The sequence below is a fragment of the Girardinichthys multiradiatus genome, chromosome 2, assembly GCF_021462225.1.
Source record: "Girardinichthys multiradiatus isolate DD_20200921_A chromosome 2, DD_fGirMul_XY1, whole genome shotgun sequence".
NCBI lineage: Eukaryota > Metazoa > Chordata > Actinopteri > Cyprinodontiformes > Goodeidae > Girardinichthys > Girardinichthys multiradiatus.
This window is the reverse complement of record NC_061795.1, coordinates 51,652,062-51,724,150: the sequence shown is the minus strand read 5'-3', so window position 1 is coordinate 51,724,150 and position 72,089 is coordinate 51,652,062. Positions and strand designations below refer to the sequence as shown.

The window sequence follows — 72,089 nt, the reverse complement described above, 5'->3', positions numbered from 1 at the left end:
GTGAACTTGATCAGTGAACAGCTGATTGCTCTAAGTTTCAGGCTTCTGGAAGTCCTGAATCAACCTCATTTATGTCTTCGGGTTTCCTTCAACTCTTCAGCTTCTGGAAACTACTGTCTTCAGAGACAAATAACCACAAAGATCCTGTTTAACCATCAAAGCCTGGAGCATCAGTGCCTGACACTTAAAGGAAGAAAACTGAAGATTAAGTCGTATTTCCTTCAAGAAACCACTCGTTACCAGAAGAAACATCTCCATCAGGTTCATGGTTGAGCCTCCATCTTCAAAGCTTCTCCAAACTCACTAGTTTCAGCATCAGGGAAAGACAGGTTGAGTTGATTGATTCATTTCTATTATTTCAATTATTTTTGTATTGCCGAATTTAATCTGTTACTGACACCTGCAAAAGCGTTACTAATTAAAGAAAGAATATAAAATTCTAGTTAAATCGTGGACATTCAATTATTTGAGTCACTGTATTGTTGGTTTTTCATTGGTGGTAAAAAGTCTTGTTGCCTGGTTCTTAGATGTTTTAGGAGGTTTTTATAGGTTGTGTTATGACCCCACTCGGTCTAGGGGTAGGGGGAAGTAAACATTTGAACCAGGTGTTACTGGTTGTGTGGTTTTACTAGACGTTGGAAGGTTGCAGGGGCATTACACATCCCAAACCATCACATTGTACTGTAAAAATTTGTCTGGTGTAACAAAAACAGAAATATCAGAAGCTCTCTCTGTGAGGGGTACTTGCCGATATCCTTTTAATAAATCTAGTTTGCTTACATACTGAGCATTTCCCACATTATCTACACAGTCCTCAATGCGAGGAAGTGGATACGAGTCAGTAACTGTAACAGAATTTACCTTGCGGTAATCGGTAATGAAACGTGGTGTGCCATCGGGTTTCATTTCAAGCAAGCAGGGAGAACTCCAAGAACTCGAACTGTGTTTTGCAAATCCATTTTGCAACATGTACTCTGTCTCACTGTTCATTAGAGCTCTTTTAACAGGATTTATCCTATAAGGATGCTGATTAATGGGTTTAGCATTAGCGACATCAATGTCATGTTCAAGTACTGTAGTGCGTTGCGTGTCGGTATGTCATTGAATAGACATGGGAAACTGCTTATCAGTGATAAAACATCATCTTGCTGGCTCTCAGGCAAATGTGTAAGACAATTTGAAATCTTCAACATTTCAGAATTGGGCAAACGAGGACTTTGGTGAAAACTGGAGCAAAGAGTTAAACCATCTTCACCCGATTCAGAGCTAACATCATCTGTCACAATTATGGCTGCGCTGCCACTGGGTTTTATTTTACTCTGGTCCGTAACTGGGTTAGTTGTTCGAATGTAGTACGGTTTTAGCATGTTTATGTGACACACACTGGTTTTTCTCCTCCTTTCAGGAGTGTTTATCACATAATCAGTTTCACTCAGTTGATCACTAACCTCATAAGGACCTGAGAACTTGGCATCAAGAGCAGATCCAGGGATAGGCAGTAATGCCAAAACTTTGTCGCCAACCTGAAAGTGACGAAGAACAGCAGAATGATCATAACGCCTTTTCATTGATTTCTGAGAGTCACAAAGGAACTCTTGTGCAATTGCACGGGAAGAATACAGACGCTCACGAAACTTACAAATATAATCCAAAATGTTCTCCTGAGCGTCAGTGTCAGAGTTCAAAAGTTTCTCTTTCAGAATTGTTAGTGGACTGTGAAGAGTATGACCAAACACTAGTTCTGCAGGGCTAAATCTTAATGATTCCTGAATGGATTCTCTAGCTGAAAACAGTAAAAAAAGGATCCCTTCATCCCAGCTTTTCTTATTCTCAAGGCGGTACTTCTTTAGCATAGACTTTAAAATCTGAGGACAACGTTCTAAAGCTCCCTGAGATTCCGGATGATATGCACTAGAAACAGCATGTTTATTGTCTAGTTCTTTAAGAACGTGTCTAAAGAGTTTCGATTTGAAATTTGTACCTTGATCCGTCTGTCCAGTTCTAGAAAGACCAAATGTAGAAAAGAATCTGGTCATGGCTTTAATGATTGAACTAGCAGTGATTTTACGGAGAGGAATGGCATCAGGGTAGCGAGTGGAAGCGCACATTAAGGTAAATAAAAACTGATTACCAGATTTGGTTCGTGGTAAAGGACCCACACAATCCATAATGATGCCTTCAAATGGTTCTTTCACTGCAGGAATTAGATGGAGCGGAGCATTTGGTATGGTCTGGTTAGGCTTTCCAGCCATCTGACATATGTGGCAACTGTGGCAGAATTTAACCACATCTGTTTTTAATCCAGGCCAGGAACCACAATCTGTAAAGCTATGTTCCAATCAGCACCAGGAAGCAGAACAGGACACCATCTACGCATTAAAATTCCTAAATGTTCTGTGTTGTTCTAGCCATGTTTCTGTCAGCCAGTAATCAGCTTCATTCGGTCCACCTGCAGCATGCAATCAGTTTCCTTGTTTCACCTGCACCATGCTCCATACATACACTGCTGTTTTGTTTATTACTCACAGAAACATTACAGATCTCTTCTCTCTGTCACCTGAATGCCAAGCCTGCCCATGCCTGTTTTTGCCACCACCTGCTGAAGTGAATTTCATTTTTTTAATCTTTTTGTTTCCTCACCACTGCTGCTTGCTGTCGTCTGCATTCTGGGGTCCACCACTACAACGCTCCTGACAGTTAGAGGGTTCCCAGCAATGAGAGCCAACAAGACAGTGAACATCTAACATAGACATTCTTCAAAGTTAATATAATACACAATATTAATGAATATTAATCATAACCTTGATTTTATCACCTCTAGAGCAGGACAATACGTGCCTTACCTTTGAGCAAACGTATGCATGCTTGTTCATTTTTGAGACATTCACCTGGGAGTAAGGCCTTCCACACCATTTTATCCATTGTAGGCACCGCTCCAGTTGTGTGTGGCGAGAGGGAAGGGGAGATGGGGACCGAAAGTCAGTTTCTCAAGTCTTAAGGGACAACAACGCCAGTTGGGAGATGTTTTTACCCAACGAATTAATGTTCTTAAATGCACCTGAATACAGACTGAATTAGACCAAACATATCTTTTATTACAGTGCTTTGAGTGACTTGTTGCTGAAAAGACCTATATAAATAAACTTGACTTGACTTTTATTAACAATTCTTTAAAACATTATCCTAATTAAATCCCAGACTCCAGGCATACCACTCGATCCCTGAGGAGAGAAGAACAAGGTGGGAGGAAGGCAATTATGTCAGCTTATTTCCACATAAAAGAAAAAAAAGAACAATAAACATGCCATGCAAATGAGAGATTAAACCAAAACAAGAAAACAAATCAACAAATCAATACTGCTGTCTTGTCTTGTTGCACCCAATACACAGAGTGAGGGTGGAACACCACACCACTACATGCGTTTTCAGCTTTGGGAAGGGAAAAAATACGACTCTCCCAGACAAACTCTTGGGATACCTACTGTGTGATTTAGATGACCCATAGGCGCATCGCTTCACCATCTTGGGGAATGTTGGACCTAGCTTACATAGTTAGAAATGCTAAAGGCGTGTCATATTTTGGGGGCGGAGATTTGCGAAAGGAAATGGGATTTTCTGGATTTTAGTTTTAGATTCCATCACTCACAGTTCGAAGAGTATGATTAGAAACTAAAGACTTCTTCAAGCTTTGGAGGTGAGAAAACCTGCAAAATCTGCAGCGTATTAAATACTTGTTCTCCCCACTGTGTGTGTGTGTGTGTGTGTGTGTGTATATATATATACAGGTCCTTCTCAAAATATTAGCATATTGTGATAAAGTTAATTATTTTCCATAATGTCATGATGAAAATTTAACATTCATATATTTTAGATTCATTGCACACTAACTGAAATATTTCAGGTCTTTTATTGTCTTAATACGGATGATTTTGGCATACAGCTCATGAAAACCCAAAATTCCTATCTCACAAAATTAGCATATTTCATCCGACCAATAAAAGAAAAGTGTTTTTAATACAAAAAACGTCAACCTTCAAATAATCATGTACAGTTATGCACTCAATACTTGGTCGGGAATCCTTTGGCAGAAATGACTGCTTCAATGCGGCGTGGCATGGAGGCAATCAGCCTGTGGCACTGCTGAGGTCTTATGGAGGCCCAGGATGCTTCGATAGCGGCCTTTAGCTCATCCAGAGTGTTGGGTCTTGAGTCTCTCAACGTTCTCTTCACAATATCCCACAGATTCTCTATGGGGTTCAGGTCAGGAGAGTTGGCAGGCCAATTGAGCACAGTGATACCATGGTCAGTAAACCATTTACCAGTGGTTTTGGCACTGTGAGCAGGTGCCAGGTCGTGCTGAAAAATGAAATCTTCATCTCCATAAAGCTTTTCAGCAGATGGAAGCATGAAGTGCTCCAAAATCTCCTGATAGCTAGCTGCATTGACCCTGCCCTTGATAAAACACAGTGGACCAACACCAGCAGCTGACACGGCACCCCAGACCATCACTGACTGTGGGTACTTGACACTGGACTTCTGGCATTTTGGCATTTCCTTCTCCCCAGTCTTCCTCCAGACTCTGGCACCTTGATTTCTGAATGACATGCAGAATTTGCTTTCATCCGAAAAAAGTACTTTGGACCACTGAGCAACAGTCCAGTGCTGCTTCTCTGTAGCCCAGGTCAGGCGCTTCTGCCGCTGTTTCTGGTTCAAAAGTGGCTTGACCTGGGGAATGCGGCACCTGTAGCCCATTTCCTGCACACGCCTGTGCACGGTGGCTCTGGATGTTTCTACTCCAGACTCAGTCCACTGCTTCCGCAGGTCCCCCAAGGTCTGGAATCGGCCCTTCTCCACAATCTTCCTCAGGGTCCGGTCACCTCTTCTCGTTGTGCAGCGTTTTCTGCCACACTTTTTCCTTCCCACAGACTTCCCACTGAGGTGCCTTGATACAGCACTCTGGGAACAGCCTATTCGTTCAGAAATTTCTTTCTGTGTCTTACCCTCTTGCTTGAGGGTGTCAATAGTGGCCTTCTGGACAGCAGTCAGGTCGGCAGTCTTACCCATGATTGGGGTTTTGAGTGATGAACCAGGCTGGGAGTTTTAAAGGCCTCAGGAATCTTTTGCAGGTGTTTAGAGTTAACTCGTTGATTCAGATGATTAGGTTCATAGATCGTTTAGAGACCCTTTTAATGATATGCTAATTTTGTGAGATAGGAATTTTGGGTTTTCATGAGCTGTATGCCAAAATCATCCATATTAAGACAATAAAAGACCTGAAATATTTCAGTTAGTGTGCAATGAATCTACAATATATGAATGTTAAATTTTCATCATGACATTATGGAAAATAATGAACTTTATCACAATATGCTAATATTTTGAGAAGGACCTGTATATATATATATAAATAACATACAAAAACACAAATATACATACACACAATAAGGATAGAAGCAAATAATAAAATAACAACCATAATGTCATGTTCAAGATGTTAGAATATTACACTTGTATGTATTGATATTGCACTAAGAAAATGAAAATAATTCTTTAGGCTTTGGATAAATTTGCAGCGTTCAGGGAAACAACAGCTTTTGGTAGAAGCTGTTTTTCAGTCTGTTTGTTCTTGTCTTTATTGCCCTGAAGGTAAGAGTTCAAAGAGCTGGGGACCAGGGTGAAGGTAAATTGAGGACTCGGGCAGCGAGAGGTTCTTCACCTCGATATTGATCAGGGAAATTGAACTTGAATACTTCCTGGGACACACTGTTAACTGCAAAAGTATTCAGTCCAACTGTGATTTATCTGCAGCGGTTCTGTTTCTGGCCTTAGAGGTTCTTTAGAGAACAGTCAGCATAATGAAGACCAAAGAACACAGCAGATGGGTCAGGGAGGAAGTTCTGGTTCAGTTTAAAGCAGGGTCAGGTGGGGAGAATCTGTCCACAAGACAACTCCAAGTCACGAATGTGGCCTTTATGGAAGAGTAGTGAGAAGAAGACCTGTTAGCAGTTTGTAACAGAGGTGGGTACAGTAGTGATACTTCATAAAAATATTACTCAGTTAAAAGTACAAAGCAGTAAAATGTCTCCTAGAAGTGCATTTTCTTTAAACAGTTACCTAAGTAATTATAACTAGTTACTACCCACCTCTGGTAACAAGCTATGTAGGAGACCAGCAAACTTGTCAAGGAAGGAGCTCTGATCACAGGAGACCAGAACTGAACTTTGACCCATTTGTCCGGTAAAGCATCATCCCACTGTGAGCATTTCTCTAAACTCTGAGTACATTTATTCAGTTTGTGTTGGTCAAAACAACTTGTGCCACATATATTGGCACCCCTGCTGTTAATACTTATTCAACACCCATTTGCCAACAGAACCAGTCTTCTCTAACATTTCATAAAACGGAAGCATTCAGAACAAAGTATGTCAATCTTCTCCAGATGGTCCAGAGTCCTGCTTCCTCTCTGAGGAAGGCATGCGTCCTGTAACTGGTGGGTTGCCAGTTCAAATCCCCACTCTGTTTGTCTCAGTCTTTGTGTCCTTGGGCAAGACACCTTCCTTGCCCGCTGATGGCGCTGATTGTATGGCGGCCTCACTTCTGTCAGTGTGGCCCAGGGCAGCTGTGGCTACAATAATATGTGTATGGATGATTGATTGTAGTGGAAAGAGCTTTGGGGTCATCGGATTTGATAAAGAGCTAAGAAAGTGCAGGTCATTTACCATTTCTTCTCATCAACGCAAAGAATTGAGGTCTTAGGACCGAGATGACAATGGAGGAAGGATCAGCTGTCCCAATGACTACCTGTTTTCTACCAGAGGCCACCAGATTTTTCTCAAATGTTCTGGAAGTTCATGATGATATGCACACTAACAAGGTTCTCATGTTTATATTTGTGATGGTAGGACAGAGAAGCCCTTTACCATCTGGCTCCTTCTTCCAGACGAATAGTTGACTCTGCGGCATCATTATTATGGTGATATGACCCCCAGATTGTGCAGGTCTCTAACAGAGCTTGGTTTTTTTTTACATCCACTTCCATGCTCCAAACTCCGCTCCGGGTCCAGCCTGTTTGTCGCTGTCACATAGATATGGGGCAGTGTGTTTTAAATAATGTTTTTGCTCTACAGGAAGAAGATGCTCCTCAGACCTGAGATTGGGGTGGAGGTTCCAGCAGGACAACCACCCTAAACATACAGTCAGAGATACAATGGATGGTTTAGACCAAAGCAGATTCATGTGTTAGGATGGCCTAGTCAAAGTTCAGACCTAAATTCAACTGATAATTTGTGGAAAATGGTGTTCTCAGATGTTCTTCATCCAGTCTGACTGAGCTTGAGCTGTTTTACAAAGAAGAATGAGCAGATCCTTCAGTCTGTGGATGTTTAAAGCTGGTAGAAACAACACTCTGCCCAGGTCATCTCCAAACGCACCTGTGTTTGGAGATGGCCATGAACAGGCATCTAGAGTCGGCGCTGAAAAGAGAAGAATGAGGAGACAGCAAGATGAAGCTCGTGTGTCTCCTGCAGGTAAGACAATGTAATACCAATTGTTCATTTTTAATTCAGCCCTTGTAATCATGTCTCTGCTACTGTTCTATTTCTGATTTAGCTTAAGTTGGGGCCAAGTTTCTTTAGTACGCTGCCTTTCAGGACGTTTCTTTGGCGTCAGCTGTGACCTTTGCACCCAGCATGTAGTTGTGTAGTAAAAAGGGGAAGGCTAAAGGTGCTACTTTAGCAAAGCCATGAGTTGGTGTAACTAGGGCTGTAAAAGTTGACACTATATGCGTGTTTGTCCTGTTTAAAGACTCCACTCTGACCCGCCTCCTGTCCTCTTCACCTGAGAGGAGGACAGATAGAAAAATGTTTAATGTTGTTGACCAAAAAAAGCATCATTTCACATGCAGCTACTTACTACTGAAGCAACGTCTCTGAACAGATGAAAAACATGAAAATGATAAATGCAAAAGCCAGAAAGAGATGAGAAATGACCCCATGTTCAACATCTGTCCTAACTCAGAACTGACTGACTCTGAGCAGCAGTGTTAAAGTCTGTTCATCTAAAATAATCTGGAGAGGTTTTGCAGACTTTGTGGATCGTTGGTTTTGATGAACTCCTCTTACCGAATGTTCCTCTGTAAAACAAACTTGTCATGATCATATGGGTCAGTTTCCTCTGTAAAGTCAGACCTTTTGGATGTTTTTAGGGGGTTTGCATCAACAACATGTGAAAGTCTTATTCTAACAGCAGTTTGTAGGATGAGTCCTGGTTGTGTATTACACTCCCCAATGCTGCATTTCTTTCATTGTAGTTGATTCATTTCCTCATTTTAATCCCACTTAAAATCCTTGTTGCACTTTCTTACTTGTACTAGGCCAAACCTAGGATAAGTTGTGCTACAGTTGTTGCACAGATAATTTTTCAATAATGGTGGTGGTATTACTATTTAAAATGTTCATTTATTCTTTAAATGCACGGTGCCATTGTAAATGCAAAATTAGTTATTGTTTTATCAAGATTTTAATTTTTCCTTTTTGCTCATTGCAACTAAACTGCACAATCTGGATGACTATGAAATCAGTTCATACTTTAACACAGAGGGACACATGTCAACTATAACTAGCTATAAAACCAACAAAGCTAAAACTTAATCAAATAAGATTTTACACTTTAAACCAGCTGCTTTCCGTCTGAACGGAACCTTGACCCTGAAAGCATGTTTTGGTTTGTTCCACCAAATATTCAGGTGTTTGTCTTCTTTCTGGAATCATCTTTAGCTGCGTAACAACATCTGGGGTGTTGGGGTCATGTCATCAATCGTCACATCCAGCACATGGGTCCGATTCTACCATTGAGGACAGAAATCCTTAAATGTTTGACTGTGAAAGCAGAGCTGTAAGTTCTGACTAAGGAAACTTGATCCAAATAAAGGACATTGGATTTGTTGAACAGATTCTGTCTCATTGAACATACATTATCCTTCACCACTGAATCAAGCCGCTCCTGGGAAAGTTACATCATTTATCAGATCCGAGGGCTGGATGCAGATCAAAGTTCTGGAATCATGTGACAGACGTACGGATCTCGTTACATAAGGATGTTTGGGAAAGCGTGCTTACCTCTATTAATCTGGATCTGACTTGTTATCTTCACAGCGCCTTGCAGAAGTATTCACACCCCTTTAAAGATTTCCACAGTTTGTCTCGTTACAACCGCAAACTTTCATTGTTGTTATTGGGATTTATGTGGCAAACCAACACAAAGTAGGACATCTGTGTGAAGTGGAAGCAAAGTTAATCATGGTTTTGAAAAACAAAAATGTAAAACGTGTGGAGTGCATTTATATTCGGCCCTCGTGCTCGTGAGTCACTACGTTGTAGAAACCCTGTTGTCTGCAGGTCCGTCTGCAGGTCTTTTGGGGTTTTCTCCACCAGCTTGGAACATTTTGTCATGATCTGCCCATGTTTGGTGTTGAGTTTGAGTCCTGTTTACCTTTTCTGCACTGCCATGTTCTTCACTTGCTTTAGTTCTGTTTATTCAGGTAATTATGTTTGTTCTGTTGTTTAGTTTTGTTACTTCCATGCTCATCTGTGTTAATTAGACACTCTACCTCAGTTGCCTTCAGTCCCTCTTCCACCAGCTGTCCCTGATTCCCTCTGATTGCTTCCCTTGGTTCATTGGTCCTTCCTCCTCCCTTCCTCACTACTTATACTCCCTTATTTTCATTGTTCTCCACTGGTTCCTCCTGCTATCTACACTGCTCACTACCCGTCTGTCCCCTAGTGTGTTTCCTCCTAGCTTCTGCACCTTGCATATATCCATCTCAGCAATTGTGTAAGTGGATACTTAATTTTTATAACAAACTTGAAAAGACTTGCCATGCTGATTCCTCGCTCCGCTCTGCACCTAGGTCCTACAAAACTTCAGCGTTTCCTGACACATTTGACCTCATTCTTTTTTGTAAAACATCTCAAGCTCAGTCACATTGCATGGAGAACATCTGGGAACATCAGTTTTCAAGTCTTGTGCAGATTAGCTGTTGGAGTTTCTTTCTGTTAGAGACCGTCAGAACAAAAAGTCCAATCACTGTGTCTGTAATGCATTTTGATGAAGCAGTGACAAAGATCTCAACCTTGAGCAGAAAGCTGGTGAGGATCAAGATCTCAGAGAGATCTGGACTTGCTGCACCGACTACGCCAAAACAAATTCCTTGTATGTCCAAAAACGTACTTGGCAATAAAGCTTTTCTGATTCTGATTCTGATTCTGATTCAGTAGCTAATCCTAAAATAAGATGAGATGGACAGTTGGACGGCAAGAAGAAACTCAGAGAAAACAGAGCAAAGATCCATGACCCAAAACTATAACTGGAAACAAAACAATGAAACAAAACGTTGCAATCCAAATCAGGTCTTCTGCCGCCTCTAACGGGCTTTCTTCCAGGATTGTCCTGGATTTAGCTCTGTCCATCTTCCCCTTCCCTCTGACCAGTTTCCCACAGCATGATGCCGCCACCTCCATGTTTCACTGTGGGAATGGTGTGTTCAGGGTGTTTTCTTCCACACATAACATTGTGCATGTCAGCCAGAAAGTTCTGTCTGGTCCCATCGAATTCGACCACTGTATCTCTTTCAGGACTTGTAGCAAACAGGACTTATTATTTTCTTTCAACATTGGCATACTTCAAGCCAATCTTCTTGAAATGCCAGATTTGTGGAGGATATGAACAATAGCTTTCTCCCACCTGAACTGTTGACCTGTGCAGCTCCTCCAGAGTTACCATGGGCATTTTGGCTGTTTCCCTGAATAATGCTCTAGAAGTTTAGGTGGATGCCCATGTGGCTCTGAAGCAGATTGTTATGACTGATGATAATTTTAACTCATGATTCTTATGTTGGAAGCTTGTTGCTCTCACTCCTGGCAGAGAGACGTTGCTCTGATCTTTGGGCTCACTTTGTTGTGACGCACATAACGGACCCCCCCGGGAGCCAGCGAGCTGTCCTGCCTGCCACCAACCCCCACTCCTCCGGTCAGTAATTGATGCCGTTCTTAGTTTAAGGCGGTATGGTTCTGGTTAGTGATGTAAGAGGGGTGTACATAACACAACCCTCAACCTCCACCAATGGGATCCTGGTCAGGCCTCAACACCCAGTTTTGGGGATTTTCCTATAAAATATCTGTATAAATGCAGCTGCAGTTGTTTCTGTGCCTTTCTGTTCAACACTGATAATAACCTGCGCAGCAGTTTTGCAGAGCTGAATATTTCAGGTAAATGTTTTATTTTTTATTTGTGTATTTATATTATTTCAGGGAACTTTTTGAGTAAGAATGAATGAATAAATAAGGACCTAATTGAGTTAAATATTGGATGAAAATCTAGTTTATGGGTTTTATGACCCCTTAATGTGGTTATTATGGTGTTCTGTAACTCTGTTAAAGACCAAAAAAAATCTATTTCACGTATTTTATTCAATCAGAACATTTATCCATCCTCTCAGAAAAAAAGTATAAAAACCTAATAATTTAATAGAAAAGTAAAGTTTAAAGAGATGATAGCAGTAAGAAATAGAATAGAATATAATTGAATACAAAAGTGTTTTTGTCCCTCAGTGGGGAAATTCAGGTATTTGGTAAACGACTTGAGAAAGCGTCTGATGAAACCATGGACTGCTGATGTAGTACTGGATACCAGAACAATTACCTTAATAATAACATACATCTAGGAAAAAATTCTGATTTACGGCACAGTACTTCTGGTGAACCACACGGTTCTGAGCTAGGTCCGACACATTTTATATTAGAAAAAAAATGCTGAATGTGATAAATCAGAGTGTAAAATGGCCTTTATTTTCCGATGATACATTTTATTGAGACCAACCTGTCAGTACAAAGGAAGGGGAACTTAAGGAAATTATTAACAGAAATAAATGACAAAAACTGTTGGGTCAGTTTCATGATGTTTGATGTTCAAATTAAGACTTTATTGTCAGGATGTGACATTTTGGACTTTTTTTTGTGGTTTTGTATTTTTTACTTTTCGTCCAGGTGTTTCTAGTTTGGGTTTTGCAGTCTGTTAGTTTTGTTGCCTCTACCACCTCCAAGTGTGTGTTATGTTTCTCTCCTCTCGTTTTTAGCTTCTTAGTAGTTGCTTTCTTTTTACTTTGTGTGATATTATTATTATTATTATTATTATGATGGTTCTTGTCTTCCTTGGATTCTTTAGTTTAGTTCCTCATTTAGTATCTGTATTTATTTATGGTTAGGTATTTGTTCTCTTTCCAGCTCTTCCTTATAGGTTAGTTTTAGTTATTGTTTATTTTGGTTCGTATATATTCTGGTTCTCTCGCTCTGTTTCCTTTCCACTCAGTTCAGTCAGTGTGGTTAGGTTTACTTTTGTAACCAGGTTTTCTTTATGGGCTCTTTGTTTGTTGTTGTTCCTATGTTCCCTCTAGTTTCTCTATTTACTTTAGGTTATGATTATTCTAATTTTCTTATGCTCTATTTGGTTATTTATCTTTCTCTATAGGTTTCCTTAGGTCTGTGTCTCTTTATTGTCAATCAGTCCCTTCGCCATGTTTTAATTTATGTAATAGTTTCACCCTCTGCCTTCCTGCTTCCATGTCTCACCTGTTCCTTGTTTCTTTGATTACCTGCCCTTTTGTTATCCCTCAGTATATTAGTTGGTTTTTTGTCATTGTATGTTGCTGGTTCCTCGCTCACACTCCCTACTCTCGTCCATGCCATGTTCCTGCAGTGATTTTGTTACATTTTCGACCCTTTAAATAAAGTTGAGGATTTATTTAAGATGCTGCTTCCAAGCTCTTGTCTGCACTTTGGTCCACCCCAAAACCCCACCGTGACATTTATGAAACCACCAAATTAGTAGATATTACTGAGAATAGATTACATTCCATTAAATAAGTAAAATGTCCACAAAAAATTCAATATTAAATAAAACCAAACAAAAAACCTTCATAGATGTTGTGCTCTAGCTAACCTGACTTATGCCAGTGAAGTATGGTGAAATATATATAAAACCAACGTTAAAAGTGCCTTATATGCTGCAAAAGCTGTAAAAATGATCAGAAATGTACTAAAACAGGGAGGACGTTTGATCATCCATGTCTTAGGGGCGAGATTTCATCCAAAGAAATTTAGTCTAAAACATTTTCCTGCAATTAATAAACATAGAGGTTAAGTGGTTTAAATTTCCTCCATCTGCCAACTCTTCTGTCCATAAATAAATAACATTACAGTCTAATTTTGGATTTAATGCTACTTTATGTGTTTAATATGAAACTCCTGACAGTTTTCCATCCATTTAGTGGATCTTGGTCACACCTGAAATATGAGCCAAAAAATAATCTTCATTAAACTCTGAGAAGAAAATAAGTCAATTTAGAAATAAAATAAATAAAATTTGAAATGCTTTGAGTCGATAAACATTGGAATATATATGAAAGTGATTTAATATTTCTCAAGATGACGTCATGATTGTAAACGTTAAGAACCTGTAATTAAAATAGGAAGCATAAAGCAGCATGGAGCCGAGTTTAGCTTGAAAAACATCTCTCTCCGTTTCATGGCTCATTGTTTGTGCTTCATGACTTCCAGGATGGACAACAAGGCTTACTTGGTTCAGATGAAAAGCAGCGGAGTCCACGGAAAAACCCTGACTGGGAAGGGGATGCTTGGGAACGGCTTCCATCACATGAGCCTTAACGGCAGCTTGTACCCCACCAAGACCAAGAGCCGCAGGCAGAGGTGGGAGGTGAAGCCCTCTGAGATGGCCGAGAACACGCTGAACCCCATCAGGGCCATCGTGGATGGGATGAAACTCACCCCAAACCCAGAAAAGCCCATGATCTCGCTCTCTATAGGTGGGTTTGGACTGGTCCATTTGGAGCCAATTCATAGTCTTACAAAATAAATGTAACAATGCTCTAAAAGGTTGCTACGGAAACACTTTGCTGCCATTTGAAAGAAAAAAATGTAACAAGCTTTAAACTTATAATTTCCATTTTAAAGTCAAAATGATGCAACATGCCTATATTGCCTATGATGCCAACAAGATCTATATTGAAAAGCAGATTTCTTTGTCTTCCTTTCAAGCAGCAGAAATAGATGTTCATAAAACGGAACAAACCCTTCAGTAAACATGTTCAGTGTAAACAGCCTCTTGTGTTTTCATCACACTTTATAATTGTTTCATTATTATAATTTGAAGAGTTGTTTGTGTCTTGAATCGGTTCCTGCAGGAGATCCCACGGTGTTTGGAAACCTGCCCACAGATGATGCTGTCCTTCAGGCCTTGAAGGATGCCATAGACTCCCAAAAATACAACGGCTATGCTCCTTCTGTGGGTGAGTCCCTAATTAACGGAACAAATCCATCTGAAACTGCAAAAGGTGAATCTCATCTTTTGGTGTTTTTGCTAGAGATGCTGTCATGAATCTCTGGTTACCGCCTTTCATTTCTTTGTGCACTTGCAGGTTACTTAAAGAGTCGACAGGCAGTGGCCAACTTCTACAGCAGCCCCGAGGCTCCACTAGAGGCAGAGGTGCTCTCTCTTTTACTTCTGCTTATTATGGTTGGATCAAAACAAGTGAAATCTGCCAAACACAGCAGGTTTGATGCTCTTAATAAAATGTATTTCCTTTCAGGATGTGATTTTGACCAGTGGTTGCAGTCAGGCCATTGAGCTGGCCATCAATGTCTTCTGCAACCCAGGGGACAGCATCCTGGTCCCTCGCCCAGGCTTCTCCTTGTATAAAACGCTGGCTGTCTCTATGGGCATCGAGGTCAAACTCTACAACTTGTTGGTAAGAAGGAGTTTGGTTTGAGCCTTGGTCCCATGTGGGATGGTTTTCTACAGGGATTGAATAGTGTTGCTGTTTGTTGTCTCCAAACATGAATCACTGTCACCACCTGTTGGCATTTTGAAAGACAAGCGAGGTTACAGCTTCATGCTCTAGATCTAAAACTATCAGATGCTGCAGAAGGTGGCCAATCATTTCACTGATGGAAGGATGAGAGGGAAATTAACCCAGAACCAACACATGCATTTAAAATGACAGAATGGGTTGGACAGCACATTTAGAGAAGAAATTATAATATTTTATTAATTGCTTAAAAACTACCAAGGATAAACTGCTGAGATTAATAAAAGCTGCACTAATGTCTTACTTTGGAGTATGATTCAATTTATCAGAGTGAGCCAGATGTAGCCAAGTCATACAGCTTTCAGGTCAAAAGTGATCAAACATCTGGGGCAACATCTCTGCAAGTTTTGCTGGAAGGATATTTTTATTCTTTTGTGTAGAATAAATCCAGTGACCATCTCAGAACATAACGTGACACTTTATGCAGAACATGTTAAAACTCAAGCAGTAAGAGGAATCTCCACCAATCATTGAATTGAGTTCATCATCACCCAACTCTAACTCTGCGACATTTTTTGGTTTTTCAGCCTGAAAAGTCGTGGGAGATCGACCTGCAACACATGGAAAGCCTCATTGATGAGAGGACTTCCTGTCTGATCGTTACCAACCCGTCCAATCCCTGTGGTTCTGTGTTCAGCAAGGAACATCTACAGAAGATCCTCAAAGGTTGGCTGTCCTTCTCACCCACATTGATCAGATAAAACATCATCCGTTGCATCTCGCAAACACTTGAATCCTTTTGTTTTCTAGTGGCCTCCAAGCACTGCGTTCCCATCCTGGCAGATGAAATCTACAGCGACATGGTGAGTACGCCTCGACACGTTTGCCAGGTTGTGTAACACCAGCGTGGCACTTTTTTTTTCATGGTGGCAGCAGTATGTGCTGGTATCAGTACTGGCTCTGGTTGATGGTTCACAGTCCCCGCAGTCAGCACCAAGGGGATTAGGGATGGTCCAGTAGATTAGCAGGAGCCAACAGGTTCAGAACATGTGGGCCATGATGCACAGGCCTTTCATTTCACTCATTTAACTTCCTGCAGTTTAAAAGCTGACTGTGAAATTGGCCCCACTTCAGGCATAAATGTAACCTTTGAAAATGTTGAAAGAGTTGAAGGTTGTGCAAATATGTGCAGAGATGTACAAACATTTACAGCCTCAGCAGGGGTCGGATGTTTTGAGGTCTATAAAAACAGGAGATAAGGATGTTGAAATAAACATGTCTTGGACCGTAGTTTTCCACTGATCAATGGCTCCAAAATTTAAAGGTCTGCTCAGTTTATAGCTTCAGTCTAAATGCGTCTCCATTTATTGGTGGTACTGATCTCATAGAAACTGGTTCACTTATAAATTATTCTAATTAGGATTAAGTTGTAACATCAGACTTTATTTCTCCAGACACAGAAAAAAAACAATGAAACTCGGCAAATGTTCTGTTGCCATCAGGCTATCTATTGATATTTTACATTCAGGGAACGCGTCCTGTGTGAAACCTTTTAAAACTGCAGGTTTCTCAAAGATTTGCAGAAGAATGTTGCTTTGTTTGTTAAACCAGTAAACTGTCACCCAACAAATGTTTCAGGCATGAGGCCTGCATGCCAGCTCCTCCTTCACGTTATCTGATGGATAAGCCACACAGGTCAGCTGCCACAGCTGCTGGGCTCCTCCATGCAGCAACCAGGACCCACATATGCTGCCAATTTAATAATGAATCACAGAGGTGTTGTGCATACTCAAAACCGTTCATTATCTGGCTGGTTTCTCCTGGTACTTTCTGTCTGGTGGCTCTGTCTCCATCTCTCATGTCTTGTCGGGTCTTTGCTAGAGTTCTTGTAAATATGCTTCAGAGAAACACGTGCTGTAGGCCTGCCTGCTTTGGCCTTCCTGTTTCCCTGTGTGAGTTTTTTAACCCACACCGTCTCTGCTTTTGTTGGACAGCTATTTAGGATTCATGTTGTTTGTCTCATAGCACCCAGACAACTGAACAGAAAATAAAATCTAATCCTAATGTGTAGACAGAAGATTGGTCTATGCTTTGAATTCAGTTCTGTTCCTTCATGCTTGGAAGATTTACATTTCAGTATTAGATGTTTGAACAAGAAAAATCAATGCAGCAGCATTTCTGGCTTTTTTGGGCTTTTTCCAGCAGTTGTGTGGGTTGCTTGGCGCCCTGGAACGATCTGACCCTCTCGCATTAAACACCATCAGACCAGGATGACTTTGCACTTTTTAACTACATATGTTCCCCTTTGTGGGCTTTGGGGCTGAGGGAAGGGGGCGTGTGGTGGGTGGAGAGGGGCTGTCTGTGTCTGCACTTTAACAGCACTCTGTGGTACATCATAAAAACTTATGTCCTGTGGCTCTTCAGTGGTCATCATTATCCTGGTGAATGTTCTCACCATCCAGGACATGGTAAAGAGTGAAGGAAGGAGAGAACCCGACACTAAACACAGGAGGAACCTCCAGTTCAGCTTTAAGCCTGATGCCCACTCAGTTTCAGACCATCCCACACCTTCCTGCAGGTGACCAAAGCATGATCCAGACCAACAGCAGCAGCAGCGACATCCTATTGTTGGAGTTTAGTCTGCATGTAAGCTTAGATATGCAGAATGACGCAACTTAAAAGCTTGGAACTTCTCCCTCACACATGAAATGTCTTCAGCTACAAGAACTGAAGTCCAGTTGTTTTATTTTCAAACCTTTTTGGATTCATTCCTATTAAAACTGGGGAATTATGTAACCATGTTGCAGATTTGCTGTTACATCACTGGTCTGGGTCTGAACAATGGGGGTGGTGTCTCTCTGTGCATCACTCAGCTTAGTGCTTTAATAAGAAACAGCTTTTTAGTGGAAGTGTAGCATTCTGCAGTAACTGGACCTTCTCACGCTCACTGCTCCTTCCTCTCCCCTCACCATCAGTATAAGAACCCAGCCTCTCAGCCTCACAAGCAACATGGTTAGTTTGTGGGTTCAGAAAGTTCTGAAAGCCTCGCTAACAGTTTCAGTATTTCAGTGGGCCCTCAAACCTTTCCATGTCCTCCCATTTTGACCTCTGACCTCAGTGTTTTATGTGACAGACCAACTGTTTGCCTTGAGAAGTCTCCTAGTCAGTAAACAGTCCAGCTGTGTTGCAGTTGAGCTTATAAATGATCAAATGTAGCACAGCTAACGCTTCTCTGTCAGTCTTCTGTCTTAACGGAGTTTCTCTGATATCTCTTATTGCTCACCTTCCTGTCCCAGGTTTTCCCAGGATGCAGCTGTCCTTCCTTGGCGTCTCTCAGCAGCGATGTTCCCGTTCTTTCCTGTGGTGGGCTGGCTAAGCGCTGGCTGGTACCCGGATGGAGGATGGGATGGATCCTAATCCATGATAGAAATAATATCTTTGGATCTGAGGTCCAGCCTGGTTGTTTTTCTTTTATAATTAAAGTGAAACAGGGTTCTTGGGATGTTTTTTGATGGTGTTTGTACGCTGATGTCTGTAGTAGCTTTACTTCCTCCTTTGTGCTTTAAAATCCCAGCAGGAGATAAACGTGTCATCTCCACGTTAAATTAAAGCATCTTCTGTCAGTCGGTGTAACATGAACATCTATCTGAACAGCCATTTTCCCACAAATTCCCAAAACACTGCAGTTATGAAGTATATATGTTCTAAATCTATTGTTTGTTTTCAGATTTTATGTATTATTAATTGAATATTTCCATACATTATTAATTATAAAATCATCATTAAAATAAAAATGATAATTGATAAGGAAAGTCGAGGATGTTGACCTTTCTGTCACTACCTCAGATTCGGCAGGGTCTGGTGAAACTGAGCCAGCGTATTCTGGGAGCCTGCACCATCGTCCAGGGGGCGCTGGAGAGCATCCTTAATAACACACCTCAGGGTTTCTACAGCAACACCATCAGCTTCCTCAAGGTAGAGAAAAGATGGAGAAATGGAGTTTCTACAGAATTCAGGTCTTAGGACTGAGATGGAAGAAGGTGGATTTATTGTCTGCTGAAACATTTCTGAGGTGCACTGGTCAGATGTTCTGGATCACTATCCTGCTGAAAGACCTAAAGGTGACCTATGTTCAATTTTATACCAGATGTCCTGGTGTTACAGAGAGCTCCCAACAATGTTCTCAGGACATCTGGAAAAGAGACAGGCCCACATCACCACATCTGCTCCACTGTACGTAGCAGTGGAGATTCTTGAGGGACCAATCAAATTTAGCAAATTCCTGGCATGTTCTCATGTCTTTCCCACTTTGGAGAGTGGTTAAGAAGAAGATTAAGCTGCTGCAATAAAAGGTGAATTTATTTCAGTCATCCCCAGGATGTGTGGTTCTGCTTTAACTCCTCCCCAGGCTGCTTTATGGACTCCCAGATGGGTAAAACAGCAGGCAGATGAACCACTCTTGCGGCAAGCTGAGCAGCTGTCTTTAAATGCAGAGTGCAGTAATGATTAGGCTGAAGCTATTTAAAGGTGATACCATCATCTCCTGCGCTCACACCCTCAGTGGCCTGAACATCTCTGCAGCTCTCGCTTAGTTCAGGATCAAAGATGAGCAGCTCTAAACTTCTTATGATCAGGCTTTTGATCATAAATAATTTCTTCTTTTATTCTGATGAGCAAGAAAAACATTCAAATCCTCATTTATGTGATATTTATTTTTTATTGTCCCTGCATGTGGATAATAAAATGTTGGAAACATGCGGCTTTTCTTTGTTCTTCCTTCAGTCAAACTCTGAGATTTGTTTCAACGAGCTGTCCAGCGTTCCAGGCCTGAACCCCATCATGCCCTCAGGAGCCATGTACCTCATGGTCAGTGTTATTAGCATTCATTCATTTATTTTTGTTGGTTCCGTTCTTGGTTATTTAACCTGAGAAATTCTGAAAACAAACAGTTGATGCCAAATCTGATCCAATAAATGTGATGAAATAAAGTAAAAAAACAGAGGACGGAACATCTTACTGTAAAGATATCGCAGATTTTTAGAAGTTGTGTGGGTTTGAAATGCAGCTGAACGGGTCGTTCCACTGTGACTCTACAGCAGTGGTTCTGATTCTGGTTGGGATCCTGTGTCCTGCCCTGACTTTTAATTGTTTCCCTGCTTCAGCTCACCTGAAATGAATAGATGGGTGTTTACTGGGCCTCTGTAGAACTTGATGACATGTTAAACAGGACAGCGGTTCCTCTAAGGACCGCTTCAGATGAAATAATAGGAAGTAAGATGTGAAATGCAACTTTCTTAACAGAGAAAGGGTTTTTGTGCACATTATTCCAGGTTGGCATTGAAATGGACCACTTTCCAGATTTTAAAAATGATGTGGACTTCACTGAACGTCTGGTGACGGAGCAGTCCGTTTTCTGTCTGCCTGCTTCGGTAACATAATTAATACATCTCCCTAAAATAATACATGAATAATTCAGACGATACACAGCAATCTGTCCTGTTGACCAACAGGCGTTTGAGTATCCTAACTTCTTCCGCATCGTGGTGACGGTACCAGAAGCGTTGATGGAGGAGGCCTGTGTCCGGATCAGAGAGTTCTGCCAGTGTTATTACAGACCCCCCAGCTGCGACGGTAATGATCTGGACCAGTGATCCAGCTGAGATGAACTGTTGTGACTGCATCATCTGATCACATATCGGAAATGGACATGTCCATACTGATGGTGGGATGTTCAATGACATCACGAGAAGACCTTATATTTATACTTTATACAGGCAACATGTTTTATCCTCTACTTGTTTTTGTATATTTATATACTTTGTTTAAGGGTCTGAATGGGACATTTTAATCACATAGTGGGCGTGGCCCGGCTGGTTCCTCTCGTTTATCCTCTGGGCCATCTTTAGAATCTGTTTTAAAGCTTCTTCATCAGAACCTCCCCTATATATTGATCCTACGTTCATGATGTTAAATTGTATATGCAACTGCATTTATTGTTTATGTATCATAAATGCAATTTTTATAGGGTTGTTTATGGTTCTCTAATAAAGCTCTGGCATGACTGGTGCTGAAGGATTTTTACTTTTGTTAGTTTATCTTGTAGCTCATTATCGTTATATTCATTTATTCATTTCCATGTAGCAGCCAAAATGGGATTAATATATAACAAAATGTCCAACCCAAACAGTGGTGTTGATAATAGTCAGTCAGTCATTTTCTATACCGTTTCTTCCCCAGTGGGTTGCAAACCGGCACCCTCTGGAGGGATTTGGTGGGTGAGGATTGTCTCAACCTGCTTCCACAGAGCTTGTTCACATTTCCTGTATGAGATGATCTTAGCCCTAAGTCCTCATTTTGTCCCTTTTCTGCATGCCAAGAATCAGCTACAAAACTGATCAACACTTTCCCGTTAAAACACTCAACGATCTGTTCTGTGACTAAATCAGAGATTTTCCCACTGTGATGTCCTCAGGCTCTGATCCAAAAGGGCTGTTTGATACGCCTCATTAGACAGCCATTAAGGAAAAAAAAGGATTGTAATTAGACTGCTCACATTTGAGAGCAGAGTCACAACCAAAACACTCAATAAGTACATCACTGACTGAAAGCGGCAGGCTAATTCATGTGCTCTACATGTGTAGAGGCCAAGCCAATGCATTAAGCCACTGAGGCGATACACCGGGGTCATGTTGACGCGCTTCTTGTTGTCTTGTCGGATAAATTAAAGTCCGAGTTAACACTGCTCATTATGCAGGTCATCTATTCATTTTATTTACATCTCATCTGTTTCCACTTAAAGACAAACACATTTCCACAAGCTTACACCTGTTGACAGCATCTTATTTCAGCGTTCAAAAACGGTTTCTCCCCTTCCGGGTGGAACACCTGCCTCACAAAGAAAGGTTCCGCCCTTATAGACCGCTGATTAACCATGTGACCAAATATCCAAGCAGTTTCATCACCTGCTCCTACAACATGCACCGAAGTATCGTAAGCAGGAAAGACCAAGAATGTTCTGAATGAAAAGAAAAAGATCACTATCACTACATTAAAGAACATTATTTCACGTGTAGGTAGCTAAATAAACCCTTCTCCATAGCTGTTTTAAGGTTAAAACAAGTCTGAGGGCCGAAACGATTAGTTTAGCTCAGTCTAATGTTGATGAATGTATCAATAACACTTTAACCATGTGAAATCAACACTTGAAATCACACGTTCTTCTCACCCTGATTTTCCATACTACTTAGGGTCTTTGGATGAAGAGGGGTGAATTGAGGTTGCTTCTTCTTTTGAAACCACACTGATGATTGAGATGCTTTGTTCCAGTTTTTGCTGATCAGCTGGTGCTGGTAAAGCATCTTCCCTTGTTCATACAGCACCAGTTCTCAACACGTCGTTTCAACTTAACCCAATCATAAAGACAGATTAAAAATCAATTTCATCCAATTGGATTCTAGTCTAACTGAATGGAATTAGACTAGAAGTGGTCAAGTACAGTTTATTATGCAAAGTTTCTATCTAAGAAACCCAGCAGATTGAGTCACTGACTTGCAGCATTCACTCCTCCTAGATCAGCATATAGCGACAGTGGAGAGAAAAACTCCCCTTTAATCGGAAGAAACCTGTAGCGGAACCAGAACCAGGCTCAGTGTGAGCGGCCATCTGCCACGACAAGGTTTGAGAAGACAGAGCAATAAACACTGATCCAGGAGTACTTTCTATGTTAAAGATAAGTAAAAAGTAGCAGCTTATTTTGTGTCTTCATCTAGGAGAGAAACACAACTAAACAGATAAGCTCTGAGCCAGTTTTCAAATCTATAGGATGAAAAAGAACACATTTAGTTTGCTGCAGTAAAACCTTAGCCAATATCTATGTCTAGGAGAAAGACAGGGTAAAACATGGGGACAGAGAAAGGTGGATCATCTAAAGAAGGAGAACATGAAGTTAACAACAATAACACAGCATCATCAAAATTAGAGGGCTTTACACAGGCTGTCATTCAACCTGCTTTACCCCCTTGAGTTAGAAATAAACAACAGAGAACAAAATATCTAGAAAAGGTCATGGTAAAAAGAAAATACACCTTCTGGTTTTCACGTATAATAAATCTGAGTTTTAACAGGTTCTAACATGATGTAATTCTCATGGAGCGTTCAGACCGAGCGCGATTTGAGGATTAGGAGCGTCTGGTTTTCATGCGAAGTCTATGGTGGACGCATGTCTCAGGGCGTGTGGCATGGTGCGATGTGATGCGTTTTGTGCGTCAAGCCCTTGTGTTTTGAGATTTCAAGTGCTGACGTGTGTTTCGCATTTCCAAAGCGGCAGACGCTAGAGTTGGGAAATCTAAACGCGGCGCGTCAACCAATCAGAGAAGCTCAGCTTTGTAACATAGTGACATATTTTATCATGGGACAGAAGGACTATTTTACTGTTTGCTAATCATAAACCAGCCTGAAGGCTGAAAAAGAAAAAGGATATATCAGCTTTCTGAATGACATGCAGGTAGGGGGCGCTGTGGTTAATAACATCTTAAACCAGCTGTTGTCGTCGTTGGACTCACTCGTCGTCTTCCGCTTTATCCTGGACCGGGTCGCGGGGGCAGCAGACTCAGCAGAGACGCCCAGACACCTCCTCCAGCTCCTCCGGGGGGAGCCCAAGGCGTTCCCAGGCCAGTCGAGAGACATAGTCCCTCCAGCGTGTCTTGGGCCGTCCCCTGGGCCTCCTCCCGGTGGGACGTGCCTGGAACACCTCCCGAGGAAGGCGTCCAGGAGGCATCCGGTATAGATGTCCGAGCCACCTCAACTGGCTCCTCTCGATGTGGAGGAGCAGCGGCTCTACTCCGAGCTCCTCCTGGATGGCCGAGCTCCTCACCCTATCTCTAAGGGAGTGCCCGGCCACCCTACGGAGGAAGCTCATTTCAGCCGCTTGTATCCGGGATCTCGTTCTTTCGGTCATGACCCAAAGTTCATGGCCATAGGTGAGGGTAGGAACGTAGACCGACCGGTAAATTGAGAGCTTTGCTTTTTGGCTCAGCTCTCTCTTCACCACAACGGACCGGCACAGCGCCCCCAATACTGCGGCAGCCGCACCGCTCCGTCTGACGATCTCCCGCTCCATTCTTCCCTCACTCATGAACAAGACCCCGAGATACTTAAACTCCTCCACTTGAGGCAGGAACTCCCCTCCAACCTGAAGAGGACAAGCCACCCTTTTCCGGTCGAGAACCATGGCCTCGGACTTGGAGGAGCTGATCTTCATCCCAGCCGATTCACACTCGGCTGCGAACCGCCACAGCGCATGCTGTAGGTCTTGGCTAGAGGGGGCCAGCAGGACCACGTCATCCGCAAAAAGAAGAGACAAAATCCACTGATCCCCAAACCAGACCCCCTCCGGCCCTTGGCTGCGTCTAGAAATCCTGTCCATAAAAGTTATGAACAGGACCGGTGACAAAGGGCAGCCCTGCCGGAGTCCAACATGCACTGGGAACAGGTCCGACTTAGTGCCGGCAATGCGGACCAAACTCCTGCTCCGCTCGTACAGGGACCGGATGGCCCCTAATAAAGGGCCCCCGTTTCCATACTCCTGGAGCACCCCCCACAGGGCATCATGAGGGACAAAGTCGAATGCCTTCTCCAGGTCCACAAAACACATGTGAACCGGTTGGGCAAACTCCCATGAACCCTTGAGTACCCTGTAGAGGGTATAGAGCTGGTCCAGTGTTCCACGGCCGGGACGAAAACCACACTGCTCCTCCTGAAGCCGGGGTTCGACTATCGGCCGGACTCTCCTCTCCAATACCCTGGCGTAGGCCTTACCAGGGAGGCTGAGGAGTGTGATCCCCCTGTAGTTGGAACACACCCTCCGGTCCCCCTTCATAAGAAGGAGGACCACCACCCCAGTCTGCCAGTCGAGAGGCACTGTCCCCGACCGCCACGCAATGTTGAAGAGGCGTGTCAACCATGACATCCCTACAACATCCAGAGATTTGAGGTACTCAGGGCGGATTTCATCCACCCCTGAAGTCCTGCCACCCCCTCGGTGACTTCAGCCTGGTTGATGAAAGAGTCCAACCCCGAGTCCCCAGCCTAAACCAGCTGATCATACATAAAATCAGCTGTTCAGAGGCACAAATATTTCCCCCAAACACACAAACAACCCACCATGAAACAGCGTGTTTGGTTCTGACATCTATTGACGGTCCTTCAGAGAACCAGCGACCTACAGGAGGAGGAAGCAGGCAGAGAGCAGCTGCCCGTAATCAGACTGCCTGCATCGGATCAAACTGGAGGAAGACCTGCTGAATCCATAGAGCACGAAGATCCAACATCCAACCTAAAACTTCCTTCACCGCGGTCAGAAGTCCACTTCTTTCTGAGCTTTAAAGTCCTGGTCCTTATTATTGCCATGGCTGAGACAAAAACTTCCTCATAAAATTTGAACTTCTTCAGGGACACTTTGGAGCCTCAACATTCAAACAGCTGCATCTCTCCACGTTGCTTCTCCTGCCTTCGCCACCTGAGCAGAGCGGAGCCGCAGTTCCTAAAACGAGCCAGTGGAAAAGGGGCATTATTGTTGCGGTTTGTGCCTGTCCTGCCATTATTCAGCAAATAACGACGAGCCACTCTCTCGATTGCAACTGCCATTGTACACAAGAGACCGGCAAAGGAAATTAAAGGTAGCTCCTCCCAACGTGTGTCTGTGCACACTTGGCTCAGACGAGTCTAGAGCGTTTTTGATGCGCTTCTAGTGCATCCAAATTGAGGCATTTGACATTCAAATCACATACGAAACGCACCGAAACCTTGAAGCATAACAAGCTACACAGCACAGATCACACCCTGTTACTGTTCGTCAGGCAAAGATGATGGCCAAATAAAGAAAGATAAAACGTCATGCACACCCTCAAAGCCAACTCACAGAGACACACAGGTGGACTCTAGTTTCTAATTAGGTGACTTTGATTTAATTCAGTTTATTTCTATAGCACCAATTCACAACACATGTCGTCTCAAGGTTCTTCACAACAGTCAGGTTCATACATTCAAGTTAATCGTAACCATTGAACAGTTCAGTCAGATTCAGTTATTTATTCAAATTGGATAAAAAGTTTTTCTGTCTAAGGAAACCCAGCAGATTGCATCCAGTCAGTGACTTGCAGCATTCACTCCTCCTGGATGAGCATGTAGAGACAGTGGACAGTCACTGGTGTTGACTTTGCAGCAATCCCTCATACTGAGCATGCATGTAGCGACAGTGGAGAGGAAAAACTCCCTTTTAACAGGAAGAAACCTCCAGCAGAACCAGAACCAGGCTCAGTGTGAGCGGCCATCTGCCACGACCGACTGGGGGTTTGAGAGAACAGAGCAGAGACACAAAGAGAACAAAGAAGCACTGATCCAGGAGTACTTTCTATGGGAAGGAAAAGTAAATGTTAATGGATGTAGCTCCTTTAGTCGTTTCATCTAGAAAGAAAGAACAGATAAACACTGAAAGACAGGGCTATGTGGATCATCAGTAGAAGGTGAGCATTAAGCTGTTGCCAGCAGAAGCTTGGACGATGCCCCTCTCCAGAAAGGTGTCACAGGTAGACACAGAGTCAGGCCAGGTGTAGCTTCTAGGAAGAGAAGAGAGAGAACAAAGTTAAAAGCTGAAATAACAGCAAATAATGCAGAATTAGAGAGTAGTGTGAGAATGTAGCGAAGAGGGTGAAAGTGGTCATTATGTCCTCCAGCAGCCTAAACCTATAGCAGCATAACTACAGAGATAGCTCAGGATAAACTAAGCCACTCTAACTATAAGCTTTATCAAAAAGGAAAGTTTTAAGCCTAGCCTTAAAAGTAGACAGGGTGTCTGCCTCACGGACTAAAACTGGGAGCTGGTTCCACAGGAGAGGAGCCTGATAACTAAAGGATCTGCCTCCCATTCTACTTCTAGAGACTCTAGGAACCACCAGTAAACCTGCAGTCTGAGAACAAAGTGCTCTGTTAGGAACATATGGACCAATCAGATCTCTGATGTATGATGGAGCTAGATCATTAAGGGCTTTATATGTGAGGAGGAGAATTTTAAATTATATTCTGGATTTAACAGGGAGCCAATGAAGGGAAGCTAAAATAGGAGAAATATGATCTCTCTTTTTAATTTTCATCAGAACTCTTGCTGCAGCATTTTGAATCAGCTGAAGGCTTTTAACTGCATTTTGTCGACATCCTGATAGTAAAGAATTACAATAGTCCAGCCTTGAAGTAACAAATGCATGGACTAGTTTTTCAGCGTCACTCCTGGACAGGATATTTCTAATTTTGGCAATGTTCTGGAGATGAAAGAAGGAAATCCTAGAAACCTGTTTAATATGGGATTTAAATGACATGTCCTAGTCAAAGTTAACACCAAGGTTTTTTACTTTATTATCAGAGGTCAATTTAATGCCATCCAGGTTAGAGAGAATTTAAGTGCACCCTTCCATCAAACATTTTGACAGGTGGGCGGGACTTCCGGTGAGGGCGGGACTTCCGGTGGGGGGCATATGGGCGCCATGTGGTTGCCATGTGGGCAGGGGGGGGGGTGTGTCCAAGGGGCGTAACAGTGGATGTTGATTGGTTGTCGTCATTAGGGGCGATACCTTAAATGAGTCAATTAAAACACAGGGGTGTGTTTAAGGGTGTTACGGGGAAGGCCTTAAATGAGCCAATTAAAACACACAGGGGTGTGTTTAAGGGTGTTATTAATAATCTGTATGTTTTTTTCAGGCGTTAATACATCTAAAAAACAAAACAACAACAAAAAAGACATGCATCCTTTTATATTTTTAAAGGTATAATCAACTTAATGTTGACCTATCACATGAAATCCTAATAAAGGAACTGTGTAACCTGACAGAATTGTAAGTTAATTTTTGCTTTACAGCAGGACCTATTTGTTGAATATATGAGCCAGTCTAAATCCGTTCAAAATAGAAAAGACCTAAAAAAGTAAATAAAAAAAAATTGTGCTTCACTACATCGATGGAACAAGAAAAACCTTCAGCTTCTGCGTCAACATACTGGAAAAGCAGCTGAAAATAGGTAAGACGAATATCAGATTAACAGAAAAAAAAAAAGAACATCAGTATACTGTTTCCAAGTTACAAATTGACTAGCAATGATGTGTTTGTTTTTGAATCATGAGAGACTCCATTTTAGGAAAAAGGAATGATAATTTTAGTTACCTGTAGCTTTTCTAAAAACATTTTACTTTTTCATCTTAGAGTTACAGGGGGTTACAACTGTTAGGGGCGATGTCAGGAAAGGGGCAGTTACGTCTGTTTCTTAGATAACATATCACCTTTGAACTCAAGAAGGGTTTTGGTCTTAAAAACATAGGCAGCTGAAATAGGTAAGACGAATATCAGATTAACAGAAAAAAAAAAAGAACATCAGTATACTGTTTCCAAGTTACAAATTGACTAGCAATGATGTGTTTGTTTTTTGAATCATGAGAGACTCCATTTTAGGAAAAAGGAATGATAATTTTAGTTACCTGTAGCTTTTCTAAAACATTTTACTTTTTCATCTTAGAGTTACAGGGTTACAGTTATTCTATATCCCAACTGTTAGGGGCGATGTCAGGAAGGGGCAGTTACGTCTGTTTCTTAGATAACATATCACCTTTGAACTCAAGAAGGGTTTTGGTCTTAAAAACATAGTCTTTGCAGTTGAGATAACACTGTCATGTTCTGGTATAAATACTGTGTGTAAATGTTGGGGCTCTGTTTCACTGGCTAACCTCAGTGTCAGGGTCTTCAAATGCTGAATGTCTTTGAACCATAACACTTGTTACATTGAAAAATACCAGTACTGACAAGAAAAAATGTCGGTAAATATTTCAGGAAACCCGGAAATTGTGGCTTCTTCTTCTGATAATTCACAAAAGCACAATGACATCTTAAAACGTAAGTAAGTAAGTAAGTATCATTAAATGCATGTGAATGTTCTCAATTTTTGTTTATATATATTGTTTATATATATATATATATATATATTTTTTTTTTTGTTTCTTTGTCATAGAACCCACCGCTGATGACCTTGATGATTTCATCTTGACACAATCAGATTATGGTAAGTAAATGTTAAATGCAATAATATATATATATATATATATATATATATATATATATATATATATATATTATAGTTAACCCTTGACAATGTTTCAATTTATAGATTTGATGAGAGAGGTAAACCCGAATGATCAAGTTGGAGGATTCAGCGGCTGGAATCGACACTCTAAATTGAGAAGGCGAATTATCTCCAAACAAGAAAAACTCGCAACAACTGAACTTTCTTCTAACACAGAAATTACGACAGATTCTTTGAATACTCCTCCGCCAATTATCATCATTTCCCCTGAAGACACACCGGATAAGTTACCGGCACCTCCAGAAAGTAAGTCCTAAGAACTAACTGTTTTTCTTTGAGAGTGAATGTATTTTATTTATGTGTTATTAGAGACTTTTGTTTTAAACCTCAGATAAAACTGTTTACAGATTCGACTGAGAGCTCTGTGGAAGACATAGTTGTCGAGCAGGAGCAAGGTAAGGAAATAAAAATTAAATAAAAACAATATATATATATATATATGTATTTTAAGCATAGTTCAATAAAATGTCATATAAACCTGTTTACAGATACATCCAAAGATGCCACATTAAATCCGCCCACCAGAAGGTCGCTTTTCAAAGATCAAGACAGCTTTCAGCAGAACGGCACAGTTTCAGTCCAACAAGAAGTGAAATCTGGAGGTTTTACCGCAAAGAATCGGAGTAAGATTAAAAAAAAAACTTGTGTATTTTAAAAACTATTTTCGTTTTATTTATGAACGCTGTGCTGCGCAGCGTAAGATAACTTTTTATTGTCTTCTGTTTTTACAGAATATTTAACCCCGGCCAAAAGACAGCGACTCTTTGCGCTACAATCCCGAGCAACGCTAGTGAGTGGATTAATGAACGGTACGTTTTAATTCATACATACATACTGAATTAATTTTAATTCCCCTTTTTTTTTTTTTTTTTTTTTTTTTTTTTTCAGCTTTAATGTGATTATTTCAATATATATATATATATATATATATATATATATATATATATTTATTATCTTTTTATTTATTTTTTTTCTTTATCTTTTCCAGAGGCGACGTTGATGGTGGAGCAGATTTCATCGAGACCTGGACAGCGCAGGAAGACAGTCTCTACAGCCTCACGGGATCTTCGTAATAAGGCCTCATCGTTAACGCTTCTGGCTGCATGTCAGATTCTGTTAAAGAAGCATTTTGGTGACATCAAGGTGATTTTAAACTGAACTGATCACTGTGTTTTTTTTTTTTGTTTTTTTTTTTTTTTTTCTGTAGGTTAGTTTTTTTTTTATTTTCGTTTCTTATGTTCATAGAAAATGGATAACCGAATCAGACTTGCCCTGGATGAAATAAGAAATTTAGTTAATGAACTTAACGAAATTCCCGTTAATGCATCTCCTGCTAACAGTGAAAATTTAATAAATGAACATCAGCACGGTGACGTTTTAAACGTAATCAATCAGGCTCTTTCCGATTTGAACAGCGAACCGTCTCCACACAGCAGCATTGAGGAAAATGATTCACCTGCACACGCCGCAGATCGGCACTGTGACGTTTTAAACGTAATCAATCAGGCTCTTTCCGATTTGAACAGCGAACCGTCTCCACACAGCAGCAGCATTGAGGAAAATGATCCACCTGACACTCATCATAACCCCTCTACGTCACACGCCGCAGATCATCACGGGGGTAATTTTAATACGGGAGTAGCGGTTAGTTCTAATCAAATAGAGCGAGATCCTCCAGCTGTGGTTGAACGTGAACATTTTAATAACCATGAAATAAGGAGACCTTTTACCATACCGCCGCCCTGTCCAAGTAACGTTCCAGATTTAGCAGCATTCTATACAGACATCATGCGTATTATCATTGAATTAGCCGACGCTGCGAGATCGTTAACCAGACGTAACGACGTTGTGCAGCTGGAATTAGTGGGTGAAAATCTCAATCGTCACATCACATTTACTGTTACAGATGATGGAAATATGATCCTGCCTGCTTTCGAAAACTTCCTCGACGATTTAGTACAATCGAATGCAAATATACCTGTAGATAATAACATGGAATTTGTTCTTCAGGTTGTTAATGACCCAGCAGGAGGTTCTAAGCGTAAAGCTGCAGGAACGTTAGACTGTGAACTGTTTAATAAGAAAATGCGTCATTTGTATATTATAAACAATACCGGTAATCAGTTATGTTTTGCAATCAGCCTCGCACACGTCTCTGACCCTGAGCTCACGGATCACCGTGCTGTAGAACTGGGGAGGAGATGGCAGCATCAGGCAGGCCTTGACGAGCAAACAGCAGTTACTTTTAGTGATATTGGTAAATTTGAAACCATTCTGAAGAGAAAAATTGTAGTGTTTCACAGAACCACGGGCTCTACTGCTCTGTGTAAATTTGAGACCAGTTTCCCTGATCGTTCAAACCCTCTGTTTTTGCTGTTATTTCAAGGTCATTACTATGGGATAAAAAATCTCAAAGGTTTTATGGGGTTCAGATATATTTGTAATTACTGTTACGCCAGCTATCAGAATGCAAATACACACCATTGTGAAGGTTATTGTCCAGTGTGTCGAACATATAAATGTATGCAAGAGATTAGCAATCCTGTAAGCTGTGCAGGCTGTCAAAGAATCTGTCGTAATTCTTCATGTTTCAGCAGACACAGGGAACCGCGCATCAGAAATAGTGCTGAAAAACCTATGAGTGACTGTGAGTTGGTAAAACTGTGTAAAGTATGCAAACGGATATACGTTATTCCAATCAGTAAACCGAATAAACCACACGTGTGTAATGTAAAATGCAGTATTTGCGGTGAAAATGTACCCCCCAGCCTAGACGTTACATGCGATGATCATAAGTGTTACATTCAGCCTTGCAGTGCAATTAATCAGCTTGATGATAAACTGATTTTTTATGATTTCGAATGCCTCGTCAATGACAGCGGCGTGCATACCCCCTTTCTGGTCTGTGCTAAAACGTTGAAAGGTGATGAATGGTACGCTTATGGACTGAATTGCACCCAAAAATTTCTCCTGCATTTCAGGAGGCCAATGTACAAAGGTTACACCTTAATAGCGCACAATGCGCGGGGGTACGATGGTTACCTGATTCTCACAGCAATGCTGCAGTTAGGCATTAAACCACATATCGTCATGGTAGGGAGTAAAGTTCTCTGTTTAACCGACCCTGATTACAGGTTAAAATACATTGATAGCCTGTCCTTCATGTGCATGAAGCTTAGTGCTATGCCGAAAGCGTTAGGCTTTACCGATCAAAGCAAGGGTTTTTTTCCCCACCTATTTTCCTCTGAACAACGTCTCCAGTATGTGGGGGCTTTTCCTCCTCCATCCTGCTACGCTGTAGAACGCATGAGCCTTCAAGAACAACAGGTGTTTAGCAGCTGGTACAGAGAAGCGAGCAAAGAGGTCTTTGACTTTAAGAAAGAAGCTATTCGTTATTGTAAAAATGACATTGAAATTATTTTTCAAGGATGCTTAAAATTCAGAGACGAGTTCTTTAAGGAGACAAGTGTGGATCCGTTTAAAAGTATCACAATAGCATCAGCCTGCATGAAGGTTTTTGTAACCAATTTCCTTCCTCCTCAAACCTTAGCCATTCCATCACCTCTGGACTACAGACGTAGCAGTAAAATGTTCTCCAGCGCGTCCATTCAATGGCTCGGCTGGATTGCAGACAGCAGAACCATATTTATCGAGCATGCATTAAATAGGGGTGAAAAGAAAATCGGGCCATATTCAGTGGATGGGTATGCAGAGATTAACGGTGTCAAAGTTGCGTTTGAATTTTATGGCTGTTTTTTCCACGGCTGTAAAAAGTGTTACATGCCTCATGACAAGTGTCCGTTGAGAGGGGTCGCATTTGAACAGTTTTACGCAGCCACTGTTGAGAGAAGCAAGGTGTTACAAACTGTGTACGGCCTTCGTCTCGAGGTCATATGGGAGCATGAGTGGATTGAAATGAAAAAATCAGACCCAGGGGTGATCAGCTTTCTTGAGAAAGTTAAAGCACCCGAACCGTTATCACCCCGGGATGCTCTGTATGGTGGACGCACCTGTCCTATGAAGTTGAGGTACACAGCGGAACCGGATGAAACTGTACACTATGTGGATTACACATCTCTGTACCCTTATGTAAACGCCAACTGCGTTTTTCCCCTCGGACACCCCACCATCATTTACAAAGATTTTGATGACCCCAGCAGCTACTTCGGTATAATCAAAGCTGTGGTCTACCCACCACGTAACCTGTTGTTCCCTGTTTTACCTTACAGAACATCCCAAGGTAAACTTGTGTTCACTCTCTGCCGCTCATGCGCTGAAATAAATAACCAGTCAGGTCCCTGCATGCATAATGATCAAGAAAGAGCTCTGACGGGAGTTTGGGTGACTGTAGAGTTTTGTAAAGCTTTGGAGTGTAGTTATCGTCTTGCTAAAATCACAGAGGTGTGGCATTTTGAAAAGAGAAGTGATACAATCTTTAAAGGTTACATTCATTGCTTTTTAAAGGGTAAGCAGGAGGCTTCAGGCTATCCGTCTGAAGCAGTGGATCAGGAGAGTAAGTCAAAGTATATAAGCGACTACAAACAGCATCAGGGCATCCAATTAGACCCTGAGAAAATCGAGGTGAATCCTGCCAAAAGGCAGGTTGCAAAATTGTGTTTAAACAGTTTTTGGGGGAAATTTGCGCAAAGAAGTGATCTGTCTCAGACCACAGTCATCACTAACCCTGAAGACTTTTTCAGCTTCATGTTCTCGAGTAAATACAGGGTTAACTATTTTCATTTTTTCAACCCTGAAATGTGTGTAGTGCAGTGGAATTTCAATAAACATGTCATATATCCACCAAGTAAGACAAATAATGTGTTTATAGCAGCATTCACCACCGCTTATGCACGTTTAAAACTTCTCAGCAGCATGGAGAAGTTACAGGACAGATTGATTTATATTGACACGGACAGTTTGATTTATGTGACAAAAAGTGGTGAAACTCCTCTGGAATTGGGGAATTATCTGGGTGATCTTACTGACGAGTTAGATGGTGACAGCATTTCAGAGTTTGCATCGACAGGACCCAAGAGTTATGCATACCAGACCAAAAACCGTAAAAATGTAATGATACGTGCTAAAGGCATCACTCAGACGCATGAATGCAGCGAGAGGGTCAATTTTGACAGCATCAAAGGGCTGGTCGAGGGCTACTTACAGAGGTCAAGTGAGGGTGTCATTGAAATCCCTCAGCACACGATCAGGAGGGATAAAAAGAGATTCCGTTTGACAAACGCGACATTTCTTAAAAAGTTTCGACTGGTGTATGATAAGAGACGTCTTTTTTCTGACGGGACAACTCTGCCTTTCGGTTATTAGAGTTGAAGAAGAAATAAAATAAAAAGTCACATGGATTTACAGGAGATTGATTTTGATCCTAGATTTAGAGCACCTTTCTCATGTATGATAGTTGGACCCAGCGGCTGCGGGAAAACTTTCTTTGTAAAAAGTATTTTACAAAACTGTAATCATGTCATGGATATTGTTCCAGAAAATATTGTATGGATTTACACATCTTTTCAACCCATGTATGCTGAATTGCAGAAGATGAATAAAAATATTACCTTTGTGGAAGGATTGCCTCATTCTTTTGAAGATGAAAACCTGTTTCCTCCTGATCAGAATCATCTGATTATTCTAGACGATGTTATTGCTCAAGCCTCAGATGATGAAAACGTGATGAAGGTCTTTACCCAGTTTCGTCACCATCGTAATATGAGTGTTATGATGTTGACTCAGAATGTATTTCATCAGGGAAAGTTCAGTCGCACTATTAGTTTGAACTGTAATTATATGGTGTTGTTTAAGAACCCGAGAGATAAACTCCAGCTGAATATACTGGCCCGCCAAATGTTTCCATCTCAAAAGGGTCTCTTCTTGGAGAGTTTTGAAGACGCAACGAGAGAAGCTCATGGATATTTAATCATCGATTTTACGCCTACCTGCCCAGAACATTTCAGACTGAGAACGGGGATACTTCCTCAGCAGTGGCCTGCTGTGTATGTACCCAGAACAAAATAAGTCATCATGTCTGCGCGTATAAAAAGGAATTTAACATTATTCAGAGCTTTGTACCAGGCCTGTCCACAGAAACGTAAAGATATTCTTGCACACAGCTCTCCCGACTTTATTCAGGCTCTGTGCGAGATTGCACTGAATATCCTAAAAGGTAACATTAAACTATCACCCTCTCAACACCGACAATTAAAGAAACAAAGACATATCATCAGATTGTTGGGTGATAAAAGAACCGGGATAAAAACTAAACAGTTGGCTCTCAAAAAGCAACGAGGTGGTTTTATTCTGCCCATCTTAACGGCTCTTGCACCCTTGATCAGTGATCTAGTGGGTGGTATAATCAGGAGATAATGTCTCTCAGAACATCGCAGAAGATGTTTCTCATTTCCCCTCATCAATTCAAGCATCTGACCCAGTCAGACACGTCCATCAGACAGACGGCGGAGGAGAATTTGGATGCTGAAATGAGAGCGATATTAAACGAGCCGGGTTTGACTTCTTATGAAAAAATCAAGAGATACGATGCTCTTCTCCAGAGGTATCTGACTTTACTTAAGCAAGGTGTCAAAGAAGAAAAACAGCGGGTCAGTTTAACGCTGCAGCGTGACACAGAGGTTCCTGAACATGAGCGGTCCCAAGAAAAACAAGGCCCAGGGCAGGACGAGGCCCCTAAGGATCAGGTTCTTACGGAAGTACTGAAAAGCCTTCCTAAACACAATCGTAAAAATGCCGAGTACATTTTGAAGAAATTATCCGAAAGAAGTGAGAGTTGGACTTCGCGAGGTGAATTTGTATTTAACGGAAATATTATAAAAGGGTCCCACATGATTGATTTGTTGAAAAATCTCATGCTTCCGTTTAAAAAATCTGGAGCATCACAAACCCGAGGATGGTCTGATTTTCTACACACCTTGTCAGAAGTAAACATCCCTATATCTTCAGTCATTAACCCTTATGCTCGTGAAGAATATAGACGTTTCAAAACAGAGGGTACATCAATTGAAAATGGGGGTACACCCCCCAGCGTTAAGCAGAGAAGAAAAAGAAGAAGAAGGCAGATAACTCATTCTCCCTACTGGTCGAGATCTGAGCTGGAAGATCCAAAAAATGCTGATGGGAGATCAAAAAAGTCTCTTCGTAAGACGACACTACCACCCCGATGGATTACATTTTCACCATAAACCGTTATAAGAAAATGAAACATGTAGCCTATTTCTTTTTATTCAATAAAATATTTATTGATTATATTTTTCAAGTCTAACTTCGTTCTCTACTTCACACACTAACATATGATATCATTACACAAATATTAAATCATAAGAAGAAAAAAAAACAAACAATGAAAAAAAAAATAAGACATTTTAAATTCCATAACAATCCAGAAACATCTCCAAAGAGCATGTTCCGTGAGTATAAAATGTACAACTTTGATTAATGACACATTTCTGATATTTTTTCACAAAGTTAGATACCATTAAATCATTCTTAATCACATCTTTGGTGTATTTCGACAACACTTGCTGCATTGATAATCCGCACGCTCTATGACATAGATAAAAAATGCAATGGTGACCGCACACAGTGGACAGAGTGTTTTGAAGCTGATTATTACGATACAATATTTTTGAGGATCTGTCTTCTAAAAATGTTACGATGCTTGACGGGTAGAACTCGAAATCCGGAGAGAATCCATAAGAGTCAAAAAAGCTGGATTGACCATTCTCATCCAATGTCAGAGCTAGCCAGTGTACCCCCGGCATGTGTGAAGGATGTGTATTCACGATAAAGTAGGCCGGCCCTGGGAATTTGTCAGCTAGCAGCGGCAGCTGGTCGCACGGCCACACACCGCAAAACAAATCTCCCAGCAGATGACGCATCAGGCTCTCAATTTCATGATTATTCATGCCTGATTAGATTAATAATAATCCACCAGCACACGCCTCTTTGAATCAATCTCTAAAATAGAATCATAACAAGCGTAGATGATCAGCGTGGTGGTATATGGCAACGGGTTTCTGAAGCGCATTTCCAATCTTAAATTCCCACTGGAAACTGGAGATAGAGCATCTGTGTCCTCACCCGGGTTAAGATTAAATGTGAATAGAGAGTATCCTTGATTAAATTCCTGACGTGATATACTCAGTGGAAGATCTTTTAGATGTCGTCCTGTAGCCGTAAACAAGTTGTAATACTCTCTCACTGAATGACCTTGGTTAAAATTTGGCTGGAAGGCTTTAGCAGGAATTTGTCTGCCATCCTTACACAAAGCTAAATATTGCATATCAAAATGATTAAAGTCAAACGGATTGAGATTGCGTGTTCCTGTAAAAGCGTCATGATCCAGTAACGCAATCACCACATACTTGGGAAAGACGCCTAAGAAAAGATTCTCTTGGTTGCATACCCTTGAATTTTCAGGGATGGAATATGTTTTTACATTTACACGTGAAAGTGGATACAGAGCATTTGCTTTCATTAAAGCTGAAGCGTGCCCCAGTCGTACAGCTGGAGAGACAGTAACTTTTTTGATAAAAAGAGATGCTCCTAATATCCTGAGTTTGTAAGTGGAGTCTCTTGCGGCCATGAGACAAAAGGCATCGTTGGCTCTTGTAAGTTTAATTTTAAGGTCAACAGAGTTTAAAAGAAGTCTCTCGCAGAAAAATATGTCGGCATGCAGGGGGCCTAGGAGATGTACCTCCCTGGAATTTGCCGTAAAGCCTGCTCTGCTGTTAAGACCTTGGTTAGGGCCGTTAGTTGTAACAATAGAGTTCAGAGCACCTGCAGTGTCTTTATAAAAAAGACCAGAGCTAAACTGGCTTTTTAAAGAATCCTCAGAAAGGTTTAACAATGTCTCAATCATGGCTCTATATGGATGTGTAGCGCTGGATTGTGAAATCATTCGATCTCCGAGAGTGACGTCACACTGACTGAAGATGGTGTTTAACGGGTAGTTGATGAGCCCTACAGGTGCATCATCTGGCAGGTTTGTTCCATCCTCGTTAGTAATTTTCACTCTGAGATGCAACAGCGTATCGTTGAGATCTAGATACTTTTCTCCGTCTCCCGGAATGAAAAACTCGATCGGGCCTCCATCAGTGATTGCTGATAAAGGCTGGATCTCGGTGTAAATTTTATCTTCGATCGATAGCTGCGTCATCGGGGCAGAAAATAAGTCCAACTCTGCCAGCGTGCACTCTGATTTGTTATGTAAAAGAGCCATTATTTAAATATATCAAAACTTGCGGATGACTTCCTTCCTCTTCGTTTGTCAGCTGCGACTGATCTCCTTTTTCGCGTTTGTCGTTGTTTTTTAACCGTCCTTAAACGATCACCAGGGGGTCTTGTTCTGGGTCTTTTGGATAAAACCATAATTCCTGAACCTTCTTGACCGTCGATGTGTGCAGAACCACTCATTTTACTCACGGCTCTACCGATGACATCCGAAGCGATATTTGATGCAGCCGTTTTAAGATGGGGTTTTGCAATTGCAAATCCTTTTTTAACCAGAGGGGATACGAAGCGGAATAATTTTGAAAATAATGATCCAATTCCGCGTCCGTACATGACCGGGGCCCCATAAAACCCTGGCAGATTACCGCCTGATTGACTTACATAGTAATTTACAAAGCGATTTGGATCACGTCTCAGACTTAGATGTGCCATGTTCTCTCTTGCCTGCTTGATGCAGTGTTGAATGACCAGCGTAATATGAATGATAACCAATCAATCTTAGAGGTTATATACATATCTCTGGAATAGTTTATACAAATAAAATTTATCTCAGGCTACGTTGTGATATCACCGGTCTGAAGTGTAGTCTTATGACGGTCTTTCCATAGACGAAATTTACAGGAACGTTTTGGTCCGATTTAATTTCTATATTGATATTTTCAATATGTCTTCTGGAGACTGGAAGGTAGTGGGCGGGGTTAAACGTCTGAGTAATCATATCACTGAATGTGCCTTGTACTTTGACGGTCCGCAGTAAAGGTGCAAAAGTGTCGCCTACTATTTGTGGGCTGACCACGTCGCTGTAACAGTATAGGTGATAGAAACCAGCCTTTATATCCGCTGGAAAAGGAGCCAGTTTTGGTTCAGAAACATGAATCCATTCCCCTGGTTTCACGCCCATCATATAAGCTAGAGTGCTGAAGAAGCGTATTTCATACGGACTATTTGCTTGAAATGCAAATCTCTTTTGAACTTTGCTGAATTTAATGCGTAAACCCGATTTCAATTTTTTGAAAAACATTTCCATCTCTGTCTCGAGTTGAACAACGCTGTTATAGTAGCCACTTCTGATCCTTTGCGTATTGATCTCCACATCACCAACCTTCCTCCATTCAAAGTAGGCATCATAATCCGGTAAATTATGCCATGTATGAGGGTATGAAATCTCGGCTAATGCAACCATCCATTGGCCTTCTAAATCAATATGTTGAGCTAAATTTACACGGAAACTTGAACTGGTATTATTTTTAAACACTTCCATGCTAGCATTAGATGGAAGAGTAACGTAAAAGCCATCATCCTCTACCTGACGGTTCATGATGCTGTGTCAACTGTGAGGTTTAGTGCAAACCTTTTTTATACGTTTCGAAGTTCATCAAACTTGATCCAACTGTTGAATTTCTCAGGCCAGTTTTTCCAGCTTACAAAAACCTGTTTGACTCCCTTGACCGTACGTCGTTTTAATATTTTTTCCACTTGATACATCTTGTCGTTAAATATTTTTACTTTTTGAAGTTCCTCAGCGTAAAAGGAACCCTCGATAGGTTCTCCATCCAAATCTTTGAGTTTGTATACAGGAGGAGAACGGGGTATCCGCTCATACACTGTAAACACTTCATCCGTAAAACTCTGTTCGTATTTTTTGTCAAACACTCCACGGACCTTGGATATTCTGACAAGATCCCCTTGTTTAAACGTTGTCACTGAGTCCTTGCAATATCTGTTGGACTTGACATCATACAGATTCTGAAACACTTGAAAGGCATTTTCTGGGGTCACTTCCATAGGGCTCATTTTAATGCTGGAGTGGTAGGAATGGTTGTAGCTTCTAGCTAGGTTTTGCAGTACATCGACGTACCGCCGGGTATTGTTAGCTGTAAAATATCTCCACATCCTTGTTTTTAATGTGCGGTTAAATCTCTCGACCACTGAAGCTTTTGCTTCACTCGCTGTGGCAAAATGTTCAATACCGTGTTTCTCCATTAAAACTTTAAATTTCTTGTTAAAAAATTCTTTACCGGCATCAGTCTGAAGTTTTTTGGGAATCTGGCTTTCTGTAAAAACTGATTCAAATGCCTTTACCACCTCAGCGGCTGTTTTCCTCTTCAAAACTCGTACATACGCCCTTTTTGAAAAGATGTCAATGACTGTTAATAAATAATTATAACCATCATTTTCCATGGCCAGAGCTTGCATGTCACAGAGATCAGCCTGGAACTGTCTCAATGGTCTGGTGACAAAAACTCTGTTTCTCGGGAACTTTATTCTTGCAGGTTTATGTAGAGTATAGGTATCTTCTCCTGATAAAAAATCTTTAACTTTTTCAACCGCAACCTTCTTTCCCGTTTCATCTTGCATAACCCTCCTCAGCCTATCTACACCCCCAAAACTTCCCGGATTTGAAGGGCTATAATATACTTTCTTCATCAGCCGTCTTCCTGCCATCTCTGCCGATTACTTGTTAAATAATGAGAAAAAACACACAGGAGGGTAGATTTATCCTTATTTTTTTTTTATTTTTTATTTTTTATTTAATATAAACAAAAAACAACCAGAAAACAAAATCAGATAAAATGCAGATGAATTCAAACACTACTAGCTTTTTTAAACAACACTTTTTGGGAAAGGTTACTATGTTCCTACTTTAATTGTATTTAATAGTAAAAAAGAAAAAAGAAGAAAAATCATATAATGCAGATTAACTAAAGTACTGGAATACTAAAAAAAAAAAAATGATACAACAACAAGTCATCAAACATGTGAGATCAGTTTTTCAGTCCATAGCACTCTGAAACAGAGTTAAGTTGTTTGAGATGTTTCTCATCGACCATGCGATCATAAACGTGCGCTATTGCACTGTGGATGCCTTGTACCGATTTCAGTTCATATAAAACCGTCTTGGCAATCGTCTTAACTCTGAAGTCATCCGCTTGTATGCTTCGAAGTACCAGAAGATTCTGAATAGCAGGAATGAGTTTGGGGGTTACGAGTCGTCGTACGATGCGTTGAAAGTTGACTTGGTAATAATCCTCCCCCAGTACCTCCAGGCAATGGTGTTGACGCTGGCTTGGGTGGTTCGTTATACATCCATAGCAGGTTTCTCTGAGATAGTTCAAAGAGGTTATGTTGAATAAATGAAGTATCGCTGTTTTCACCGTATTGATGAGGGTGGTTGAGAACCAACCGTCAATTTCGTCCTCCTGGTTACTCTCATCCTCTGCTGAAGGCTGAGGGTCCTCCATCGGTTCCAGGGTTTGTGTAGGGGCTTCGGTAGAGGGTGAGTAGCCGGTGGCTACCTCCTCCTCCACGACCACCTTCATGTCTTCAGGCAGGACATTCGCGTCTACAGACTCAGCCATGAATAGCGGTGATGGTGAGCAGAGGTCTGGAGAAAGCGGTAGATATTTCATGTTGTATCCTGTAGGTGATGCAGGACTGAAGTGGGTCTCTGAGAATGAGGATGTTGAGGTGGATGTTGAGAAGAGGTCAGGGGAAGGCGGATGATATGGTCCAATGTTGAAGCTTTCATCGTGCTCAGGAGAGAAGTGGATCTCTGCTCGGTGGTTGTAGAGATCCCTGTATGGTGTCGGTCCACTCATTCTCATGATACGATTCTCAGTGTCTGTGAGCTTGCAGTTATCCCCCCGTATATATATCATAGGAAGGGGCGTGTCCTCAGAAGAGGGTTCGTTCTAAACGTAAAACAGGAAACGTCAGCGTTTTTTTCACTGACATGACATCGATCCAACTTCGTGACTTTTGGAAAAGGTCGGAAAGACGATGTCCAATTTCACTCATCTTCTCTGCCCAAGCTTTAAACGGCAGAGCCAGCATTGTCTTGAATACGCCGCAGTCCTGATTGAAAGCCTCCAACACAAACAGATCTGAGGGACTCGTCCGGTTGTTCCTGCGTCTGCTTGCCCGAAAAGACCAGCGGCCATTTGCTGTGGTTTTTGACCCCCACACTGCGCTAAAGAGAGGTTCTCTCTCAGCTATTTCAACATCGGATGGTATATGAAACATTCTCGCCCGTTTTACAGGTCGAGGAGACAGTTCATTTTCTTCTTCTTCTTCTTCTTCTTCCTCCCTCTCCTGCATTGAGACTGTTACAGGGCTATCATTAAGGTGCGGGATTGCAAGCTTTAACACAGCCCAGTCGCTGTGGGTGAGTGTACACAGAGCCAGTGATCCATTAAATACCTCGTCTTGATCCAATTGATACAGGCAAAGCTCTCCTATTTCATACATGAAAATATAACCCCAGCTGCCAACCAGGCCATATGGCTCCAAAGACCATTCTTCCTGCAGAGTCTTGAACGGGGGTCTTTGTACCCTGCAGATGTAGTATGTTGATTTCTTAGGAGCATTCAATTCACGGGATGAATACTGGTAGACGGTCACTGGGGTTTCGCACAGAACTGACATACCTCTTGGCCGAACCGAGGTCTGATTTTCAACCATGGTTGTTGAAGTTGATTTTGGATCCTCATCATCGGTAGAGTATGTCACGACGGGAATTCCGATAGGTATCTCCGTTGAGGAAGTATATGATGCAGTTGCTTGTTCATCATCATCATCTTGGCACGCGTTGCGTTTCTCCTCCGCTTGACGATAAACTCTCTTAACTCTAGCCATTGTTGAACGGGTGTCCTTTTTTTTTCCAACGAATGCTGCATGTAAAGTGCAGAGTTTTATCTCTGTATTTAAAGTAAACACTAAGGCACGCCCTATTGTTTTCATTGGGTTATTCAAGGTTTAACGATGCTTACAAACACACCCCCTCTATTTTTAATTGGTGCTGATGCCAAACAGTTTCCGATAATACCATATTTGTCTTGTTCTATTTATAACAAACACACCCCTGTGTTTTAATTGACTCATTTAAGGTATTGCCCCTAATGACGACAACCAATCAGCATCCACTGTTACGCCCCCCCTTGGACACACCACCTGCTTGACCACGTGACCTCCTGCCCACGTGGCAACCACATGGCGCCCATATGCCCCCCACCGGAAATCCCGCCCTCACCGGAAGTCCCACCCACCTGTCAAAAAGTTTGATGAAAGGGTGTACTTAAATTCTCTCAGGTTAAGTGATTGACTAAGCAGTTTCTTTTTTAAAGACTCCGGTCCAAAGATGACAACTTCTGTCTTGTCTGAATTTAGAAGCAGAAAATTTAAAGTTTAGACTTTAGAAGGTTATTGGTACCTTGGGTTGTACATAGTAAGTAAAGGGGGTTGAACACAACTGTATGCCACACTTTTCAGATTTTATTTGTTAAAAATGTTGAAAACCGTCTAAGAATTTAATTATATTTTACAATTATGCACTACTTTGTTCATTCATTCATTCATCTTCTATATCACTTCTTCTATAGTGAGTCATGGGGGAGCTAGTGCCTATTGCCAGCAGTCTATAGGCGAGAGGCGGGGTTTATCCTGGACAGGTCGCCAACCCATTGCAGGGCAACACAGAGACACACAGGACAAACAACCATACACACACTCATTCACGCCTAAGGCCAATTTAGAGAGACCAATTAACCTAACAGTCATGTTTTTGGACTGTTTTGGACTGTGGAGGAAGCCGGAGTACCCGGTGAGAACCCACACATGCACGGGGAGAACATGTAAACTCCATGCAGAAAGACCCCCGGCCGAGAGTCAAACCCAGGACCTTCTTGCAGCAACAGTGTTATCAACTGCGCCACCGTGCAGCCACACTACTTTGTGTTGGTCCCAAGTTAATAGATGAGGCAGTGGTAGTAGTATCATTCCCTGGATATGATAAAATCTGCAGCTGCACACCTCAGCGTTGGATCATCTCCATCTACTGGCCAGCTGAATATATTTCAGCACATTTGTCATCCGACTGGTGTGTGTGTGTGTGTGTGTGTATGTGTGCGTACACACTGGTGCAAATATGAGTGAAGTGACCTTTGAAACCTGCCAGTACTGACTTCGTATTTACTCATAAATACTTGAAGGTGGTGCAGTACTTTGAACGTTGCCCAATAATTAACTTCCTGCTAGATAAGGAGGAAAGTGAGTGGGTACAAAGTAAGTCAGAGGTGAACAGAAACAAATGAGATGAAATAAAATCAGCAAAGAAAAAGGAAGGACGTTGACACAGCAGAAAGGAAAGAGGAAGAGGAAAGCAGCTTTAGTGGCAGTTTGTGCTGCTGTGACTAAATGCTCTCCATGGAGGACACGCAGGTGGTCAGGCATGTTCAGCTGAATGACGGCACACGTATGCCGCTGCTGGGTCTGGGAACATGGAAGGTACACATTCTCAAATATCTACAGCATAGAAAGGTTATTATTTGTTGTGTAGACAAGTTCCTGAGGATTAATAAATATAGATGAAGAAGAGCTTCTTGAACTTAAAAGGTATTAGTAAAAACTGTGATCGGTAGGTTGGAGGAAGATTCAGTCTGACATTTTAAATAGAAAATGAGAACACATATAAATCTTTACTGTGTCTTCATTTCTAAGCAGCTACTAATCCGAGATAATTGTTGTAGAAAAATTCATATCCAGAGACTGATGATTGTCACTCAGAATCAGCTTTATTTTAATCTTGTAAGAAAGAAGGATTTTTTTACAGCATTGGAGATGCGCTCAGTAGTGCTGCTAAATCCTTCTGACCAGACAAAGCAAAGGTTCTCTTTATAAGCTACAACAGTTCTCAAGGTAACTCTCATGAGACCCAGAGAGAGGGTCTCATGCTTGTCCTAGATATAATCTTAACAGTGTGGCATTACTCTAAGACTAAATAAGAGAAGAATGGATCAACACTGAGGGGTTCTAATACTTTTGTCAGTTCCTGTAGAGAATCAAGGAGCAAATCAAGCAAGGCACTAAAAATTTCCATAACAATCCATCCTCTTCGATTATAATGAAACTAGTTTCATAAGTTATCGAACACCCAAGAAAATCTTTACTGAATGACAAAGAAGGAAAGTACAAGAAAATGAATTTCAAAATGTGAATTGATTAGTAATAAAATGAGTAATAAAACAAATCAAAAACTGATTATATGAAATAAGTAGTAATAAAAAATGACTAAATAATGTAAAATGAATAATGAAACATTATTACAAAGCTAAACACTACAACACTAAACTACTATAACTGTCCTCTTCTTTGTTGGAAACAATTTGTCTCTTCAATCAACAATATTTTAAGGAATGATCAGATAAATGAATACACAAATACTATAAAAAATGAAAAGAAAATATATATTATACTAGCAAAATGAAATCAGGAGTTATCATCCACCCTGTGTATGTTCGGTACACATCTACATCATTAGAATTAGGAGGATTATTTGAATAGATGTAAATTGAATATCAGTAAATTTATTAGAAAGCATCATCATCATGAGAGTCACTGTCAGACTCATCAGAGCAATCCATGGGTTCCTCTACACCTGTGAGGAGAGGTATCTGATATGACCTAGAGGAGTCCTCCTTTGACAGAGCTGTAGTGATCAATCTGTTAATTAGTGCGCAGACAGGGAACGGCACAACATCCACAGCAAATGAGAATACCTGTGAAGATGGCAAAGGAAGTCATACCTGTAATAATAAAATCCTTCCATTTACCAAAAGTGTCAGCAAACCAATCAGGTAAAGGATCTACACCAGAGTCTTCTGTCATGTGATGAGCCAGGGAACGTAATTCATCCAGAGCTCTGGCTACTGAACCATCAGGAGCGGTTATTTGGAACAAAAGTACAACATAAAGAACCAAACATGGAACAAACACCTCCCTTTTCAGCCAACATGTCTAAAGTCATTCTGTTTTGCCAAGACATAAGAGAACTGGAGGATAGTTGGTCAGTTACACCGATCATTACATCTCTGGTGATGTTTGCTAAGCGCTGTATATTATACTGTATATTGTAGTGGACATAATTAATGCCTTCAACATTTTTGTTAGGAGTCATCCAAAGAAATATTGATTCAAACCCATTGGCTATAGGATTGGCTAACTTATATTCATCTGGAACACCACGTGGAACCCCAATAGCATCGAAAGAAGTGGGATTGTTATGTCTGAAAGAAAAATCCACTGCACGTTTGTGACGGAGAATCGGGGATGGAGAAGTTGGTAGATGTCCAAGTAAAGCCACTAGTAGAGCTAATCTAACTAAAGTACATGTTCCTAACCAAGAAGAAGGCAAATAATTAAACAGTGTCTTTCCACCACAATACCAGAAGAGGTCAGCTTGGAGGAGTGAACTAGCATTATCCCAGGTTGTAACATTTATGGTCTCTGAACACCAAGACTTAGACATGTGACCCACAAAGCTGTAATTCCTCCTGGTAAGGCATGTGTAATTTCCTGCTCTAGAAGTGAAAACTGGAAGGAAGGTGTTGTTGTTAGCAGGTGGGAAAAGGTCACTCAAAGTGGAACAATGTTTAGGTGAAGGAGTCATGAGTAGAACTAACATGCAGTCAAACCCAAGGCAGTCTGTGTTATATAACAAAGGAGCAGGGGTAGTGAAAAGCTGTGGTCTGGCTGAAGAACAGGCAATACACTCTGTCATGTTATTGCTTTTAGCAGTAAATGTTATCCATTCTAACCAGGTGTTTTTGTCAGAAAATCCAGTTTCAACCTGCAATATTACTTCAGGTGATGAGACATTTAAATAAGTGACCAATGCTTCAGGAGGTGTGGTTGGGCTAGGAGAAATGCTAACACCAGAAATATCTAGAACTTCATCAGGAGGTTTAAGTTGATACACAAACTGAATTTGAAACAATCCCAGTGGGTCTCTTCCAGAAACATCAGCTCCTAAAATCAAAACAAGTTCATTAAGATCTGCACGATAAGCAGTAGGCCAGGGATTCTTCCACATTCTCCGGACAGTTATTACCAGGGGATTATATCTAGAGTTGTCAGGTCGTTGAGTAGATCTGTCCCTAATCAAACTGACGTGTTGGTGCAGGCCCTGTGGAATATAGTTAGAGTTCAGGTTGACAGAACCTTTTGGATTTGAATTCCAGTACACATAAGTCCAGTCCAGACACAACTTTCCAATTGTTAGCCTCCCAGGTGTGCGGACACAAATGTACACATCTGCATTCTGAAACCAACTGTCATGACCTTCACAGGGGACCACATCACAGAGGTCAATCCTCGCTGCCACTGTGGTATTCCTAAGAACCTGTATGGTTACCAGCCCTGAGTTCCTCTCTACGATGGCCATCGGGACTGCTCTGCCTGTTCTGATGTGCTTCATTAATGTTTTTTCTTTAATTTGATCATGGACGCGTGGTCCCCCCTCCTCTCCTTTTTCTTCAGACCTGATCCATCCTCAACCGGTGGAGAGAAAAAATCAACGTCTAAGTAATTTTGTTCTTTTCATAGTAAATCGGATAGGTACATTTAGAGGTCTGGGCAGGATGAGGCATAGTTAAGGGTGATTTAGAATCATCATTAGTTAATCTAAGGTATTAACTTGTTGCATGCAACAATGATTGAATTGTTTTATGCTGAGCTGTGTTTTGATTTGCTGCTGTGTGGTTCATGTTTGTCCGGTTGATCCCAAATCAGCAAGGAGTTAAAAGTTGGACTTTTAAAAGTTTTTCATGCAAGGCAACTGCGGTCTGGGCCTCACCCGACCACTCTTTGTTCCAGTTTTATTGCTGGAGATTTTCCACTAAGTTCCCGCCTCAGAGTTTTATGACTCTTGTCAAGATTTGGGGCGTTCAACTGGTTGTGGCTAAAGGGGCGTGGCCCCACCGTTTCATCAGCTGATCGCTGCAATCGAGACAACACCAGGAGGATTTCTTTCCATTTAAACCAAATTACACATTTTGTCCATAAAACTACTGGTTTGATCTTCATAGACACTAAATGCACATATTTTTCTTTTATTATTATTGTTAGGTAGTCATTTTTATTCCCTTTGTGTAGAACGGTGCTTGTTAGTTAGGTGATGGTTTTTATACCAGAATAATGGTATATCAGGATTATTTGGCTTCAATAAATCTTCATATATATATATATATATATATATATTATGAGAAGAGTTTGTGTTTATTTCATGCAAGAATGTTTTATCTGTCAAAACAAGGTCAAAGTTGCCCCACCTTCAGTGAAGTGGTTGAATAAACAGTGACAGTTGGTGGTTTTGGTTAATAATTAATAATTATTAAAGAGCTTTGGGCCCATAATCACAACACCAGAAGACATCTCTGATTTCTATTTGTAAGTCATGATTTTTGGTTAAGAAATAAAAAAAAATTCAAATTATGATTTTAAATTATAATTCTTGATGAATATTAATTAATCAATAATCATAATCCTTACATAATGATGAATACATAGAGCAACACGTATGCAATAGTCTTTCCCCATCTCTTGTAGTCCTTCATTTTGGAAGATTCGGGGCTGAAAGGAGGCATCCTCTTCTCGTCCAAGTAGTCCTTTTAACAAACGTTGCACTGCTCAAGGGATTATTGTGCCCTTATCAGAACAGTGTTCTTCACCCACCTTTTCAATCACTCTCCAGTGATTAGCTTACAGTTCGTAGCCTTGTGGTGGGCCACTGTCCTCACATGTTAAGCAGGAGATGATCCAGGTAAAAGATTCCTTGGATCCTGGGGACCAGGGGAATCCAGACGAGCTGGAACCTTCTTGCAATGCGATGTGTGTATCCAGTTGACTCGCTCTGCCACCTTCACAGCCGTGTGGGTGACCAGCAGGATCTGAAATGGTCCTCTTCAGCGCCTGGACTTCCAGTGTTTCCTCCTAAACTCTCTGACCAGAACCCAGTCGCCTGGCACCAAAGAATGGAGGGGAGATGTGGCTGTCTCAGGTAGTGTCGCTTTCACCGTCTGTGAAACTTGAGAAAGCACAGTCGACAGGTTTTGACAGTAAGACATCTTATCTTCACATTAAGATGTGGAGGGCAATGGGCTTGGCAATGTCCCAATGCCCAAATTGGGACGTCTGCCAAACAGCACCTCAAAAGGACTGAGGTTTACTCATGCTCTTTGCCTCATTCTCATAGAAGTGAGCACAATAGGCAGGACATTTGTCCAAGGTAAGCCAGTTTCTTCACAACACTTGGCTAATTTTAATTTCAAAGTCCCATTTTCACGTTCCACTGCACCACCACTCTGTGGATGGTATGCACAGTGTATTTGTAGGTCAAACCGCAGGAATTTACTCACCTCCTTCATTGCTGCATTCATAAAATGAGTCCCATTGTCACTAGAAATCTTTGAAGGAATGCCCCATCGGGGAATTATTTCTGTTAAAAGGGCTTTGGTGACTGTGTGACTGTCTGCGTTTTTGCTTGGAAACGTTTCAATCCATTTGCTAAACATGTCAACAACAACCAACACATACTTTTTCCCTTCAGATGGAGTGATTTCAATGAAGTCCATCATAAGATGTTCAAATGGCCTATCTGGTTGTAGATGTGCAGCTTGAGTCATCTGTGGTGTTTTGCCTGCATTGTATGCTGCACAGATCATACAAGATTGACAGAATTTATGAGCATAAATACAGAAACCTTTTGTGAACCAATGAGATGTTAAAGCAGCTATTATTCCCTCTTTTGAACAATGATCCAAACCATGTGTGAACTTTGCATAATGTGGAAAGAAGTGTTTGGGACCACATGGTTTATTGGTCGGGCCCATCCAAACACCATCAGTGCACTTCGCTCCTGCAGAAACCCACAGGCGCCTCTCCCCCACAGAAGCAAAACTTTGTAATGCTTTCAGGTCATACAGGTGGTGGGGGAGGAGGGGTATCCTTGTGTGTGCAAAGCAGTGAAAAGCAGAAGAGAAGAAGAAGCTGCTAGTTTCGCTGCTAAATCCGCTCTGCTGTTCCCCTGTAAAGTAACATCTGTCGAAGATGTGTGTGCTGCTCATTTACACACAGAGATGGCTTTTGGTAAAAGAATTGCTCCGAGCAGGTTAGAAACCTGAACATGGTTCAAAATGGGTTTTCTATCACTTTTAAGAAACTTTCTGTGTTTCCACAATGCCCCGAAATCATGGACTATACCAAATCCGTACCTCGAGTCTGTGTAAATGTTTACAGTTTGATTTTTGGCTAATTTGCAAGCTTCAGTCAGGGCCACAAGCTCAGCAGCCTGAGCAGAAAAGTGTTTTGGCAGTGAGCCTGACATAAGAGTTTCATGGGAAGAACACACTGCAAAACCCACCTGATTCTTACCAGTATCAGGGTTTCGAGAAGCCGAACCATCAACAAATAAAATCATCTCTGGATTCTCCAGAGGTATCTCAGAAAGGTCAGGCCGGGGTGTGCAAACTTCCTCCAACACTGAAACACAGTGATGAGGCTCCCCATCCAGAAGAATTGATGTTTATCTCAGCCAGCGAGCAGCAGAAAGGTGTGATGTTTTTTGTTCAAGCAGAATAAGAGTGTGGAACCAAAACTGTGAGGTCTGCATATCCAACAGTGTCTCTAGAAGTCAACACAGCTTTTTCTGCAGCTGCCAGAGCACGAAGGCAGTTAGGGAGTCCTATAGCCACGGGATCCAATTTTGCAGAAAAATAAGCAACGGGTGGCCATGTACCTCCATGATCTTGGAGGAGAACTGATGTCATGCATCCATGCTTTTCATCAACAGCCTGATAAAAAGGTTTGTTAGGATTCGGTAATCCTAAAGTAGGAGCCTTCTGCAAAGCCAGCTTAAGTTGTATGAAAGCTGCTTCTGCTTCAGGTGTCCAAACAATATTCTCCTGAGACAAAAGACCTTTACCATGCATGAGAGCACCCAACGGGGCTTCCATACAGGAATAATTAGGAATAAAATTCCTGAAATATGAAGTCATGCCCAAAAATGACAACTGTTTTTTTGTAACAGGTTTTGGAATGTTTTGCACTGCATTCACACGCTTTGAGGAAAGAGTTTTATCTTCAGCAGAAATAACATGACCTAAAAAGGTTACTTGTAGCTGGACAAGCTGAAGTTTAGAAAGAGAGGCCTTGTACTCCTCTGAATGCAAATGTTTCAACAGTGTGACAGTGTCCTTCTCACATTGCTCCTTAGTAGGACAACAAAGCAGAAGATCATCAACATACTGCAATAAAGCAGAACCTGAGGTCAACTCCAATGACTCAAGACTAGCTTTCAATGCAGCATTATATATAGTCGGACTTTCACAATAATCTTGACACAGACGAGTGAAAGTGTAAGGTTTTCCTTCAAACTCAAAAGCAAACCAAAATTGGCTCTGCTTATCAACAGGTACACTAAAAAACGCATTTGAAAGATCAACAACAGAAAAAAACTTTGCATCTGGAGGAACTTGTGACATAATAGTATGTGGGTTTGGAAATGTAGGAGCTCTGGCTTCTACTGGAGCATTTACAACTCGTAAATCTTGCACAAACCTCCATTCAACAGGTTCTGCTTTACTCCAGATCTTTTTAACAGGAAAAAGAGGAGTTCTTACAGGAGAACTTTCACAAGGAACAATAATTCCTTCTTTCAGAAGTGATTCAAAAACAGGTTTGATTCCCATAATGGCTTCTGGTTTGAGTGGTCATTGTTTCACACACGGTCTGTAATTTGACTTTGGAGTCACAACTACAGGTTCACAACCTTTTATGAGTCCCACATTATATTTACTTTTTGCCCACAGGCCAGGAGGCACCTGGTCTAACAATGGATGTGAAGTGACGTCAATTTCTACAAATGAGCCATTTTGGGAGAACAGATCATTTTCTGAACAGTTCTTTGGCAGCGTAGTGTGCTAAGAAAAGGTATTTTAAATACAGAAAGTCTCTTAGAAAACATAAGATTAGAATTTGTTGGTACCACAGTCCAATCAGGTACTTTTTCACACTGCAACACAAAATAGTTCACATCTGTCCACTTTTATGTTACAGATTTTGCCAAAGCGATGTGTGGGACAGCGTCTCTTGTTTTGAAAAACTGCAGCTGGTGTGAGTTCAGACACACAGGAACCGCGGCTGTATTAGCATTCCAATACAGTATAGATGTGGTTGGTTTTTCACAAGAAATGCGAAACCAAGCTTTCTCATATTCTTTGTCAGAACCCAACAACATATGAGCAATACAGTTTAAATCAACAGCTTGCATAAAATCACAGGAGGGATTAACAACTGATCTAACCTCCTTCAGCAACTGCTGTGAACACAATTAATTTTGCACTTTCCACTCATAAGCATAATTTAATGCTTGTGGACTGAACTGTACTGCTGTAAACACTGTATCAGCCTGAGTAGAGACCTGTACCCCCTCTGGGGTGGACATTAGAATGATCCCTAGCTTGCACATCAAATCTCTACCCATTTATTTTTTCCTGCTCTCGGTGGAGGAGGACGCTTTTTCTCTGTCTCCCACACCCTCCCATATCTGCCCTGCTTCAGCTCTGTGTCTTGTCTTTTTTTTTGGAGCCTCTTTTTGCAAATCTTCCAAAATATGGATTTGGTCAGTTGGTCTCTCAATGCAATTGATCAAATTTTCTCGAGGAGAAGACAGGGGTCGGGAGAGCCCACTTGCCCGGACGGGACATTTTTCTCTGGATACACGATGAACTCCTGGCAGAAGTGGAGGATTGTGTGTTTGTCGATAATGTCAGTCTAGGATGTGGAAGATGTGTATATAATTGGATGTTTGATATCAGGATTTCTGCTTTTTGGAGTCAGTGGTTACCTGGCATATCGAGAAATTTGGAGAATGTCAGCAGCTGTTCTGGCCATTGTAAGGCTGCCTGGCATGTATAATGGGATCTTCAGAGCGATCAACACTCAGACTGAGATGTTACGTGAGCTGAATCGCAGACTGGATTTGATCCTTAGGATCGCAGGCAGGTTGCGGTTCCTGGACTCAGGGGTGAAATGGGATAAATCTTGGAGAAAGTTGTTCGCTCAGATCTGGCAGAAAGACCAGGAATTTGGCTGTTTGGATTCACCTTTGAGAAGAACCAGTGAGACTCTCAAGGCTGACGGAAAATTAAGAGTCAGCCTAACCCAAATAATTATTGTTTTTCTGAATCTGGCTCCCCTGCACGGCCTTGATGGCTGGTTATCTTCAACTTCTCCTGGAAGTTATGTAAACATGACGCTCTGCCCCTCCCTTCCCTGAGGACATCTGTGGACCTGCTCAGAACTTTGTGGCCGGTTGATAAACCTTCCAACGAACCATCAAGGACAATGGCCTCTGTGACAGTGCTTCATGAACTTACTTGGACACACACACATGCTCAAGATAAACATATGCACCCCTCACACCACCTTCACCGTTCCCGGCATGATGTTGTTTTGTCAACTTGTTGCTTCTTTGTTCTGAGGTTTTTTACAATCTCAAACTGTATCCTCCTAAGGATAAAGTGTGAAATATGATTTATTTCCCTCTACTTTCCTAATGTGGTCTCTTTTCTCATCTAACAAGGGCAGCACCTGTGAGTGGGCAGCAAAGCCTCGGTGACCCGTCCCCCCTTTGTCTTGTGTCATGATGTATGTTTGGATGGGTTGTACTGGACTTCTAATTTCCCCTCAGGAATCAATAAAGTATCTTTGAATTGAATTGAATTGAATCAAATTTACAGGACACATTGATGATAAGAGGAAACAATGTTTGAAAGTAAACCCATCAGGTGTTACATATGCGATGGGCTTTGTAACATGTTCCCTTGTCGTCTGCCCCGATGCTGACATAGAAAAAACATGGTTTCTGCTGAGTTTTGGGGGTGTTGAAACTTCCTCTGCCTTAACAACAGAAGAAGTTGCTTCTGAGTCTACCATAAATGATATTTTCTTTCCTGAGACTATAAGATCAAACATTGGGAAAGCTTTATATGCCTCTGAGGTAAAATGAGCATAAGTTGGTATATATTTTCTCTCAAATTTCTTTTCCAAAACAGCATGTTGCACTTTAGTCAAGTCATCACAATCATTGCAAAGCAGCTCTTCATTGCTTGAAATAGGAAGAGATGGAAAAGTGGATTGAGCGTCTGTATGTATATTTGTGTGTGTGTGTGTGTGTCTAACTGAGAAATAGGATAGCTAAGAAAAGAGTGTGGAGCAGTTGGATGTGTGTTAAAGAGGTGTGGTACCGCTTTGACGAGACGGCTGACACTGTGCTGGGTTGCGCTTGCCCTCCTCTGCCTCGGTTAGTCAATCAGCCTGGTAAGATGCGGCCTCAGCTGGGTAGGGACATTGATCCCTCCAATGTCCCTTTCTGCCACACTTGAAACAGGTGTCTGAATCACAAAAACGTCGACCTCTCCATGGGCCTCGCTTTCGTCAACATCCTCCATTTCTATTCCTTCTGACATTTTGGTACATCGTAATTGTGGCTAGATGCAGTTCTTTGTCAGATGCTTCTTTTTTACTCCGCTGCCATTCTTCAAACATGAGTTGAGCATGTTTGGCATGTCTGCGAACATCAGCAAGGTGAGGATGATCAGCCCAGCCCACATATGTCCCCTTAAGATGTTGTGTTAAATGTGGAAGCATTTCTTTTATGACCGCATCACAAACAAGTGTCTCCCAGACCCCTGCTTCTTTACCCACTTCTGTGGGTGTTTCTATTCATATAATATATAATATAATATAATCATCTTTATTGGTCATTGCACATGTACAATACATTCCACTATTTGGTCACTGCTTCGATCACTCTGGTGATGAAATCGTTAGTGTCTTCATCAACTTTCTGCTTGCAGGCATTGATGTTAGTCATATTGACGTTTCGGGGAAACTCTGTCTTTATGGCAACCGCCAGGTGATCAACGGCATTCCTGTATTCCACATTTGAAACATGATCCCAATCCTCATGTTTCAGATGTAGGTTTGGAACAAGGAGCTTGTTATGGATTTTTGCAATGTTAGACGCAGTTATTTTACATGTCAGGATTCTGCGTATTTCAGCACCAGTAGGACGATATTCCTTGCAAAAAACTGGTGGAAAAAACTTCACCTGACTGAGATAGGCCAGGGAGAAGTTTTGCACACTCCTCGATGTCATGAGAAGTGCAGGCCCGGAAAACCAGGTTAGGTCCATTTGGACCCATTACTTCCACCAAAGGTGCAGTGAGAGTGTGTCCCTGAGCCTTCAGTCTGGTATGAGAAGACGGAGGGCTGGAGCTCGGACCTGGCCGTGAATCAGAAGGATCTGAGGAGCTGTGCAGCTGTGATGTTAGAGCTGTCTTCCACCTTCAGTGACTGCTGTTGCTGCGAGGCTGCAGATGTGGCTGGTTCTGCAGCTGGAGGTCTGGAGGTTGCTGCTGCAGAGGAGGAGCTGTCAGGCTGCTGTTTGTGTCTGATGGGTCGGTAAACATATGAGTCCAGATCGTGGTCCACCACAGCCGCTAGAGTCGTCAAAGCTCGTAGATTAGGGTATAGAGAGTAAGAAACAAGAAGTGTCAGACTTTACAGCTGGATTATAAGAGGGTGGGGTTATTTTGTGTATGTTTGCATCAGTATTAGGACCAAAGTTGGTAAGAACAGGTACAGAGATAGAGCTTTTATTTTGTTGCCCACCCATGTCTTTACTGTCATCCTGATTCCCTGGCATCAATTTAGAGGTTTTTTTTCTTTTGGCGTCGCTCAGCTTCCTCTTTCCAACATTTTAACTATGCTTTATATTTTTTCATATCCTGGTAATCTTTTTGATCTATTTTCTTTTGTCCCTCTAATTTTTCCTCCTTTTCTTTTATAGCTTCTTCAACCCTCTGTAAAACTGTAAGACTGTATGAACCCCCTGCAGGAAAGTTAAATTATTTTACCCATTTGTTTACCCACTCAGTGCTTTGTGGACCACATTTTTTAGCAAAATATCGAGCGTTTCTCCCTGGGGAGGAGGAGGTAATCCCTTAGAAATTAACTGCTGTCCCATACTGACAGCCTTGCCACACCCTTTACTTACTGGTAAATGGGGGAATATTCCTTTAAAACCTGCAGACGTCTCCACAAGAGTTTAGAGCTTTCTGGCACCCTGATCGCCTTCCCCCTAACTTACTGGTTAGGAGAGCCTCACTCAACCGTACAGGGAGGGGTCTCTACTGGTGAAGTACTGGTCACCCGCACGCAGCGTGGCATCAACCGCGCCAGCAAGGTCCGTACACCTCACTCCTGGTCCAAGGCGGGAAAAATCCCAGATCCCCTTTGTCCTCAGTAGAAAACTGTTAGTTTTAACCTTTTAGTTAAAATTTAAGAAGTCCTTATTATTATTTTCTCTATTTCTGCTTTTTTTATTTATATATATATATATATATTTTTTATATGTATATATAATTAACTTATAGGCCTTTGGCTATAATTTGTTTTTGTTTTCCTAATACAACCTAATGATAATAATTATTAATTTGTGCTGATCCAGGATCTCACCATCTCTGGGAAAAATTAGGTTTTTTCTGGATTCCAGTTCTGAGTCTCCCAGGAACCTCGACGCAGAAGTCCTCCATCCCTGTAACACTAAGCGGGATAAAGGCAAGGAATCTCTTGCAAGGCTGGCGCCTGGCACTTCTTCGTCGATGTCCCTAGAGTAAATCAGTCAAGGAATCCTGTTTGTGACGCCAATTGTTGTAGAAAACTTCACATTCAGAGACCGATGATTGTCACTCAGAATCAGCCTGATTATAATCTTGCAAGAGAGAAGGATTTTACAGCATTGGAGATGCGCTCAGTGGTGCTGCCAAATCATTCTGACCAGACAAAGCAAAGGTTCACCTTATAAGCTACAACAGTTCTTAAGGTAACTCTCATGAGACCCAGAGAGACGAGGTGAAACCTGTTGTTCTAGACATAATCTTAACAGTGTGGCATTGTCAGAATGTGTTGTTGAACGGAACCGGAGTGGAAGCAGAGAACTATAATCATAATCATAATCATAATAAGGAAACCATTCTAAGAAAATAAACAGGAAAGCAACGCCAAGGCTACTAGGACTGAGGAGAGCACACTGGGAGGCAGAAGGTAACCAAAACAGAAAACCACAACTAACATGAATACAAAACATAAATAAGAAACATCTAAAAAGGTCAAACAAAACCACAAAACCGAAAACATCCAAACCCTGACAGGCAAACATATTATCTCACACAGTTACCGTCTTGACTTACCTGTCAAGACGGTAAGTAAAAAACCACCCTGAACATTAAAGTGTTCAACTGCAGAAACTGAAAGAAAACATCTGAATATTACAGTCAGGGCTTAAAGTTAAAAAATTTGAGTCTGAAATTTTTCTTGCGGTGGCGATAGAAATGAAATCATAACATATTGTTGCTCCTGCCAATGTTTATTAAAAATGATCTCTCAAAAGTGCAAATAACTGCTTTTAACAACACAAAAAAGTCAACTTGTAACATGTAACAATGACTTAAACGTGGTTGAAATGTATTTGAACTTTAAGAAATAATGTAAAATATCTGCGCCTCAGAGTGCAGCTCTGCAGCTAGAAATCAACACTCAACACCACATTGAACAAACACATTTCAGTCAAATCGTTTGCCAGAAATTTAGACTGGTCAATATCACAATTTAACGGAAAAAGTTATTCATAGCTGGTTTAAGGATCCCTACTGTTTTTCTCTGCCTCTTTAAAGGTTCTGGATTAGTCCTGTAAGAGATCCGAACCACTTCTTTTCAAACTTTTACCAGAAACAACTATGCCTGGGTTCAAAGAAGAGAAAGCATCTGAGGCTGTTATATTGAAGGCGGTGGATTGGATGTAGCAGGGGAAGGTCTGATTGATCCAGTAGTTTTGGTTGGGCTTGAGAAAACGGGTGGTCCGACTAAGGTTGAGTGAAAGATGCTATATGCCCCAGATGATGCTTTAACCTGTTCAGGGAACAGGGCTGGACCACAGGAGGGGGCCAAGAGTCTATTTGCTGAACAAACAGCTTTAACAGGTCTATAGGTTGTTTTGGCTGATTTTGTTGAAGGAGCATAGTGGCTATATGCCCTGGATAAGGTTGTGGCTGCAGAGGTGGAGGATATGGCTAAACTGTTGTGCCTATGTGTCTTAGATGGCCCTGAGCCTGGACCTGTGGCTGAAGCAGAGGGAACTTTAGAGGCTGCAGTTGGGGTTAAACAGTCTGATCCAAGCAACACTTTAGCCAAAGCAGCTACTTTTGAAGCTTTCTTTTATGTTGCATCTCTTTTTTCTTTTCCAACTTTTTCTGATAGTTCTGATATGCCAACAGACATGATCTTCTTATTGGCTGATCCATTCTCATGGTTGAAGCTGTGCACTGCCTAGCCTTCAAGGTGGATTTAATTACTATAAGACCCTCATATCTCTCAATATTCATTGAGCATCTATCTGCCTCAAAAATATCATCCACTAGATTGAAAGATCCTTCAACAAGAGGTCCTGTAAATATGCTAAGCAAAGCTTTTACAGGCTTGTTAAGGACACGAAATCATTCTCCTCCCTCCCGATTCTTTATAGACACAATTGGGCTCCACCAGCCAACATCAGCACCGGACTCCTCTTCATTATAGAAAGGGGCCTGAGAAACCAGCTCAGCATCAATTTGAAAATCCATACTTCTTCATCAAGTTTGCCAATCTCTTCTGGTGCAACAACGTTTGGTAAAGCCCGACCCAAGGTAATAAACGCTGTACAAACAGAGTAATCCTGCAGTAGAGATGGACTGAGTGCAGACAGTGCTGTGATTGTACCGTTTTTCAGTGGAAGGTTTTTTAGCAGAAATTCTGCTGCTTTCATAAATCCTTCTCAAAGGCTGCTGTAGACATTCGAGACCCATACTTTCTTCTCTGAGTGTGCTTTGCTTATCTTAGAAAAGCATTGTGAGAAATGCCAAACCCATGTGAAGCAGAAACACACATATTGTACATGTGATCATATATTTTACTACAAACTTTCAAGCTGCTGTGGAGAGTTCTGAGTAAACCACGAACTTTGCCTGAAAATTTAAACAAGCACACCTTACAGGTCCCTCCGTTAGGGTTAACCCTCTGATTTTTTTCACAGATTACCTGCCCCATATTCTACTGTGAGGACATAGTGAGTTTTAATGAATAGAAAAAAAAAATGTTTTACAAAAGGTACCTACTACAGTTTTAAAAGCTCAAGTTGGAAATTTGATTTTGATGCTGCAGATGCTGTCATAAAAATATTCAAACCAATTTCCTATTACCAGATTATTGCATAATGTGAAATGTCCAAACTCTAAAGGACTATCCTTAATGAAGCCATAATTTATTTCATTTCATAAACATGTCTGTCTGATAATCAATAATACCTCTGAAGATGTCAATCACAACAATCAACGTTTCATATTCTGTGAAGAGTACTGAGACCGAACACCTCTTGTGATCTCGTTCTGAAGAAAGGACCCGAGATCCAAAGGGCACCGGGTTGTGTGGTGAGGGCAATGAACAAAGAAATCTGCTCTTTGTAGCAGCTTGGGGGGTAGCTTCTGCTTCTGCATACCGGTACACAGCAAGGCGTGCAATGCCGGGGCCTCCTCTCATGCAGGGAGGGGCAAAGCTGCTACGTCTCTTCTGGGGGATCCTCTGGTTCAGATTCAGTATCTTCAGAAGCTCAGAAAGAAAGGTTTAAGACAGCTTGTCATAATTACCCCTCAGTATGAACGCGGGATGGTCAAACAGCAGATCATAACTTAACTTTTGGTTGTTCTTTGATAGATGGATACACTAACATCAGATCAGCTTAAGGGCAGAACATAGTGAGGTGTACCGTGATCAGCATTGACTCCATGCGCACTGTGTTTTAGGGTTATAGGGTTTATAGTTTGAGCGTACCATTTTCTACATTTTTGATGACAAATTGCTACATTTCCAGACACCATGGATCATCGGATGAGGAGACAGAGCTAATTTGCCATGTGCAGTGGCTTGTAAAAGTATTAATACCCCTTGAACCTTTCCACACATTGTCACATTACAACCACAAACATAAATATATTTTATTGGAATTTTATGTGGAAGACCAACACAAAGTGGTATACAATTGTGAGGGGGAACGAAAATTATACATGATTTCTTTGGGTTTTTTAAAAATAAAAAACTGAAAAATCAGCAAGCTCCTTATAAGGTGGCTCAGAGGAGGGTGGGGGCTGAGGTCACATGGGCTGTAAATCTACGGCTGTCCTCAGATAACCAGCAGGACTGTTGGGCACCACTCCCACCTGGTCAGTTTTAACCTTTGAAACTCTTTGTTTTAGGGAAAGTGTAAAATGTGTCATGATGACAAAGAAGTAAGCTGAGACGTTGATCTGATGATGGAGATGTTGGTTTTTATTTAGACCTCTGTCTCACTTCTTTCTCTTTCAACATTACTCTAAATTGCAACACTACTCCACTCATTTTGTAAATCCAACAAATGTTTTTATTTGTAAGCCCATTTGTGTCCAGTTGTCAAATGCAATTATGTGTCATCACGTTAGAACTGAGGCTTATCAGATACCCTTTGCTTGCCACAGTCCTTTCAGCAGACGTCCATCCAGGGTGCTGTGGAGGCCGCCATCGCAGCCGGATACCGCCACATTGACACTGCCTACAGCTACAAAAATGAGGTGGAAATCGGCAAAGCTCTGAGGTCCAAGATGGAGCAGGGAATCATCCGGCGGGAGGACATGTTCATCGTCAGTAAGGTGAGAGAGCAGTTGGAAAAAAACTGTTCACATTAAATATGATGCTGTCTTGATGTGTTTTTTTTTTTTTTGCTTTTTAGCTGTGGTGTACCTATTTCGCCCCAGAGGACATTGCAGTCTGTCTCAATAAGTCCTTACAGGATCTCCGACTGGACTACCTGGACCTTTACCTCATACACTTTCCTGTCGGCTTGAAGGTTTGACATTCAGACACAATCTGACAAAAATTCACATCCAAATCCCACCCCTGCTCAGCATGACGTAACTCATCCTACAACAAAGAGCCTTGAACGCCTTCACATTTTGTCAAGGTGCAACCAGAAACCTCAGTGTTATTTAATAGGATGTTGTCTGATCAACTGCTTTAATTATTGATGTAGCAGATTCTCATACTCCCATTTCTTTTTCTCAGCAGCACTAATATGAATGGAAGAGAATTAGGCCATTTTGTGCTTAAATACAAGCTAATGATTGGATTCCTGTTTCTTCTGAATGCAAAGTAATGCATTCCCCATCAGAGCATAAATATTCCAAATCTGTCACCATGGTTGATCCTTTCTGTCCTCAGCAACAAATTTAAAAAAATTGTTCCAGCTTCCCTTTGGGTACAACAGAGGAATGTTGTAAGCATCCTCATAAACAATCAGGCAAACAAATTAACACATAACAACAATTCAATTCAGTTTATTTATATAGCACCAATTCACAACACATGTCGTCTCAAGGTTCTTCACAACAGTCAGGTTCATACATTCCTATTAATCGTAACCATTGAACAGTTCAGTCAGATTCAGTTATTTATTCAAATTGGATAAAAAGTTTTTCTATCTAAGGAAACCCAGCAGATTGCATCCAGTCAGTGACTTGCAGCATTCACTCCTCCTGGATGAGCATGTAGAGACAGTGGACAGTCACTGGTGTTGACTTTGCAGCAATCCCTCATACTGAGCATGCATGTAGCGACAGTGGAGAGGAAAAACTCCCTTTTAACAGGAAGAAACCTCCAGCAGAACCAGAACCAGGCTCAGTGTGAGCGGCCATCTGCCACGACCGACTGGGGGTTTGAGAAAACAGAGCAGAGACACAAAGAGAACAAAGAAGCACTGATCCAGGAGTACTTTCTATGGGAAGGAAAAGTAAATGTTAATGGATGTAGCTCCTTTAGTCGTTTCATCTAGAAAGAAAGAACAGATAAACTCTGATCCAGTTTTCAAGGTTAGAGTCTGAAAGAGAGAACATAGAGTTAGTTACAGTAGAAGCTCAGTCAGTAGCCATGTCTAGGAGAGAGAAAGGGTTAAACACTAAAAGACAGGGCTATGTGGATCATCGGTAGAGGGTGGGCATTAAGTTGTTGCCAGCAGAAGCTTGGATGATTCCCCTCTCCAGAAAGGTGTCACAGGTAGACACAGAGTCAGGCCAGGTGTAGCTTCTAGGAAGAGAAAAGAGAGAACATAAAGTTAAAAGCTGAAATAACAGCAAATAATGCAAAATTGGAGAGTAGTATGAGAATGTAGCAAAGAGAGTGAAAGTGGTCATTATGTCCTCCAGCAGACTAAGCCTACAGCAGCATAACTACAGAGATAACTCAGGACAACCTAAGCTACTCTAACTATAAGCTTTATCAAAAAGGAAAGTTTTAAGCCTAGCCTTAAAAGTAGACAGGGTGTCTGCCTCACGGACTAAAACTGGGAGCTGGTTCCACAGGAGAGGAGCCTGATAACTAAAGGATCTGCCTCCCATTCTACTTCTAGAGACTCTAGGAACCACCAGTAAACCTGCAGTCTGAGAACGAAGTGCTCTGTTAGGAACATATGGAACCATCAGATCTCTGGAGTAACTCAGGAGGAGCTGGAGAGATCCACGGCTCAGGTGGGACAATATATCCACGGGACAACTGTTAGTCGTGCACTACACAAATCTTGTACTTATGGAACAGGGACAAAGCCAGAAGATGCCAAGTAGGAGACACAGTAAATGTGTGGAAAAAGGTGCTCTCATCAGTGGAGACCAAACTGAACTTCACTACACCCTAAACTCTATATGTGGAGGAAAGCTAACACTACTGAATACCGGAACACAGCATTCACTCAGTCAAACATGGTGGTGGCAGCATCATGCTGTGGGAACTGGGAAGCTGGTCACAGTTGATGGGAAGATGGATGGAGCTAAATCCAGGACATCCTGGAAGAAAACCTGTTAGAGGCTGGAAAGGACCTGAGACAACCACCCTAAAGATACACCCAGAGCTACAACAGATGGCTGAGATCAAATGAGATTCATGTTATGAGAGCCTAATATGTGTTATATTTCCTGTTGTTCACTAGATAGCGCTGTAGGCTCAAGGATATGCGTTGAGAGTCAACAGGCAGTAGGCAGGTGTTGAGGGCATACAAGTTTTGACTGCTGTGTCGGAGTCCGTTAAAATGGCATTGTCGTGTATTTTGGAGTTACTGGATTTGTACACTGATGACCCTTCAATACAAAAGGATCTTTGGGATTGACCTTTTACACGCATCAGGTGTGAAAACAACAGGTCTAACGTTAGCCGCCTGGCGCGTCATAACAAAGCATCCAAGGATCAACACTTCAGTACAATATTAGGCTGGCTGGTACACATGTGTTAGAATAGCCTAGTCAAAGTTCACACCTTACATCCAACTGAGAATCTGTGGTAAGACCTAACAACTGATGTTCAGTATTATGAATACAAATGCATGCCACATTTCATAAATTTCTACTGGTAAGAAATATCAAAAACCATGAACTTCTTCACAAATTAAATCCCAATTAAACCCTTTGGTTTGTGGTTGTAATGAAAGACTGTTTAGCCGGTATTCTTAAAGAAAGGCTGCAAATCAAGATTCAGTTCACAGCTCTGATGAAAGGATTTCATGCTGCCAACATATCTTAAACAGTGTTATTATTTTGCAGAAAATGGGCGATGAGCTTTTTCCGAGGAAGGATGAGAAGATCCTGACATCAGACACAGATTATGTGGATGTGTGGAGGGTAAGAACAAGAAGCAGTTCTTAAAGAGACCTGCATTCAACTCACATACGACACAAGACCATAACAAGAAATGTTAATAGTTAAAAAACATAACTGATGATTTTGTCATTATCAGCGTTTGTTGTCTTCAGATAATTAGACATTTTATTGAAAATCAACCAGAAATACATTTTAAATGAAAATTAGCTTTTATCTGACAGAGACACAAGCATCAAATAAGAGTTGTGAAAAACCAAAGTAAGTTTTAATATGTGCATCACATACATCGTTATTCAGTTTATATTTATTGGTTTAATAAAGTAGCAAGTCCTGTGGTCTGATGAGACCAACATTGAAATGTTTAGACATCGTTACATTTGGAGGAAAACATCAACCTAACTGTGAAGAACAGTGGAGGCAGCATCATGATGTGGGGCTGTTTGGGTGCAGGCGGGACTGATGCATTCACACGATAGATGGCATCATGAGAAAAGAACATTAGTTTGAGTTATTGAAGAAACATCTCAAGACATCAGCCAGGAAGTTAAAACTTGGATAGGTCTTTCAAATGCACATTGTCCCTCAGCATGCCACTATATTAGATACCAGCTGGTTAAGGAGGATAATAATAATAATAATTTAGACTTTATTGATCTCACAATGGAAATGATCCTCTGCACCTAACCCATCCCTTAGGGAGCAGTAGGCTGCCATTGTGCGGCGCCCAGGGAGCATTCAGGGGTTAAAGGTCTTGCTCAGAGATCCAGAGTGGCAAGCTGTGAGATTCCAATCAGGCTGCTGGTGGCCTCTCCAGAATGCAAATGTCCTCTTTTCTAACCACTAGGCCAACACTCCCCAAAGTCCATGATCTGAAGTGTCCGTCACAAAATCCTGACCTCAGTCGCAGAGAACATTAGTGACCAGAGCTTAAAATGTGCGAGCAAGGAGGCCTAAGCCGGTTCTGTCAGGAGGAATGGGCCAGAATGACAGCAAACTATTATGGGCTTCTTGTAGCTGGAAACCCAAAACATCTGAACCAAGTCTCACAGTTTAAAGGGCAAATTCAACAAGTACTGAGATGAATTGAAATGTCTGATCTGAAGAAAGGAACATAAATGTCTGTAAAATTATCTTTGTTATTTTAAAATGTATCAAATAGAAATAATTTAGAAAATCCAAACTGAACTAAAACAGGAGACGTTTAGTCTAATCTGGTGAAAGAGGAATAGTAAAGGTTGATTTGAATTTCCTTTATGTAAAAAGTAAATCATTTAGTGAAACCAAATAAATCCTTTCTAGACTGTAAATGTTGTGTTTTCAGGGGATGGAGGCTCTGCAGTCCACAGGAAAGGTGAAGAGCATTGGAGTGTCAAACTTCAGCATCCTTCAACTGGAGAGACTTCTAGCTCTCTGCAAAGTTCCTCCTGCTGTTAATCAGGTGCTGCTTTTAAATCACACCCACATGCCCCCCAGGAGCTCCTCTTCTTTCACTACTAGCTTACTTTAGCTATTCCAGAACCAGATCTGAGTTGTGTTTGGGATCATTGTCCTGGTCGAACATGCAGTTAGGTCCAAGTTTTGACCACCTAGCTGACAGTTAGTACGATGTTTTTAGGTTTGACAACCTCACCTGGATGCTTCTTTGCTGTCATATTGGTAAAAACAAAAAAGCAAAAGAACTTACAAGGTTAACTATTAAATGCTATAAATTCAGCACTACTGACAGTGAAATGGACATCATGATTCTACCACCAGCAGCTACTTGTTCATGCAGGCAGCTGTAAACTTCAGTCAAACTTGAAACCCATTGGAGCAGAGGCCTCTGTCTTGGTTACCATGGTGATGCAAAACGTGCTTCACTGTGGAAAGTGACACTGGTATTCCAGCAGTTCCCAGTTCATGCTGGGCTAGTCTTGGTGGTTTTTGTGTTGCTCATGGGCATCATATTAAAGCCACAGTTTGGGTCAGATGGTTGATCAGAAGTTATTAGACATTCTAAGAGGAGAATGATCCCAAGCATCCATCAAACCCAGTTCTGGAATGAGTCCAGCGGGCTCATTAAGGGTTGCTTGTTGGAAAGTTCTGAACAATGCTTAAAAACAGGTCTGTGTAGGTAACCAGTCAGTTTAAATGAACCCAACCAGCTCTACCCAACATGATTTTCAGCCAGAAGCTTGTTGGATTGAAAGCATGTGGTTAAGGTGGATGTTTACATGCAACATTTAAATATTAGTAGGGGTGTATGTATATATTTGAGCCTGTGTGAATGAAAGAAAACACACCATAAACTGAAACTTTTTAACTTGATTCTTACTTTTTTTTGCAGCACTAGAAGCCTTTATTTTTCATTTGTCATCAGTAGGTAGACAGGAAAGAGGGCAAATAGAGGGGGAGACATTCGGCAAAGGTCGCTGGGTCTGGGACTTGAACCCGGAACAGCCGCATTGAGGACTATAGCCTCGGCACATGGTCACACGTTTAACCCCTACACTGCTGCTGATTCTTACATTTTAAAATCATTTGAAAATGTGTTTCATGATCAAACCATGATGGATAGATCAAGGTTGACATAAAATGTGTAAAAGCACAAAATAATGAGATCCATGTCTATGATGTTTATGTAGACTTCTGACTGACAAAGGAGGTTAATCTGAGTTAGTCAGGCTCATCCTCCTACTTCAGTACCTAGCCAGGAACTGGTCCATGTCAGTACCACATGTGGGCCATGGGATGAACTCTCATTGGCCTTGATGCCCACAGCTGAAAGAGGTCAAGATGATAAAGCTCACTAGGGCTGATGGAAATCAGACAGAATGAAGAGAACATGGTTTCATTAGAACAGATCTCCAAATCTCACAGTAATCACATTTTCCTTATGTGACATTTTCCAGCCACAGGATCTGTTTTTATCTCCGTTTCTTTTCCATGTAAATGTTTTCATAGTTTGTAATTTGAACCAATAATAGTTTGCCGTCTCATTTCATTTTTGAGCTGGATTATGGATGAAGAACTACAGGAACTAAATCCTTCAAGCATAATGCTAAAGATACCAGAACAAAGCAGATCTTTAAAAGGCACTACAGCAGGGAGAACAAGTATTTGACACGCTGCTGATTTTGCAGGTTTTCTCACCTCCAAAACTCGTAGAAGTCTTTAATTTTTATCAGAGCTTCTCAACTGTGAGGCCACTCCAGGACCTTGAGATGCTTCTTATGGAGCCACTCCTTAGCTGCCCTGGCTGTGTCCTTCAGGTCGTTGTCATGCTGGAAGACCCAGCCATGGCCCATCTTCAATGGCCTTACTGAGGGAAGGAGGTTCTTGGCTAAGATCTCCTGATACATGGACCCATCCATCCTCCCCTCAGGACGGTGCAGTCCTCCTGTCCCCTTTGTCTCCAAAGAATGATGTTTCCACCTCCATGCTTCACGGTAGGGATGATGTTCTTGGGGTTGTCCTCATCCTTCTTCCTCCAAACACGGCGAGTGGAGTTTAGACCAAAAAGTTTGATTTTGGTTTCATCAGACCACATGACCTTCTCCCATTCCTCCTCTGGTCCTTTTCTCTTTCTCTCGGTGGAAGACAGACGCGTTTTCTCTCCCTTCCTCCCTGCTGATCCCTGCTTCTGCTTTTTGTCTGTATTTTTCTCAGAGCCTCACTTTGAATATCCTCCAAACTTGTAAATTATGGATTTGATCAGCTGGTCTCTCAACGTAATGGATCAAATCTTTTCAATGGGAAGACAGGGTAAAGGAGACCCTCTTGTCCAGACGGGACGTTCTTCTCTGGAAACACAACGGATTCTTGGCCGCAGTTGAAGATTGTGTTCCTGACTACGATGTCGGTCGAGGACGTAGAAGATGTCTACATATTTGGACTTTTGATAACAGGATTCCTGCTTTTTAGAGTTGGTGGTTACCTGACTTATCGAGTGATTCGCAGAACGTGGGCGGCTGTTCAAAGCTTTCCAAAGCTGCCTGCGATGTTGGATGGAGTCTGTAGAGCGATCATTGATGCCCCACGAGGTGAGATCTTGCATGGAGCTCCAGACTGAGGGAGATTCACCGTCGTCTTGAACTTCTTCCATTTCTTATCATTGCTCCAACAGTTGTTGTCTTCTCACCAAGCTGCTCAGTTGTTTTCCTGTAGTCCATCCCAGCCTGGTGCTGGTCCACTATTTTATCCCTGATGTCCTCACACAGCTCTCTGGTCTTGGTCATGGTGGAGAGGTTGGAGATGGTTTGACTGATTGTGTGGACAGCTGTCTTTTATCCAGATAATGAGTTCAAACAGGTGGAGTTAATGCAGGTAATGAGTGGAGAACAGGAGGGCTTCTTAAAGAAGAACCAACAGGTCTAAGAGAACCGGGATTCTTACTGGTTGGTAGGGGATCAAATACTGATGTCATGAAATAAAATGCTGATTAATTACTTAGAAATCACACAATGTGATTTTCTGGATGTTTGTTTTAGATTCTGTGTCTCACAGTTGAAGAGAAGCTCTGATAAAAATTAAAGACTTCTATGAGTTTTGGAGGTGAGAAAACCTGCAGAATCAGCAGCGTGTCAAATACTTGTTCTCCTGCTGTAACTGCTAAAATTCTGCATCTGGTTTGATAACGTGTCTCTGACAGGTGGAGCTCCATCCCTACATGGTGCAGACAGATCTCATGGAGTACTGCAAATCCAAAAACATCATGCTGACCGCCTACAGCCCCTTTGGTTCACCTGGAAGACCCTCAGAACTGTAAGATTCACTTGTTTAGATCTTCTCTGTTGGTGTCAGAGCAGCTGACCCAGCTACACCTGAACCTCTTCAGGTGTAGCTGGGCTCTGTTCATGGACCAAGGACACAAACTAATGCAAACCATTTCCATCGATCTGGGTATCGTTGTGTGTATGAATGTTTGCACGTTAGTGGGGGTGACTGGCTGAGGGTGGCTTTAGTGTGGAGTGCTTTGAGCGGTTAGCATACTTCATAAATTCACGCCATTTAACATCTTCTCCAGAGACCTGCTTGCTTCTATCATGATTAAATAAAACTGATGCAAACAGAAATAATTAGACGTTCACACAGCAGTGTGTGACTTTACAGCATCGGCTTTATGTCTTTATTAGATGTTTTATTACTAACTCATTTTATATCTTAATGTTAGAACAGTTCGGAATTTGCTTCTTCTATCTCCTTCAAGATGTTTAGAACCTATTTATCATTTTAACTCTGTTTTTAGAATAGAAACAGATAGGTTGCTTCATGTATTGTGACCTCCAAAATTATTGAAACTTATCCTTCAAATTAACTGAACTTTTATTGCAGCAGCATAATCTCACATTAATCAAAAATGACATCATATTTCTGGTGAGTTATCACATCACACAGAGGCCCATTTATTTTAGCCATCAAATGGGCAAAAACAAGAGGACATCCTTCTGAAAATGTGTCAATCTTCATCAGTCAGGAAATGGCTGAAGGAAAACAGCTGCTGGCCTAAACTTGTCCATTTTTAATGTTAAAGCTTTAACAATAATATTTATTTTAAACCAGCTGTGACAGGTTGGACCAGAACTGAGTTTATCTTTGCCCACGCAGTCAGAAAGGGAGGACAAACGTCTGCAAAGTTCTCTGTTGAAGAACTGTTGCAACGACAGGCATCTTGGCATCACCAAGTCTCCATAACAACCAGCTGTGAGAGAATGGTGCCATAAACAAACATTTTCTGTCCTACCATCACAAACACAAATGTTTGGAGTTTCTGGGATTTTAATTGGACATGTGAGCTTTGGTCTTATCTGACTCAGATTAAGCTATTTAACTATTAAGCTAAAAACTGAAAGTCCAGCAGGATAATGACCCAGAACATATAGATCAAAATCCAGAACACATGGGTGTGAGCCAGAACATCTGGATGATGATCCAGAACACATAGATATAAGCCTCATTTGGATCATGACTCAGACAGTGGCGGTTCTAGACCAAATTTACCAGGGGGGCAGGGTGGGGGTCAGTGCTTTTCCATGGGGACACAGAACAAAATAATAAAACAAGCAAAACAGGGCAATATTTCATGATTTCATATTTTAAGTGAGCCACAGAAAGACTGTGGGTTTCAGGCCCCCTGATCTAGCAGATGAAAACTGTTCGCTAACTCTAACTCTATCTCAATATGTCTGAAGCTAAAAGTCAAACACCTTCATTTTTAATTCATTGTTAAAGTCAAATGTAAAGGTAAAACAAGGGACCAATCAATTAAGGTTTCTGTACCACCATAAGAAACTGATTATGTTTCAGTACAGAGGCCATAACAGGGGCCAGGACCAGTTCTACAGGGGCACCGGCCCTTGTTGGTCCCTGTCTACAACCGTCCATGGACCCAGAACAAATGGATCTTGATTCAGAACACATGGATGTGATATAGAACATATGGCCACATTAGTACAGAAATGGTCATCAGAGAGGAACCAGAACCATAACTGCTTGAAGTAATACTAGAGAAGCCAACAACAGCGGTCCTCATGATTCTATGTGAAGTATTATTCCAAAGGTTGCTTTTTTTGGCCTTATTCTTTTTTTTTCAGTTTTTTTGACAGCAGCTAGATAGGAAACAGGGGTGGAGAGAGAGGGGTAGACATGTGGCAAACATCGCTTGCTGGGACTTGAACCCGGGACCACTGCATTGAGGACCAAACCCTCTTGTACATGGGTCGCACGTTTAAACCCCTACACCATGCCCTCATAATAAATGGTGTGAGATTAATGTTCAGTTATAAAAGAATTTATCTGAAAGCTTTTCTTACATCTTTACCAATGAGTGTGGCGTGTGCTGTGAGTTAATTTTGAATCACTAAGGTTAGTGTCTCCATGGTTGCGTTGGACGTCTTTCCAGCGTCTGCTGGAGGAACCTCCCAGCCTCCGGTTGTTTTATCTGTTGCAGGAAAAGAGGCGAAGCTGATCCCCATAAGCTGCTGGAAGACCCTGTTGTTGCAGATATAGCTGGGAAGCACAGACGCAGCCCTGCACAGGTCAGTCAGTGTATGTGTGTGTAAAACAGTGTGTGTGTCTCTGTGTGCTGATCTCAGTGATGTTTTCTCAGGTATTGCTGAGGTATCACGTGCAGCAGGGTATTCCAGTCATCCCTAAAAGTAACAAACCCCATCACATCCTGGAAAACACAAAGGTAGACCCCAACACATGCAGAACTACACCTCATAAAAAAATAATCCAGAATCTCCATATTAACTTGAACTGAAACTCTGTTCCAGATCTTTGACTTTAGCCTCACTGAAGAGGACATGGCAGCCCTGAAAGGCCTGGACCGAGGCTGGAAGGCCTGCATACTTGAAGAGTAAGTCAGAACCCAGATTCTGATGCTGCTTCTGGTGCTGAGCTCCACATGGTGACTGTCATTGTGTTTCCCAGAATCAAGGCCCACCCATACTACCCATTTGAGTGATGCAGCCGGAGGAGAGATGATGCCAAACTGGACCGAGTGATGCTCAAACTTCAACAAACAGCACCAAATGAGCCGTTCTTCGAAATGAAAGTTCCTCCTGTAGGTTTTGATGGTGTTAGTTTACAGCAGTGACACGAACACCCCTTAGTGTGTAACAGGTGGTCCAGTTCCCCTGATTGGTTCAGATTAACACAGCCTACATATTAAAGTACAATAAAGAAAGAGCACCCTAAATATTTGTATGACTCAATCTCTTTATGCTGATTTTTCTTCATGATATGAAGTTTTTGTTTCTGAGTTTTCTTTGTCCACAGTCAGTTTCGTTTGCAGCTAACACACCAAGGGCCTGATCTTTAAAGGGTTTGAACCGCAAAGCTGATCTACAAACAAGGTGCTAATTGGATTGTGTGAAATCAGCAGAACAGCAGGAGCATGTTTGTCTTCATAAATATGCAAAACATACAATAATGACCCAAACACGCAAATTTATGGTAGGGAGGTATGCAAATGCTTTATCACCTGCAATCTGATTTATCAAACCTGAAATGGATTGCGGTGCTGTTTTTGTTTCTAGATTTAGCATGTTTGAAATGCAGGTACTAACTGGGATGCAAATATGTCTGGGGCCAGAAGGAGGCATAGATAGAATGACAGATGATGGAGAGAGAAAATCATCTGTACATGTGTTGACAGATTTGTAAGCTCTGATTTGGAACCAATCATAAACAGAAGCCAG

The 72,089-nt window shown here is 41.5% G+C and overlaps 2 protein-coding genes and 1 long non-coding RNA gene across 4 annotated transcripts; all 3 read left to right on the top strand.

Moving 5' to 3' along the window:
- Window positions 1–11,117: 11,117 nt before the first annotated feature.
- Window positions 11,118–20,950, top strand: tat (tyrosine aminotransferase). The gene is made up of 12 exons (XM_047382019.1): window positions 11,118–11,264; window positions 13,611–13,876; window positions 14,255–14,359; window positions 14,489–14,556; window positions 14,660–14,818; window positions 15,466–15,604; window positions 15,689–15,741; window positions 18,175–18,327; window positions 18,725–18,853; window positions 19,661–19,744; window positions 20,209–20,307; window positions 20,389–20,950. The coding sequence occupies exons 2-12, from the start codon at window positions 13,612–13,614 to the stop codon at window positions 20,527–20,529; spliced, it is 1,395 nt and encodes a 464-aa protein (XP_047237975.1). The 5' UTR covers window positions 11,118–11,264; window position 13,611; the 3' UTR covers window positions 20,530–20,950.
- A 23,395-nt stretch (window positions 20,951–44,345) lies between these two features.
- zgc:56622 (uncharacterized protein LOC326033 homolog) lies at window positions 44,346–71,587 on the top strand. 2 transcript variants are annotated; one of them, XM_047353987.1, is made up of 10 exons: window positions 44,346–44,590; window positions 60,748–60,918; window positions 60,999–61,115; window positions 63,850–63,927; window positions 65,228–65,344; window positions 68,537–68,649; window positions 70,787–70,922; window positions 70,994–71,077; window positions 71,163–71,245; window positions 71,320–71,587. In XM_047353987.1, the coding sequence occupies exons 1-10, from the start codon at window positions 44,501–44,503 to the stop codon at window positions 71,351–71,353; spliced, it is 1,023 nt and encodes a 340-aa protein (XP_047209943.1). In that variant the 5' UTR covers window positions 44,346–44,500; the 3' UTR covers window positions 71,354–71,587. The 2 variants fall into 2 exon arrangements, with proteins under 2 accessions (XP_047209943.1, XP_047209952.1); XM_047353996.1 differs by having other exon boundaries at window positions 44,348–44,590; window positions 70,835–70,922.
- Window positions 51,947–59,019, top strand: LOC124860581. Its single transcript, XR_007036395.1, has 3 exons — window positions 51,947–52,069; window positions 52,196–52,252; window positions 58,728–59,019. It is a non-coding gene; the product is annotated as an uncharacterized LOC124860581 (long non-coding RNA).
- Window positions 71,588–72,089: the final 502 nt, after the last annotated feature.

Bases quoted from the DNA above. Each gene is read 5' to 3' on its own strand.
- tat (XM_047382019.1), top strand. From the start codon at position 13,612: ATGGACAACAAGGCTTACTTGGTTCAGATGAAAAGCAGCGGAGTCCAC. The intron at 14,819-15,465 runs GTAAGAAGGAGT...TTGGTTTTTCAG, and splicing joins TCAAACTCTACAACTTGTTG to CCTGAAAAGTCGTGGGAGAT. The intron at 15,742-18,174 runs GTGAGTACGCCT...TTCCTGTCCCAG, and splicing joins ATGAAATCTACAGCGACATG to GTTTTCCCAGGATGCAGCTG.
- zgc:56622 (XM_047353987.1), top strand. From the start codon at position 44,501: ATGCTCTCCATGGAGGACACGCAGGTGGTCAGGCATGTTCAGCTGAAT. The intron at 61,116-63,849 runs GTTTGACATTCA...ATTATTTTGCAG, and splicing joins ACTTTCCTGTCGGCTTGAAG to AAAATGGGCGATGAGCTTTT. The intron at 63,928-65,227 runs GTAAGAACAAGA...TTGTGTTTTCAG, and splicing joins ATTATGTGGATGTGTGGAGG to GGGATGGAGGCTCTGCAGTC.